The 72,089-nt window shown below is 44.3% G+C and overlaps 1 protein-coding gene across 6 annotated transcripts; it reads right to left on the reverse strand.

Moving 5' to 3' along the window:
- Positions 1 to 4,230: 4,230 nt before the first annotated feature.
- On the reverse strand, positions 4,231 to 41,666 carry HORMAD1 (HORMA domain containing 1). 6 transcript variants are annotated; one of them, XM_072115114.1, is made up of 15 exons: positions 41,496 to 41,665; positions 37,693 to 37,745; positions 36,948 to 37,092; positions 32,387 to 32,450; positions 26,601 to 26,637; positions 26,218 to 26,238; positions 25,600 to 25,626; positions 25,226 to 25,293; positions 24,000 to 24,145; positions 20,742 to 20,992; positions 18,482 to 18,548; positions 10,030 to 10,097; positions 7,903 to 7,992; positions 6,584 to 6,655; positions 4,231 to 4,429 (listed from the first exon to the last, which is right to left on the reverse strand). In XM_072115114.1, exons 2-15 carry the CDS (start codon positions 37,726 to 37,728, stop codon positions 4,343 to 4,345), a joined length of 1,179 nt encoding a protein of 392 aa, XP_071971215.1. In that variant the 5' UTR covers positions 37,729 to 37,745; positions 41,496 to 41,665; the 3' UTR covers positions 4,231 to 4,342. The 6 variants fall into 6 exon arrangements, with proteins under 6 accessions (XP_071971215.1, XP_071971216.1, XP_071971217.1 ...); XM_072115115.1 differs by having other exon boundaries at positions 41,474 to 41,665; XM_072115116.1 differs by having other exon boundaries at positions 7,912 to 7,992; positions 41,496 to 41,664.
- Positions 41,667 to 72,089: the final 30,423 nt, after the last annotated feature.

Here is a 72,089-nt window from a genome sequence, read left to right on the forward strand (position 1 = left end):
TACTAGGGGGTAGGGGTAAGATACACCGGTCACAATAGGGGGTAGGAGTAAGTTACACCAGTCATAATAGGGGGCAGGAGTCAGATACACCGGTCATAATAGGGGGTAGGAGTCAGACACACCGGTCATAATAGGGGGCAGGAGTAAGATACACCGGTCATAATAGGGGGTAGAAGTCAGATACACTGGTCATAATAGGGGGTAGGAGTCAGATACACCGGTCATAATAGGGGGCAGGAGTCAGATGCACCGGTCATAATAGGGGGTAGGAGTCAGACACACCGGTAATAATAGGGGGTAGGAGTAAGATACACCGGTCATAATAGGGGGTAGAAGTCAGATACACCGGTCATAATAGGGGGCAGGAGTCAGATACAACGGTCATAATAGGGGGCAGGAGTCAGATGCACCGGTCATAATAGGGGGCAGGAGTAAGATACACCGGTCATAATAGGGGGTAGGAGTCAGATACACCGGTCATAATAGGGGGTAGGAGTAAGATACACCGGTCATAATAGGGGGTAGAAGTCAGATACACCGGTCATAATAGGGGGTAGGAGTAAGATACACCGGTCATAATAGGGGGTAGAAGTCAGATACACCGGTCATAATAGGGGTCAGAAGTCAAATACACAGGTCCTAATAGGGGGTAGGAGTCAGATACACCAGTCATAATAGGGGTAAGGAGTCAAATACACAGGTCCTAATCGGGGGTAGGAGCCAGATACACCGGTCATAATAGGGGGTAGGAGTCAGATACACCGGTCACAATAGGGGGTAGGAGTCAGATACAGCGGTCACAATAGGGGGTAGGAGTCAGATACACTGGTCATAATAATTTAGTACATTGAGGTATCAGTTGTGCAGGGATGTGGTGACAGCTCAGGTACATGACTATGTGCCCCCTCACATGGGCTATGACATGACCTCCGCCCCTCTGACTCTGGCAGTACATCCTGCAGGTTCGCTGGCTCCTCGATGATCACTGATAATGATGTGGAAACTTTCACAAGAATAGGAGAATCTGTCACCTGGACGCGGGTGATTCCTCTCATTTGTTTTCCAGGTCACAGAACGGTTGTAGGAGGACGAGTTCTACTGGTTTCCTGTAAGTTATTCTTATACCCGGGGCAGTGACCCCACCTCACATTATCCAAACTCCCTCATTCAGGCTTCTACATCACTATTTCTTCTTCCTAAGGTGTGTGCATGAACCTGGATGTTTCATCGCTTCAACTAAAAGCCCATTTGGCTGCTCTGTACGTGCAGTGGGTGAACACTCTGGGTGAAATCATAGCTGGCGTTAATGCATGCGTTTTGTAAATACCATGTTGATGTAATGTTATTAGGCAGATCTCCTCTGCTCAGCTCTTTGCATTTTAACCCCTTAACGCCTAGGCCCTTTTTCAGTTTTGCATTTTCATTTTTCACTTCCCACCTTCAAAAATCTATAACTTTTTTATTTTTCCATGTACAGAGCTGTGTGGCAGCTTGTTTTCTGCGTAACAAATTACACTTCAGAGAGATGGTATTTATTATTCCATGCCGTGTACTGGGAAGCGGGAAAAAAATTCTGAATGCAGTGAAAATAATGAAAAATGCATTTGCTCCGTTTTCTGGTGGGCTTGTATTTTACGGCTTTCACTGTGCGCCCCAAATTACATGTCTACTTTATTCTTTGGGTCAAATGTGTATAGGTTTTATAATGTTTTCACACTTACAAAAATTAAAACCTCCCGTACAAAAAAAAAATTCTTCATTTTGCCATGTGTCAGTGTACGAAGCTGTGGGTGGTGTAATTATTTATGACTTTTCATGACGTTTTAAATGCTATCATTTTGAGGACTGTATGGCCTTTTGATCACTTTTTATAGAAGTTTAGAATTTTTAAAAAATGGCAAAAAAGTACAAAAGCACTTTCTATTTTGGACGCTATTTTCAATTACAGGGTTAAACGCCAGGAAAAATCGTTATTATATTTTGATAGATCGGGAATTTTTGGACGCAATGATTCCAAACATGTTTATGATTCTTACAGTTTACCGTATATACTTGAGTATAAGCCGACCTGATTATAAGCCCCTAATTTTACCACCAAAAACTGAGAAAACCCATTGACTCGAGTATAAGCCGAGGGTGGGAAATGCATTGGTCACAGCCCCCCCCCCCAGTATATAGCCAGCTTGCCCCCAGTAGTATACAGCCTGCCCCCAGTAGAATAAAGCCAGCCCAGCTTGCCCCCAGTAGTATACAGCTAGCCCCATGTAGTATACAGCTAGTCCCATGTAGTATACAGCTAGCCCCACGTAGTATACAGCATCCCCCCGGTAGTATACAGCCTGCCCCCGGTAGTATACAGCCAGTCCCCAGTAGTATACAGCCACCTCAGCCTGCCCCCAGTAGTATACAGCCTGCCCCCAGTAGTATACAGCACCCCATTCTGCCCCGTGTAGTATACAGCCCAGCCCAGCCTGCCCCGTGTAGTATACAGCCCACCTCAGCCTGCCCCCAGTAGTATACAGCATTGCCCCCAGTAGTATACAGCACTGCCCCCAGTAGTATACAGCACTGCCCCCAGTAGTAAACAGCACTGCCCCCAGTAGTATACAGCTTGCCCCCAGTAGTATACAGCCTGCCCCCAGTAGTATACAGCCTGCCCCCAGTAGTATACAGCACCCCAGGTTGCCCCGTGTAGTATACAGCCCAGCCCAGACTGCCCCGTGTAGTATACAGCCACCCCAGCATAAAAAAAATAAATAAACTTATATACTCACCCTCCGGTGGCCCCGATGTGCAGCGCTGCTCCCCTGATGTCCGCGCCGCTTGTCTTCAGGCTTCTGCGCCCGTCTTCCTTCTTCTGCTGGGTGCCGCCATTGCTCTCTCCCGGGACGGCGCCTAGTATGACGCGCCACTGCTGACGTCATGCTAGGACAGAAGACGGGCGCAGATGCCTGAAGACGAGCCGCGCGGACAACGGGGGAGCAGCGCTGCACATCGGGGCCACCGGAGGGTGAGTATATAAGTTTATTTTTTTTTAAAGTAATTTTTACTAACTGACTCGTGTATAAGCCGAGGGGACGTTTTTCAGCACATTTTTTGTGCTGAAAAACTCGGCTTATACACGAGTATATACGGTACTTGCTTTTATATGTGATCTAGGGAAAGGGGGTGATTTAAATTTTTACTTTTTTTTTTTATTTTTTTTTATTTTACCATTATTTTAGACAGACCAGGGTACTTTAACCCTGCAGGGTCCGATTGCTAATACTATGTATTGCAATACTACTCTATTACTGTATATAGCAATATTACTGATGATTTTTTTTTTTATTTAACTGTATTTTTCTGATGATTTCTAATAGCTTGCCATCTGCTGGCTATTAGAGATCATTGCACATGATCAATGAGACTGTAAGCTGCCATGGAAACCGATTGCATGTAAAGGTAAGTTAGGTGGCGCGGTCGGGTTCGACTGCGGCACTTAACAGGTTAACTTCCGCGATCGGTGCCAGCACCGACCCCGGCAGTAACAGATGGGCGTCAGCTGTATTATACAGCCAAAACCGGCTGTGTATGGAGAGAGCTCAGCTCGTGAGCTCCCTCCATACACCCCTCGCAGCATGAGGACGATGTAGTCTCCTGGTGCGCAAAGGTGTTTAAAACGCACGCGTTACTGGCACGTGTGAATGCAGCCTATGGGTGTTGTTTTGCTTTTTTAGATGCAGTTTTTGAAGCCAAAAGCAGGTGTGGATCATAATGGCTGGGGATTCAGTATTTCATCAAGTGAAGCCGCTCCTCCTCTTTTGTCACTCCGCTCCTGGTTTGGACCTAAAACATCTGAAAAACTGGACGTGTGAACGCACCCTAAACAGATTGAGCAAAACATGGTCTAAACTGCTCCTACTGGCTGTAACATATACAGGACGGCAGGAAATGTGAATCATCTGGTCACTCCCAAGTCCCTCTTATACAAGCAATGCGCAGATACAACTGTGTGCATTGATCTTTATCAGTCCCATGCAAACAAATCCCCTCAGAACTTCTAGCTAGGGACAGAACATTGATGTATGGACATGGAGAGAGGAGCCTCCACCTGCCCCATCCTCTCCTGCCTGCCAGCTATGACTATGATATGAGGCTTATCAACACGTATATCCTGGGTGCCTTGCAGCATACATGTACGTTGTCATAGTCCGGCCGATACAGGTCATTGCACAAGACAGCGACACAAAAATCTAACTTCGTTTTAATTTACTGAACAATTATATCAACCAACAAGTGAAAATAGTCATGAACCTTTATGAATGAACCGCTGGTGGGGAGAACTGGCTTGCATCCTGCCTTATATGCGATCTTTAGGCTCGCTGAACCTCTTTCTCTTCGGGGCAGTAGGTTCTTCTTGGCTGCAGGTAAGGTCCAGCGCCTGGTTCTGTAAGAGGAACATGGACATAGTTTGTAGTCGCTGTATTACATTCTCCACACCCCGGTAAATATTAGACCTCGGAGCCCATGGTGTGTGCGGTATCAGGGGAGATAAGCTGCGCTCATGTATGGATGAATGTAAACACACAATGTAAGGAATGTAAATCAATTCAGTAGAGTAAGATTACAGATAGAGACAGCAGGGAATTTCCATTATACTAATAACGGATGGAACACGTGACACCAGGTTTTACCCAACTAAACTACTACCCCCCCTCAGGAAGGGGATGAAATGTCCTTTCTAAATTCCCTCTTTTATGCAAAATTTCTCCCATTTACCTATATAAAAAATGTCCCCCAAAAACAGACAAATATGACTCTTCTCATGCCATTTTCACATCACATGAGTCCAGTTTAGTGGCTGCGGGGATCGTGTCACTTCAGATGCCCCTATCTTCTGTTCTATAGCAACTAAACTGCTGCTGGTGTCATATTAAAGATAATAATTTCATCTTTCAGATTCCATCAAGCTTGTGGTTGTGTGATGTGCACAATTGGATGTACAGGCAATTAAACAATAGACGAGAATTGGTTCTTTATCTTACATTTCCAACTTATGTCGTGAGCTGCCTGTTTCTCTGGATCTGTAGCTCATAAAGCCATAAGCCTGAAAGGTGAGATTTCACATAAAAGAGGGAATTCTAGAAAGAAAATCTACCATCAAGATCAAATCCGTCCTGATAAACCAGGGACATTACTCATAGATCCAGGCACCAGGACTGTGGTGTATCTTCTTTTATCTGTTATCCATAGCCTCCTGCCATCTAAAATCTACTTTTAAATTTATGCTGATGAGCCTGAAAGGCTACTGGGGCAGTTTTTAGAGCCCTTCTGTTCTGTAGATTCACAGGCTGTTACACTGTGTAGGACCACTCCCCCTCCCACTGTGTGTTGAAACTTCCTGTGCTGCAGTCAGATCACATCAGGCAGAAGTAGAAAGCAGGGTAACAGCCTGTGTAGCTACAGCATGGAGGGGCTCAGGTAACACCCACCAGGTAATTAACATAAGTGATTTTAGAAGATAGGAGGATAACAGAAATAAGAAGATTCCCACAGTCCCGGTGCCTGGATCTATGAGTAATGTCCCTGGTTTATCAGGATGGATTTTCATGGTAGATTTCCTTTACCTGAGAAACAATATCCATTGCAAGAGATTGTCCGCTAATGCCACCAGGATAGGTCATCAAGTCTGACTGTGGGGGGTCCCTTCATTGTGTTATTCTGCCTTACTGCACATGTGTATGATCTAAGGAAGGTTAGGCTGCCCAGGCCCAGACATTTATGTCCATTGTAGGACAAACCCTTTAAGTTGACTGTGAATATAATTTGCATGTGTAAGTGGGACATGTCCACGATGTCAGGGGACAAGGGGTCTTGGTATTTATAGGAATCTCATTGCCTTGATCTTACCACAAAGGATTATATTTATAAGATGCTGGTTACTATTTGTGTAACACACACGGCTGCTTTGTCTGGTGCATCTTGTTACTATACACAGGATATGCTATGAGGGTCTGAATGGTGGGTGTCACCTCTAAGAACAGGTGACATGAATGTTGTGGTCATGTAAGGCCAAGAATGGGAGAAGGAGATCTTCCCACCCACCTATAGCAGTGACCAGCCATGGCATCGGCCATATCACAGCTCTGTGAGTAGCGTCTCCCCCTCTCCTATGGACATGATGTTGAACTCCCCCCTCAGCGCCATTCTTATTTATATCATCATGGCGTCAGCTATGACATAACAGTGGGGAAAATAATATTGTGGAGGATAGAGGAGCCTCTTACAGAAGAAGTTACAGGGCTGTGACAGACAGAAATCTTGCTTTTTTTTCTAGGTGACCAAATACTTATTTTCCACCATAATTTTCAAATAAATTCCTTAAAAATCAGACATTGTGATGTTCTGGATTTGTTTTCTCTTTTTATCTCTCATAGTTGAAATTCTACCAGTGATGTAAATGTCAGGCCTCTCTCATCTCTGCAGAATTGGTGACTGACTAAATACTTCTCCCCTTTGTAACCAGGTCTCATCATATCCCCTGTTTTAGGTGCATTGTATACCATGTGCTCTCACTACTATCATTGGGACTTGTTTCTACCTCTTTGTCAGACTGCAGTCTTTTCTTGTCTCCCTTAGAAGTCGCTTTTTTGTCAGAGATTATTGTGGGCTCCTAAAAGAAATCAGATTGGGGTTTACAAAAAGAGACAGCACAAAGCTGGAAGCAGTCAAAACATGGGAGCAGTGGCTGCAGTTACAGCTTCCGGCCACTAGAGAGAACATGGATCCTGGATGTCTCATTGACTCATCTCCACCCCCTGGGCCTGAGATTTGTGCCATGAGTGTGGATACAGTGGTCCAGATTTATCAATAGTAAGGAAAACTGTTTGCCATGACTAAGGGTGTACACAGCACCCGAAACGCGTAGGCCAGTAGCCCCATGAGAAATACACTTGGTGATGCCATTTGGATACTCAGTTTTATTGTATATTCTTCTCATTTTGGAGAAAATAAAGGATTGAAGTTTTTAAAGATTTATCGGTGCCGGAATGAACTACTTTTCATGAGCACTTTTTTTAAATACACGCTAGAGAAAACTGGCGCAGACACTTTATACATACATGTGCAAGCCAGACAGGACATTGGTGCAGACACTTTATAAATACATGTGCAAGCCAGACAGAACACTGGTGCAGACAGAATAATAGATGTAGCCCATTGTTCTGATGAAGTGAAGTTCCCATTCACTTATGCTGCCACTGCCAGATACTATAACCAGTATGAAGAGGGGTGCAATGCTGCCACCTGGTGGAAACTATATGTAAGGACAACATCTTATCTTTGGGCACATAAAAATATCCAATCATCCATATAATTGCTATTTATACTCTGTATAAAATAGCAATGGTTGATTTTATTGTTCTATTGCTTTAACAAAATAAAGCATAAGCTATCTCTTAAATAATTATGACTACAAATACCCAATTGCTTTGTATGGTATTGCTGAGATGAGACGATGATCGCTAGATGGTGTCAGCATGCAGACTGCTGCTTCATACACTTTCTATGTGACTGCCATATACAGCGCCCCCCCTAGGTCTGGCAGTGCCATAGAGAATGAATGGAGGAGCAGGCGGTGCCATGCTAGGCCTTATGTGGATAATAGATAACATTTAATTGTGGGCCAAACCCCTTTCACTTCCAATCTTTTCCTCGATAGTTATAATTCAGAGATTGTATAATCTTAATAGGGCAATTTCTTTGTATCCATGGCTCTGCCGGCAGAATATTGCTCATACATTTTGCTTTATTGAGTTATCAATAGTCATGTCCTGGTAGAACAATTCACGTTCGCTCGCTCATTGATTGTGGCAGTAGGAAGGCGCTGAGCTTTTCTTCATTGTTACAGCTTATACTGACCGCACAAACCTTGTCTGGAAGGATCCGCCCGCTCCTGGTCTTCCTTCCATGCATTACAGGGCTGGAAATGCCATGTACTGACACACTGGTCTACAAAAGACCCAAAACAATAGTAAAGACTTGTAAAATCTACAATCAAAATCCATCTTGATGGACATTACTCCTAGATCCAGGCACTGTGACACTGGTAATCTTCTTATATTTGTTATCCATGGCCTCCTTCCTTCTAAAATCAACTGATGTGGGGTGCGATGATTGGGTACCCCATCACTTAGACCCCCACCAATCAGCAAATTAGGCCCTACCCTGTTGATAGGGCCTGAATGTGTTGTTTGAAAACCCCTTGGGATTAGAGATGAGTGCCAGGCCATATGTTTTTTTGCATCTCTCTCATTTGTCCCATGCCCAGACCCGATTTTTTATGTGTTAGATCACTCATTGAAGTATTTATCATGTTTATATCCCAATTGTTTAGACTTACCTTCCCGGCGTCCTGTTGACTCGCCTAGGCGCGTGCGCCGTGCCGTCTTCATGTGGGAGTGCACCTTCCAGGGAAGCGTCTCTGTGGCAACGCCGGTTCCGATCATGTGATCGGCCCGTGCGCGTCATGGTGACGTATTTCCGGTGCGCGACCTCATGAAGCCGGCGTGTCACGTGATGGGCGCGTCTCTAAACAGACACGCCTTTTTGAGCCTATTTAAGGTAAGCACAACATTTAGACAATACCTCCTGACGAAGCATCAGTGCGAAACGCGCGTCAGGGTGTTCCTGTTGGCCCCCCCCTTTGCCTGCCTCTGTGCCGTTTTTACAATGTCTTTAGGTAAGTGTGGCCTGTTTTTTGACTTGATGTATTAACACCGGATGGTACCTCCGGTTAAATGTTTTGTCATTACAATATATAGGTCCACTGCCTTCCAAAGTGTAGTCCTATTTTTGGACTTAATATATTTGCGATCTGTACTTTTTGGCGCACGATTTGAGGTATTGAAGGGTTAGGGGGCCTTAGGTTCTCTGTGTTAGTCCCACTTCTATCTGGGACATTTTCTTTGTTCCCCTTATATTCCCGACTTTCAGGAATCCCTTCTGAAAGTGGTTGACATATTACTGTATGTGGTATTTTTGAATAAAGCATATTTGTTTTCTATATTTGCTAGCTCTCCCAATTTTTTGGTTTTCTGTTAGAGATGAGTGGACCTGATATCTCGCCGTCCAATCATAGCCATGGCTAGCTGGATCCGGCAGCTGAACCCAAACTTGAACGTTTTGCTCACCTCTTTTTGGGATGAATTTTTTTTATACAAAATGAAGTTTTGGGGATAGAGGATGCATTTTTAAGCATCAGAGAAATCATTTGTGTGCACAGAAAATAAAATTGCACAAAATTTATTATGCTCAGCTGCCTATTACTCAGGTACGTGGACTGGTATTTTGTCACACAATGATATTTTGTGGTATAGTAGGAATATTATTACAGGCAGTCAATGGGTTACGTACAAGATAGGTTCTGGAGGTTTGTTCTTAAGTTGAATTTGTATGTAAGTCGAAACTGTATATTTTATAATTTTAGATCCAGACAAAAAATTTTTTGGCCCCAGTGACAATTGGAGTTTAAACATTTTTTGCTGTAATGGGACCAAGGATTATCACTAAAGCCTCATTACAGACACCTTACAGCTGATCATTGCAGTCTGGGACTATAGTAACATCCAGAGACTTCACCAGAGGTCAGAGGGGTCTGTCTGTAAGGGTGATGTCACACATGGCGTTTTTAGGCCGTTTTTGGGTCGTTTTTAGTTAGTGCGTATTAAGATCCAAAAAAACGCATCTATTTTTAAAAACGCATGCATTTTTTGAAAACGCATCTGTTTCTGTACGGTTTTCCGAATTTGCGCAATTAAAGACTGACAAAAACGCATGCGTTTTTTACAATCTGAAACTAAACACGGCCAAAAACGGTCTAAAAATGCCATGTGTGACATCACCCTAACTATGGCTTGTCTGTAAGTCGGGTGTCCTTAAGTAGGGGACCGCCTGTATATTCTTGTTCATACAATGTAATGCAGATGCAATATTTGGAGAAAGAGACAGTTTCCTCAGAGAAGATCAGCACAAGGATTTTTTATCTACCTGTGACTTGTGACTCGCTTCACTCTCTGACATCAAGCTTTCGTCTTCCTTACAAGTAATGTTGAGCTCTGAAAGAAAATCAAAACATCAGAAATGTAAATAATAATAATTCCTGTATTTATATAGCACACACAGATTACGCAGCGCTGCACTTAGTTTCAAAATCGGTCCCTGTCCCCAATGGGGCTCACAGTCTAATAAACCTACCAGTATGTTTTGAAGTGTGGGAGGAAACCGGAGGACCCGGAGGAAACCCACACAAACACGGAGAGAACATACAAACTCTTTGCAGATGTAAAGACAGATTGGATTCTGTTGCTCTGTTCTGTGGTTTTCATTCAGTGTATTTTTTGCGCTTCTACTATGACTTCGGTAAGATTGTGGGAAATCTGTATGTTTCACAGTAATTCTGAGATCATTGCTGAAGACTCAGTGCCGTTGCAACATAAATGTGACAAAAACCTGACAGATTGATATTCTTCTGATAGCATCTAGTATACTGTATAACAGAGGTTGCATTAAAGGGGTTTGCGTGTGTCTTTGCCTCCTTTTATAGCTTCAGCTTTTCCCTATTCTCACCATGCTGCCCTCTGCATATATACACAACGTCCTCTCTATCACTCCTCTAGGTCATCTCCCACTGTAACTCCGCTAGGTCATCTCCCTCTCATAGTCCCTCCTCAGGATAAGTCATAATCTCCTGCTGCAGCTCCTCCTACTCAGCAGAACTCAGATCTAAATAAAGAATCACTGAGAGTCTGCACACAGCACAACAGTCAGTATCAGTAATGCTGAATCACTTGATGAACACTCAGGGATTATTATTTAGGCAGTAAAGGCACATAGGCAACTTACATGAAAAAGTGGCCAACCCCTTTAACTCCTGTAAAAGTGTAAGAGCCATGACTAAGGACAGTATATTAGTTCATTTTTATGGATGCTGCTATAAAATTTTAATGAATCTTCAATAAAGCTACAGTATTTACAGTTCAGCTGGCCCATTGAATTTTCTTCTGGAGATTCATCAAAAGTGTCTCAGAGAAAACTGTTCTAGTTGCTCATGACAACCAATCAGAGCTCAGCTTCCCACAGCAGTTTACAAAAATGTAAGCTGAGGTCTGATTGGTTGACATGAGCACCTAGAACAGTTTTGCTCTCACTTTTGATAACCCTCCCACTGTTTTCGTGTGAGTCTAAGGTATATTATCTATTAGACAGTTGGTAAATCTATACTAGATTTAGGGCCAATTTACACCTCAGGCTGCGTTCACACATGGGGGGTCATTTACTAAAGGCCCGATTCGCGTTTTCCCGACGTGTTACGCGAATATTTCCGATTTGCGCCGATCGTACCTGAATTGCCCCGGGATTGTGGCGCACGCGATCGGAATTTGGCGCATCGGCGCCGGCATGCACGCGACGGAAATCGGGGGGCGTGGCCGAACGAAAACCCGACGTATTCGGAAAAACCGCCGCATTTAAAAACCGAAAAAGTGTCGCTTGGGGACCGCTTACCTTCACTTGGTCCGAGGTGGTGAATTCCGGCGCGATGAGATGACTTTCAGCGCAGCAGCGCCACCTGGTGGACGGCGGAAGAACTACATTCATAAATCCCGGCCGGACCCGAATGCAGAGCAGAGAACGCGCCGCTGGATCGCGACTGGACCGGGTAAGTAAATGTGCCCCATGGTGTTTAGATTGCATTTTGAAATTTAATAAAACACCTGAGGAGATTTGCTTTATTACATTATGTTAACATTTGTGTTTACAACATTAGAAGTTAACCAGTTAACAATGCTTTAACAAAATGCAAATGTTAATACATTGTAATTAGGGAAATCTCTTCTCTTCATCTGTTGTACAGGCAGTCCCCGGGTTATATACAGGATAGGGTCCGGAGGTTTGTTCTTAAGTTGAATTTGTATGTAAGTCGAAACTGTATATTTTATAATTGTAGATATGAAAAAACACGATCCAGCTTCTATATGCAGTATCATAAAATCTTCAAGGTTTATTTTGTACAGCTTTAAAAATAGGGAAATATCCCACATAGGAAACATGAATAGAAAAACAAAAACGGTCTGCAGGCAAAGCCTACGCGTTTCAATAAAACATCTTAATCATGGCTTAGCGTTTACCTTCGCTACCCTGACTTATATTCCCCTAATGAGCTGGTGTCATGTGATTACCAGTTCCGTTCCGAGACGGGGGAATGAATAAATGGAAATGAAGGCAAGTTTATTTATCCAGGTATATTTACATTTTATACTTATGCCTGTCTATCCACTATTCTTAGACACAGAATAAGAAAATGTGATGGTATTACATTTGAAATGGTTAATAAAAATAGATCACGTCTTGGCGACTGTTCATACCTGTGGGGGTGCGGGTTTGTAGGAGGAAGATCCAGAAGGTCTCCCGCTTAAGGAGACATCTTCTGTGGTCACCTCCCCTTTTAGGTTTACTGACTTTTTCAATAGCTACTACTTTACAGGTCTCGCAATTCCCTGCATGTGTGTCGCAGACACATTGGGGGTCATTTACTAAGGGCCCGAATCGCGTTTTCCCGACGTGTTACCCGAATATTTCCGATTTGCGCCGATTGTACCTGAATTGCCCCGGGATTGTGTCGCACGCGATCGGATTGTGGCGCATCGGCGCCGGCATGCGCGCGACGGAAATCGGGGGGCGTGGCCGAACGAAAACCCGACGTATTCGGAAAAACCGCCGCATTTAAAAACCGAAAAAGTGTCGCTTGGGGACCACTTACCTTCACCTGGTCCGAGGTGGTGCATTCCGGCGCGTGGAGATGATTTTCAGCGCAGCAGCGCCACCTGGTGGACGGCGGAGGAACTACCTTCTTAAATCCCGGCCGGACCCGAATTCAGAGCAGAGAACGCGCCGCTGGATCGCGAATGGGCCGGGTAAGTAAATTTGCCCCATTGACTGCGGTGTTACTAGAAGCGTCAGATATGTGCCTGCGTATTCTGGTTTTTAAGGTGTTCGTGGTACACCCTACGTACTGTAGGTTACAGGAGGTGCAGGTGATAAGATAAATAACATAGGAAGTGTTACAGTTTATATAACGTTTAATTTGATATTCTTCCCCCGTTACTACTGACGTAAATGTTTTGGTGGGTGTTAAGTGTGAGCATGTTATACACGTATTACGACCACATTTATAGCAACCCTTCACTGATAACCAGTGTTGGTTTTCATCTTTTTGTCGTGTGCTTGAGAACATGCTCGGAGAAAGTTGCATTGCCAAGGTAGGAGCTTTTTTAGCTGTAAATCGTACTCCTGAGCTTAAAAGAGGGTACAGTGTGTCATCCGTCTGTAATATTGGGACGTGTTTTTTAATAATAGAAATAATATTTTGGTATTGGAGACTGAACGTGGTGGAGAAGGTTAGTGGATTTTGTTTGCTCGGCTGTCTTTTTTTCTCTTTTTCTATTTTTAATAAATTAGATCTAGGGATGTTTTTTACTCTATTATCAGCACGTCTTAACATCCACTGGGGATATTGTCTTTTTGATAGTTTGTCAAATAATTTATTTTTCTCTTGTTCAAAGACAGTATTTTTAGTACAGTTCCTTTTAAGTCTAATTAGTTCCCCTACGGGGATATTTTTAATGACGTGTTTTGGATGGCATGAGTCTGCCTGAAGTGTGGAATTGGATGCCGTTGGTTTAAAATAAGGGGAAATGGTTATTGTACTACCACTATTTAGAGTAATATCTAAAAAATTCATATACAGGCGGTCCCCTACTTAAGGACACCCGACTTACAGACAACCCATAGTTACAGACAGACCCCTCTGCCCACTGTGACCTCTGGTGAAGCTCTCTGGATGCTTTAAAATAGTCCCAGACTGCAATAATCAGCTTAAAATTGTCTGCAATGAAGCTTTATTGATAATTCTTGGTCCTATTACAGCAAAAAAATTTGAAACTCCAATTGTCACTGGGGCAAAAAAAAAAAATTGTCGGGAACTACAATGATAAAATATACAGTTTCGACTTACATACATATTCAACTTAAGAACAAACCTACAGTCCCTATCTTGTATGTAACCCGGGGACTGCCTGTAGTTGGAATTCAGTACAAAGGTGAATTTTAAATTCATGTCATTCCTATTTATATAATCAACAAAATCCATGGCCTCTTGAGTAGTGCCCCCCCCCATATCAGGAGCAGGTCGTCGATATATAACGACCATACCACCTGATATGGGGGGAAAAAATATTAGATTCTGAAAAAAGGAAAAGTTCCTCCCATCTTCCCATATAGATGTTTGCTAGGGAAGGCGAGCATTTGCCGCCCATTGAGGCTCCACATTTTTGTAAAAAAAATTTGTCGTCGAAAGAAAAATAGTTATATTTCAGTAAAAATTCCACTGCCATAACCAGGAATTGTTTGATCTCTAGAGTATAAGTACTATATTTATCCAGAAAGTATGAAAGGACATTTAAGGCTATTGTGTGGTTTAAAGAGGGGTATAATGCTACCACATCGCAGGAGAGCCATACATAATTATCATGCCAAGTTTGATTGTCCAAAAGGGACACAACATGTTTAGTGTCTTTAATAAGACTGGGCAAAGTTGCCACTAAGGGCTGTAAGTAGCTGTCCACCCATTCTCCCAATCTCTCACTCAGAGACCCGATACCTGTGACAATGGGTCGCATTGGGGGTGGAAAAGGGTTTTTATGTGTCTTGGGCAATGAGTGAAAGATTGGGAGAACGGGCGAGGGGACCACAATGTAGTCAGCAATTCGCTGTGAGATAGCCCCCATTTGGACCCCTTGTTCAACAAGTTTTTTTAAAACATTGTTGAACACTGTTGTGGGGTTCTCTGACAGTTGTGAGTAAGTTGACACATCTTGTAATATTTCAAAATTCAACTTTTTGTACAGTCCCGTGTTTAACAGAACAACCCCGCCCCCGTTATCTGGAGTCCGTATAGTTAGGTCTGAATTGTCCTTGAGTTCTTGTAACACTTCTTGTAAGCCTTTCGGTAAGTTTGATTTATATCTTTTTTATAGCCATGATGCTTTCCTCCATTTTTGCAATGTTTGCATGTAGCTTATTGTCGAGTTCTTTAAATTCCTCGTGTAAAGGACAAGTTGGAATAACTTCCTGTGAGATTTTAATTTCACTTCGAATCTTGTTTAATTCCGCCTCCTCGTGTTCCACAATTAGCTCCATTAGTTTTAGTGAGCATTTTGTAAGAATTTTATTCCAATTTACCAGAAATTCCGGGTTATACACTGTAGTGGGAATTTTTTGTATACGTAGCCCTCTGGGCACCATATTTTTGTCTATATCCGATTTTAATGTAGTCGAGTCCCACCAGATCTTAAGCTCTTTTAACCCCTTAAGGACGGAGGGTTTTTCGCCTCATTTCTCGCTCTCCAACTTCAAAAATCCATAACTTTTTCATTTTTCCGTGTACAGACCTGTGTGAGGGCTTATTTTGTGCGTAACAAATTTTACTTTCCCGTAATGTTATTTATTTTAACATGCCATGTACTGCGAAGCTGAAAAAAAAATCCAAATGTGGAAAAATTGAAAAAAAAACGCACGTGCGTCACGTTCTTGTGGGCTCAGTTTTTACGACTTTCACTCTTCGCTTCAAATAACACGCCTACTTTATTCTTTGGTTCGGTGCGATCGCGGTGATACCAAATTTACATAGGTTTTATTGTGTTTTAATACATTTTCAAAAATTAAACGAATGTGTACAAAAAAGAAAAAAAATTTTTTGCCATCTTCTGACGCTAATAACTTTTTCATACTTTGGCGCACGGAGATGTGTGAGGGGTCATTTTTTGCGAAATGAGGCGACGTTTTCATTGCTACCGTTTTGAGGTCTGTGCGACATTTTGATCATTTTTTATTTCATTTTTTATGTTATGTAAAAAGGTGTAAAAGTCGCATTTCAGACATTTGGGCGCCATTTCCCGCCTCGGAGGTCACCGCCGGCCGTAACAGTTTTTATATTTTGATAGATCGGGCATTTTGGGACGCGGCGATACCTAATATGTCTGTGATTTTTACTGTTTGTTATGTTTTATATCCGTTCTAGGGAAAGGGGGGTGATTTGAACTTTTAATATTTTATTAATTTTTTTTATTTTTTAAACTTTTTTTTTCTTTTTTTTTTCATCTAACCCTAGATGGTCAGATCGCTGCTACCATATACTGCAATACTTCTGTATTGCAATATATGGCATTTTTGCAGCACATTCATTACAATGAGCCACTGGCTCATTGTAACGAATATGCAGCTGCCAGATAGCCTCGTGTCAAAAGAAGACACGGGGCTACCATGGCAACCGATCGCCACCCCCCGATGACGTTCGGGGGCGTGGCGATCAAAAAAAAGATGGCGACGCCCGCGCGCTGCCGTCTTTTAAACGCCGCCGGCGACTTTGCCGGCGGCGTTTAGGGGGTTAATAGCCGCGATCGGTGCAAGCACCGACCGCGGTTATTAGCGGTGGGGGTTTTGTGCAAAATGCAAAAACCCCCACCTCTGTATGAAGAGGACTCAGCCCGTGAGCCCTCTTCATACATCCCTTATACCTCTGCGCCGTAGAGCTACGGCGCAGAGCGTTAAGGGGTTAAAAGAAGTGTTTCTATTTTAACCATTCCAATTTTCAAATTCATAGACTCCTCCCGTTCGCTATTGTCTCCTGAAATTGTAAAGATGGATGCAGCTTTATTTAATCTTTCTGTGCAATCATTCAAATCTAGTAAGCGGGAGACCTTCTGGATCTTCCTCCTACAAACCCGCACCCCCACAGGTATGAACAGTCGCCAAGACGTGATCTATTTTTATTAACCATTTCAAATGTAATACCATCACATTTTCTTATTCTGTGTCTAAGAATAGTGGATAGACAGGCATAAGTATAAAATGTAAATATACCTGGATAAATAAACTTGCCTTCATTTCCATTTATTCATTCCCCCGTCTCGGAACGGAACTGGTAATCACATGACACCAGCTCATTAGGGGAATATAAGTCAGGGTAGCGAAGGTAAACGCTAAGCCATGATTAAGATGTTTTATTGAAACGCGTAGGCTTTGCCTGCAGACCGTTTTTGTTTTTCTATTCATGTTTCCTATGTGGGATATTTCCCTATTTTTAAAGCTGTACAAAATAAACCTTGAAGATTTTATGATACTGCATATAGAAGCTGGATCGTGTTTTTTCATATCTCCATATGGTGCCTTAGAGCGAAGGCTGAAATCCGTGCTGCTGCAGTTGTCTAAATTCCAACTACGGTGTCCAGGTGAGCTGACTTTTCCTCATCGATTGTTGTATTTTATAGATAGAAAAAAATTTTTGGCCCCAGTGACAATTGGAGTTTACACATTTTTTGCTGTAATGGGACCAAGGATTATCTATAAAGCTTCATTACAGACACCTTACAGGTGGTCATTGCAGCCTGGGACCAGAGTAACATCCAGAGACTTCACCAGAGGTCACAGCAGGCAGAGGGGTCCGTCTGTAACTATGGGTTGTCTGTAAGTCGCGTGTCCTTAAGTAGGGGACCGCCTGTATTGCGTTTCAAAATGCTTTGTAAACACCATGTGTGAACGCAGTTGCGTATTTAAAGGGGTTTTCCCATGAACAAAAATTAGGCCCTATCCACGGGATAGGGCCTAGCTGGCTGATCAATTGGGGTCTCAACACTGAGATCCCACAGATAACGAAAAAGGAACTTTTGTTCATGGGAAAACACCTTTAAATGCAATAGAAGGGCTCCATCCTGATCACAAACTGAGCCGTTTCCTGCACGTTTACTAAAGGCTCAGGAAACGCAATGTTAACTCAACGTCTGTTAATGGGTGAAGCATTCAATCCCTTTTAAAAAAAGTGATCAAAACGCTACGTGTGAACACGGCCCGAGTTTTTTAATCAGTTTTTACATCAGGTTTTGTGACACCAAAACAGGAGTGGAGCCTACCCAGAGATAAGGTCAAATGGAAAGATTTGCCCTTGTTCTATGTGTTGGTTCACAATAACTGAAGCAAAAAAATTATGAAATAACCGAGATGTGAACTGATCCTAAGGGTGATGTCACACGTGGCGTTTTTAGACCGTTTTTAGTAAGTGCGTTTTCAGATCGTAAAAAACGCACCAGTTTTTAAAAACGCATGTGTTTTTGTCCGGTTTTCTAAATTTGCGTAATTAAAAACGGACAAAAAAGCTTGTGGTTTAAAAAAAATGTCCTAACAACGCCATGTGTGACAACACCCTTAGGACGAATTACCACTCATACAAAGAACAGCACTGGCACATTAGCCATTGCTATAATTTATAGTACGATATCACTATCCAGCTGAGGAATAGGAAGCGTCATGTAATCCTCTCATACAGCTGGAATCGTGTGTATAACAGAGCGGCCGCTATAATGACATTCATCTATTCTGCGTTTCTCACCGTCGACCTTCAGATCGGAGATGTCGTTTTTCTCAAAATCCAGTGATTGTTCGTGAAGTGTCTCGTCCTTCATGGAGGTAAAGAGAAAATAAAGCAGTTTATTCTTCCTGCTACAGATTTCATTTCTGGCTATTGATTTGGCTTTTTGTTTAGTAGGACAGAATGAGCTCCAGAAATCTAATTTCAGGCCTGCGCCAGGAAGATTATAACTAGGTTTTCAGTATTTAAGTCTCAGAGATGCAGCTTTCAATAAACGTGGAGCTCAATTAAAATACAATTGCTGAATGCGGCCGATTAATAAACCTGAAATTACACACGGTCCTGATTACATTCAGAGAAACACTACTAATCACATGCAGATAATATGGACGTGTGAAGCAGCCCGGGTATTCCTCATCAGGAGACTTACCTCTCCCACACTGGGACTTTGTAGACCTCATGTCACCAAGTGCTTACTGCTAAGTGGGTGAAGGAATTTTGTCATTTGGTCTCTGTACTTTTATTGTGTACATGTGTCATTTTCTCGCTGCATCCAAAACTGAAGTCTATAATTCTCAGAAATGAGACATCCCATAGTGGTTTGTGAGGTGCACAATTCCTTATTTGGCTTCGGTTTAGCAGCAGAACTGAAACTTTACTTCTTTTAATATTAAACCTTTGCAGCAATTAGTGATGTGGTCTCTTTATTTCGTGTATGTAAATGAAAACTGCATTAAAAATCATGGCATCTCTTTTCTCTGATTTGCTCATCTCACAACTACGGCCCCTTCCACACTTGCGTTGCAGATCACGTCAGAGTTTGGTCAGGGTGCGATCAGGGTTTGGTCAGTGAAAAACGCACATTTTGCATCAGAGTGCAATCAGTTTTCAGTCAGAGTTTGTTCAGTGTCTCAGTTTTTCATGCGCATTTTCAATGCAATTTCAATGCGTTTTTCATGCGCAGATAATGCGCGTGAAAAGGACTCAGGACTGAGCTCTATCTTTTCTATGGCAATTGATGCGTGAAAAACGCATTGCACTTGCAAGTGTCTCAGAGTGCGATGCGTTTTTGATGCCTCTCCATAGACTTGTATGGTGCGTTTTTCACGCACGTGACTTGCAAAAGTAGAGCATGCCGAGATTTAAACGCACGTTAAAAAAAAACGTGCATGTGTGCATGAAAAAAAATGCAAGTCTGAAAAAAGCCAGACTGCAATGCAAGTTCTGCACGTCAAAAGCACGCGCAGAACACGCGCATGAAAAACGCAAGTGTGGAAGGGGCCTAAAACTAAGACGTATACGGAGAGACTTGATCTCTGTGTCCTCCATCAGCCATGTCCCTCCTCTCCACTATTATATCCCCGCCAGTGGGTCTTTACTAATTTGTTTAGTGCCTCTATAAGTGCCAACATCCCCTCTGTTGATGTGGTCAGCTAATGCATCTGCCCAGCGTTGCTGCAGAGCCATGTGCTGCCACCTACTGTCCTCAAAGGGGATAGATGTGTACAGTCATGGCCGTAAGTTTTTCTCTTCTGTTAACCATGGTTATCTCTAAAGAAACGTGAGCAGTCATCATTGCCCTGCACAAAACTGGCCTAACAGGGATCAAGGATGAGAGATGTAAAGAGCGGATGGCTGTGGTCTGCTGCATCAATGGGATGTAAGATGGTAGCTGTCCGGTGATTTTGCCATGTGACTGCCTCTTCAGCTTTCCCTTGCTGCATCACGTCTGCAGCAGGGTCTTTCTCTCACCTACTGTTCAGCACATGTGCATAATGGGAGGTAGCACAGGAAAACGAAGCCACAGATTAGTGCATGAATATGTGCCGTGCTGGGTGCATTACCTTACTACACAGCTGCTGCACAGATGTGGACTAGATAACACATAGATAAAGCCAGCTAATATCCTATGTATCCCCACTGTCCATTAGCTCCTGCTTATAGGAAGCAATAAACCTTCAACTTGAGAGCTGCTGTAAAGAATAGGCACAATCATGCTTTATTATATCACATTACACCCATTACGTGGTCTAGCTATAGGATAGGCCATCACATCAGATAAGATGCACCAGTCTGGAGTTTTGGATCCTGACAGAACTGATATTAATAAGTTGCCAATATTACTAAATCGGTAAACACCAGTTGCTGACATCTTTAATCATTTCCTTAAATTGTGATTAACTTGTGAAATCTCTTTTTCTTACCAGATGGAACTATATGTGCATTGGACAAATTGTGAGAACAGTATTATCTTGAGTTTTTTTGCTTCCCCCTCACTTACCATGCTGCCCGTGTCCTGAGCCTCATCCACATCCATCTTGATGGCCTGTACGGGGGCTTTGCTCTCCACATCCTTCAGTATGTCCTTTTCCATGTGTTCCATCCTGTCTTTTTCCGTAGTTACTCGCACTTTTATGGTGTGAAATGGCGTAGCCACCTCGCCCACATTGAGATACATGGGATCCCCCTCGAACATCATTCCTTCACAGGTCCCTTCTTTGAAGCCGGGAGGCTGATAGTCTATTGGTGTGACTGGAAATACATAGATACAGAATACATCACATGACCAGGGATATAACTAGCCGTGCACCTGTGTGACATCACATGACCAGGGATATAACTAGCCGTGCACCTGTGTGACATCACATGACCAGGGATATAACTAGTCGTGCACCTGTGTGACATCACATGACCAGGGATATAACTAGCCGTGCACCTGTGTGACATCACATGACCAGGGATATAACTAGCAGTGCACCTGTGTGACATCACATGACCAGGGATATAACTAGCCGTGTGCGAGTGTAACATCACATGACCAGGGATATAACTAGCCGTGCACCTGTGTGACATCACATGACCAGGGATATAACTAGCCGTGCACCTGTGTGACATCACATGACCAGGGATATAACTAGTCGTGCACCTGTGTGACATCACATGACCAGGGATATAACTAGCCGTGCACCTGTGTGACATCACATGACCAGGGATATAACTAGCCGTGTGCGAGTGTAACATCACATGACCAGGGATATATCAAGCCGTGCACCTGTGTGACATCACATGACCAGGGATATAACTAGCCGTGCACCTGTGTGACATCACATGACCAGGGATATAACTAGCCGTGTGCGAGTGTAACATCACATGACCAGGGATATAACTAGCCGTGCACCTGTGTGACATCACATGACCAGGGATATAACGAGCTGTGCACCTGTGTGACATCACATGACCAGGGATATAACTAGCCGTGCACCTGTGTGACATCACATGACCAGGGATATAACGAGCCGTGCACCTGTGTGACATCACATGACCAGGGATATAACTAGCCGTGCACCTGTGTGACATTACATGACCAGGAATATAACTAGCCGTGCACCTGTGTGACATCACATGACCAGGGATATAACTAGCCGTGCACCTGTGTGACATCACATGACCAGGGATATAACTAGTCGTGCACCTGTGTGACATCACATGACCAGGGATATAACTAGCCGTGCACCTGTGTGACATCACATGACCAGGGATATAACTAGCCGTGTGCGAGTGTAACATCACATGACCAGGGATATATCAAGCCGTGCACCTGTGTGACATCACATGACCAGGGATATAACTAGCCGTGCACCTGTGTGACATCACATGACCAGGGATATAACTAGCCGTGTGCGAGTGTAACATCACATGACCAGGGATATAACTAGCCGTGCACCTGTGTGACATCACATGACCAGGGATATAACGAGCTGTGCACCTGTGTGACATCACATGACCAGGGATATAACTAGCCGTGCACCTGTGTGACATCACATGACCAGGGATATAACTAGCAGTGCACCTGTGTAACATCACATGACCAGGGATATAACTAGCAGTGCACCTGTGTAACATCACATGACCAGGGATATAACTAGCCGTGCACCTGTGTAACATCACATGATCAGGGATATAACTAGCAGTGCACCTGTGTAACATCACATGACCAGGGATATAACTAGCCGTGCACCTGTGTGACATTACATGACCAGGGATATAACTAGCCGTGCACCTGTGTGACATTACATGACCAGGGATATAACTAGCCGTGCACCTGTGTGACATTACATGACCAGGGATATAACGAGCCGTGCACCTGTGTGACATCACATGACCAGGGATATAACTAGCCGTGCACCTGTGTGACATCACATGACCAGGGATATAACTAGCCGTGCAGCTGTGTGATATCACATGACCAGGGATATAACTAGCAGTGCACCTGTGTGACATCACATGACCAGGGATATAACTAGCCGTGCACCTGTGTGACATTACATGACCAGGGATGTAACGAGCCGTGCACCTGTGTGACATTACATGGCCAGGGATATAATGAGCCGTGCCCCTGTATGACATCACATGGCTAGGGATATAACGAGCCGTGCACCTGTGTGACATTACATGGCCAGGGATATAACGAGCCGTGCACCTGTGTGACATCACATGACCAGGGATATAACAAGCTGTTCACCTGTGTGACCAGTTTTTTATCAACAAGAAGTAAACATTGAAGTTTCCTGTAGAATTACAGCTAGCAGAGAGTTAGAAAACCATGAGGAATTGATAAAGAAGGTATTTGGGAAAACTGTATTAAAGGGGTATTCCGGGAAGATGAACGTCTGACACAAAAACCCTTGATGATATAACTAAATGAATACAACAATACTCAATGTCATTAGTCACAAAACGAAGCTTAAATAATTTGATTTTATGATTTACAAAGTTTATGGCTTCTCTAAAGTAGGTGGAGTTATCACTAAGATGGCCGCCACTGGAAACTACAAGTTCCATGATCCTTTAGTTCTCAGTAACTCCTCCTACCACTTATGCTCTGCTAACAGTGATGATATAACAGACTTTCATTACCATAGTAATGATGTGTAACTGCCATCACCACAACACTGGTCATACTGTATGCACTGCAACCAAACGACTACAGCCAAACGTAGTGGTGATCACATGACCCTGTCCAGGCAGCTGCAGGACATGTGATGTGGACATGTGACCAGCGGCCATCTTCTGTCTTGCAACGGACCGCGCGGAGGAAATTAACGGACTGATTAAAGGGCCAGTAGCATTTTAATTCGCCATTACAGTCTATGTCACCAACATTTTCTACTAAGAGAAGCAAAATTTTAAATAACAACTAATTACACATTAGCTTATATTTTGAGTGCCCATTTGTATATGAATTATGCTGATTCCTGGAATACCCCTTTAACTGTTCATTACACAAACAATATTGATTACTTGCTGAAAATGGACAACCCCTTTAAGCTACCTTGGTTAGTGACTGGTTGGTGGCATAATGGCCAAAAATAGATGCAGGATTGCAACAACAATTTCATCCATAACTATTGCACAGAATGATAAAAGATTGTTATACAGTAGAGGAGAAGAAATGTATATCCTTTAGCTGGTGGTAGAACCGAGTGCACCAAATCTGTGCGGCTCCACACTTTCCTGTCAGACGGATGGATAACTTTACCTTCATCGTAATAGAACAGCTTCATAGTCAGACAGATGTCGTTTGGCAAAGGACCCAAATTCTGCATCAAAATGTACAGCTTGCGCACCAGCAGGACACTGGATTTCTTCAAATCGCCGCTAGCAGAAACTACATTCCCTTTATTGCTGCAAACATAAAATATAGCAGAGAGTCAATGTGGCAGCTAGGGTTATTGTAACGTTATGAGGGTTGTCTGAGAGTTCGAAAAAAATTAAGAGCCGGGCTGGGGTGGGCTTTTAAAAAAAAAATAAACATGTACTTACCTCCTCTGAAGCTCCTAATGTCCCGCTCTGCGGTCCAACTGATCTGTGCCCCTGTTTGTTTACCGGGGACGTAAACTGTGCTTGGGAGCTCCTGGACGGCCGCGGTGGCCGGCAACTCCTATCTGTCCCTATCTCTCAGTACTGTATTAGGTGCTGGGATATGGTGACGGATAGGAGTGACCACCACCTTGGCAGGCTGGAAAATCCCCAAACACGGATCAGACGGACCACGGCACAGGACATCTTGAGCAACGGAGGAGGCACATTCACATGGGCGTGTGCTCCCCCAGACTGGATACGGGGCGAGCACAGGACCAGGAGGAGGGGTTGGCGCTCTTCATCCCTCCTCCCTCCGTAGGCAGACGAGAGGCCGTGTTGCAAATCTGGCAAAGTACAGGGCATGAGCTATACCTCGCAGCCAGCCGCCCATCTCCGTCACGCTGCAGTTATGCACCAGGACCTGGAGCCAGATTATGTACTATAAAGCCTATTATATGGTCTTCTACATTTCGGTATCATTCCAGGACTCTTGTCCTGTGCAAGGTGTGCAGTCAGTGTGCATTCAACCTATCTCTGGTTCTGCAGATCACAGAAATATGAGCCTGACGAGGAAATTATCTTCTTGAGATTTCAGAACCATGTTTGTAGGTACTATAGAAGGACCAGAGAACCCACAATCTAGGAGTCTGAGGTGACACTCTCCGTGCATGACTCATCTGTGGCAAAACACAACTCTTCTCTGCTCATTTGCAAATGACTTTGAAGGAAATTTTCTATAGGTAAACAGGCGAGATTTCACATAAAAAACGGAATTCTAGAAAGCATATATCATATCCTCCCAGAGGGGGCTGGTAGTTTAGTCCACTTAATTATTGTAACCAGAGAGATTGGGTAATTAGGAAACCATATAGAAGTGTAATGTCGATCTAAACAACAACTTACCTGGAGAAGTCCATAACAGGTCCAGCATGAGTGTACTTAAACTTGAACTGGTAGCATTCTGTAATGGTCTAAAATACAAAAATCTTTATTTTTATGCAAATTAGGAAAGGGACAAGTATTTCTTTGGCCTAGTTGTGCCATGAATGTCCGATGTGAGAGCACAGTTCTCCACTGTTGCTGATGGCAAACAGGGGGATAAAAATATACACATGTCAATGGGTGGGAACATATAGTTGCAGACCAAAAGAAAACCAAGGTAAGTTGGAGTAGTATAAAAAGTCACATTTTTCATTATTCTAATGTAGCGTAGTATTTGGTAGGACAATGGAGATGTAGAGGGCAATATGAGGGGTTTGGATGTGTAAAACACGTACCTGTGGGTCTTCAATGTTTGTATATAGCTAAAGAGAAAAGTCAAATATTTACTTCATTTTTTTTTCACTGCAAAATATTTTAATAAATAAGACTAAAATAAGTACAAAGTCTCCTCTGCTATCCCTCTCTTGCTATAATCATCTGTACATTATATATTATATAATCTATACACCTCTATACACATTAGACTGCATTCACAATGCCGTTGGGGGACGTATAAACGTCGTATATACGTCCCCCATAGGCCAGCAATGGGCGCACGGTGCCGTACGGTGCAGCACTGTACCGTTCCATACCTGGGGAAAAGATATCTTTCCCCGTAATACGGTGCTGTGCGCCATGTTTCTCTATGCTCACCCTCCCCTCCTCTCCCGAGCGCCGACATGTGCCTACCATGCTACAAAACGTGGGGCACCCGTTCGTGTGAATTTGCCCTTACTTGGCTTTCACATCTATATATAAACCTGTGAATGATAACATGGATCTCTGTAGATAAGAAAGTTCTGGCTTATACACAAGTTTACAATGGATCCATCCACTCACAGCTCATCGTATAGGTTATGTGTTCTAGCAGGGACAATTCTAAGCCACAAATAAGAAAAAGCCATAATACTTACTGCCAGTACCACCATTCTCAGCTGTGCAAAGCAAAGAGATATAATGCATACACATCAGTATGACATGAAAAAATAATGTACAGTACACACGTTATGTGTACACATTTTATGATGTAGGAAATACTACTGATGGCCTATGTGATCGGCTGATAACAAGCCCCCAGCACTGATCAGCTCTTCAGCCCAGCATAGACAGAGAGCAGAAAGCTGTAACTACATTTCTGGTTACAACAGTGAATGGCCAATGGTTTTTCTAATCACAGTCATAGGACAAAGCAGGAAAAAGTTCTAGCTGCAGGTACAAGGTGATGGAGGTTGATGGTAACTGGATTTAACACAGTAGGCTTTTTAGCATATACTAATAGACAACTATCAATACTTACATACTTTCTTTGTAATGCATCATAACAGCCCAACATCCTGCAACATAAGATGTCATTTTATTGAGAGTAAATAAATTAGGCTTCTTCTGTACATATTTTTATGAAAACTTACACTGCATATTTAAAAGAGAAATATGCAGAACATTTTGTGTAGAAAATTAACATCGACTTCTATACAGTATCATTTGGTGCCTTGTGTGTGTGTATGTTGTGAACTAATATTTACCAGTCTGGCGGAAGCCAAAAGGACCCTCTCAGCTCCTGTCCTCCAAATATATGTATATATATATAACATACAGTGGCCTCCTGAATAAGAGAGCACTGCCCTACATTCATATACTATCTATCACATCTACAAGGCCCTCTGCATATGTTTGATCTGTACTCAGAGATCTCTTGCTAAGCACATGATGAATGCACACAGTAATGTACATGTTATGTGACTATAGTGTTGCAAAGGTATTTTCATTTTGGCTCCCGGATACATTGAACCATTGTATCTGATATGGATATACATGTCTCTAATCTTCTTTATTATGTATCTTAAAACCACATAGGCCAGCACACAGGATGAGAGCAGGGGCAAAACGGGACAAGCGACAGCCGTTTTGCACTCAAGGAGCTTGATAAAGGGCATCTACAGCGTGAAACGGCTGTCGCTCATCCCGTTTGACCCCTGCTCCCATAGTGTGTGCGCTTGCCTATGTGGTTTTAAGAAACATAATAAAGAAGATTGGAGTTTATTAGTGAGTGCTTATTATTCAGTAAACAAATTGGACTTTATCTATAACGTCAGAGCGCCACTGTTCTTTGCTTTAACTGTCTGCTCCAGCTTGCGATCCCCTTAAGCACCTTGTTTGTCTAAGGCCGGTGGCACACGTGGCATTTTGAACCTGTTTTTGGGCCGTTTTTAACCCCTTAACGCTGAAGCCACTTTTCACCTTCCTGACACGGCCCATTTTTTCAAATCTGCCCTGTGTCACTATAAATGGTTATAACTTTGGAACGCTTTAACATATCCAGATGATTTTGAGATTGTTTTTTCGTGACACATTGTACTTTATGTTGGTTGAGAAATTTAATCAATATGTTTAGTATTTATTTATGAAATAAATGGAAATTTGGCAAAAATTTTGAAAAAAACTATGTTTTCCAAATTCAAAATTTTCTACTTTTTGGAAAGTTGGTCATATCACTAAAATAACTTGATAACTAACATTTTCCGTATGTCTACTTTAACTTGGCATCATTTTTCAAACATCTTTTCCTTTTTTTAGGATGTTAGGAGGCTTATAACTTTAGGTGCAATTTTTCAGATTTTCACGAAAATCATCAAAACCTACTTTTGGAGGGTCAATTTAGTTAGAAGTGACTTTATAAGGCCTACATGACAGAAACCCCCCACAAATGACACCATTTTAGAAACTACACCCCTCAAAATATTCAAAACAACCTTTGGGAATTTTGTTAACCCTATGAACGTTTCATGAGGGTGAAAGATAAATGAAAGTGAAATTACAGAAATTTAATTTTATCGTACTATAGATTCATTGAACACTAAAATTTTCACCTTCACAATGGGTTAAAAAGGAAAATGCATTTTACAATGGTGAGGGCAATTCCTCCTGAGCATGCCAATACCCATTTTGTCACTGTACCCTGCTGTACGGGCACAGGGGGGCACTTGGAATGGAAAGAGCGTTGTTTCGTTTTTGGAGGGCAAATATGGCTGAAAAAGTTTTCATGTGACAGGATGCATTTGGAGAGCCCTAATGGTACCAAAACAGAGGAAAGCCCCAACATGAGACACCATTTTGGAAAGTACACCCCTTGGAGAGTTTAGCAAGGTGTAATTTGTGTATTTGCCCCCACAGGTGTTTGATTCAATTAGGCCCCAAAAAGGAAAAAGGTGAAAATTTTCTCAAAAAAGTCACTTTTACCCCAAATTTTTGGAAGCCACAAGGGATAAAAGATGAAACAACCCCATAAATGTGTAAAACTATTTCTCCTAAGCACAGAACTGCACCACTTTTGCATATAAAGTGTTGTATGGGTACACAGTAGGGCTCAGAAGGGAAAGAGGGGCTTTGGTCTTTTAGAAGCAAGATTTGACAATCATCCTTTACATGTGTCAGGATGCATTTGGAGAGCCCTAGTGGTACCAAAACAGAGGGGAACCCCAACAAATGTCACCATTTTGGAAAGTGCACCCTTTGGAGAATTTAGCAAGGTGTAATATTTGTATTTTCCCCTACAGGTGTTTGCTTCAAATAGGTCCCTAAAAGGAAAAAAGATGAACATTTTCCCAAAAAAGTCACTTTTACGGCTAATTTTTGTATCCCATAAGGCATTAAAGATGAAACAACCCCAAAAAATGTGTACTAGCATTTCTCCCAAGCATAAAATTGCCCCACACATGCAAATAAAATGTTGTATGGGTACGCAGTGAAGCTCAGAAGGGAAAGAGGGGTGTTGGACTTTTAGAAGCCAAGTTTGACATGCATCCTTTACATGTGTCAGGATGCATTTAGAGAGCCGTAGTGGTACCAAAACAGAGGGGAACCCCAACAAGTGTCACCATTTTGAAAGCACACCCCTTAGAGAATTTAGCAAGGTGTAATATGTGTATTTGTCCGTAAAGGTGTTTGATTTAATTAGGACTTAAATAGATAAAAGGTGAACATTTTCTTATAAAGGTCATTTTACTCCTAATTTTATATAGCCACCAGGGATAAAAAAATGTAATAACCCCCCAAAATGTGTAAACCTATTTCTCTGGAGTGTAGAAGTACCCCACATGTGTATATAAAATGTTGTATGGGCGCACAGTAAAAGGAAAGGGGGATGTTTGCCTTTTAGAAGCCAAATTTGACAGAAATGTTTGACATGCATTTGGAGAACCCTAGTGGTATAAAACAGATAAGAATCCGAAAAGTGACCCTAATTTTTGAATGCACACCCCTTAGAGAATTTCACAATGTGAAATATATGTATTTGCCCCTACAGGTGAATGATCCAATTAGGCCCTAAACATTAAAAAGGTGAAAATTTTCCTATAAATGTCACTTTACCCCTAATTTTTGTAAGCCACAAGGGATAATATATTAAATAACCCCAAAAAAGGTGTAAAACTATTTCTCCCGAGTGTAGAAGTACCCCACATGTGCATATAAAATGCTTTATGGGCGCACAGTAGAGGAAAAGAGGGATGTTTGTCTTTTAGAGGCCAAATTTGACAGAAATCCTTCACATGTGTCAGGATACATTTGGAGAGCCGTAGTGGTACCAAAACAGAGGAAAACCCAAAAAGTGACCCTAATTGTTGAATTTACACCCCTTGCGGAATTTAGCATGGTGTAATATGTGGTGTAGTGTAATACACCATGAGCATTTTGAACATATAGGTGGTTTCCAAATATGATGTGCAATGGAGTCCAAGATGGAAATTGCAATTATTTCTGGAAAGTTCAGTGCCCGTTATGTGGCGCCCGTTATGAAATAATGGAGGGGTATAGGGAGCAACGGGACATAACAGTTGTTACAATTATTAATTTTACCGAAATTAATTCACAACTGGTTGGGCGTGAATTGTGAATGTGTTGTGTATAAGGAGGTGGAATATACCAAGGGACCAACTAAACTTTTGTCACTCTGGAGTTGTCGCAGGTCTCTTAGTAGTATGTAGTGTCCATCCTAACTTCTCTTTTGGAACAGACTCTACCTTTAGAAGCAGCAGAATTCACCGGGAAAATGCTGTCCTGGCAAAACACGGGAACATCTAAACCAGAGGTACTGGGGCCCCGTCCTTCTTGTCCCAATATTAGTTTCCTAATATCTTCCTCTTGAAAACGGAGAAATGATACGGCAGGACCTGCACATTGGAACAGCTCGTAGGAGTTGTACAGCATCATCTGTACAATGTGCACGGCCGGCGCTTTTGTACCATATCTTCGTTTTAGTAGGGAATTATCGCCAAGTGTTGCTCTTATTCACCCTAGCGATGCCCATTGTGACGAATATTGCTGCTTTTGGCTGGACCAAATCGACCAGCCAATAGCGGCAAACATGGACAGAGGGGGGCAGCAAAACCCTTCTGGACCGCAAGGCAAAATTGGTGGCTGTCAGGAACAGCCGCCACCCTGCCCCGATCACCGTGTCTACAGACATGGTGACCGGTATTACGGACTTCATAAGTAAATTCGCTGCTATTGGCTCGTCTGAATTGATGAGCCAGTAGCAGTGATCATGTGGGGGGGACGTAACCCTTCTGTTCCATGGGGCAGGGTGGATGGCCGTCAGGAACAGCCGCCATCTTGCCCCGATCACTGTGTCTGAAACGTGTTGGCAAGTCACTACCCACCGCACCGTTCTATAACAACGTGCGTTGGGAATAGGCTATACAATCTTTATTTTTTAAGCAATTTAGACACATAAGGGCTTATTTTTTGCGAGATGAGATGCACTGTAAAAAAACCCTTCATTTTAGTGGGTTTTTAGCTTATTGAAGCAATTTTATTAACTTTTTACATGTGGAGGAAAATAAAATCATCAATTCTTGTTTTGGATTTTTAGCATTTTTGGGGGGGGGGGGTGTTCACTGTAGCATAACAATAATATATTATCTTTATTCTACGGATCACTACGATTACGGTGATACCTCATTTATATAGTTTTGTTTATATTTGTCCAATTTTATTGAAGGAAAACTAGAATAGAAAAATTTGCATTTGTTTTAGTATTGCCATTTTTATAGCACCATAACTAAAGTATTTTTTGGTTGACGGAGCTGGTTGTAAGCTTATTTTTTGCGTGACAAGTTGTTCTTTTCAACTTTTTAGAACATTTTTTGTAAAGCAATTTGATAAAAAGTTGTAATTTTTGGCAAGTTTTTGGGGTTTTTTTTTTACCACGTTCACCTAGAGGGTCCAATTATGATTAGGATTTATTGTACAGATTGTTACGGACGCAGCGATACCAAATAAGTGGTTTTTTTTTGTGATTTAGTGTTTTTTATACTTTATTACTTGAAATGTGGTGTTTGGGGGGACTTTCACTTTCTTTTATTATTGATTTTTATTTTAAAAAAACCTTTATTTTTTTTACTTCTTTTACAGTTAATGACATCTTAGTTTGAACAAGTGATCTTCTGATCACTTGTTCAAGCTCTTTTACAGGTTACACAGTGCAATACAGAAGGCAGGGACCCGGCTTCCGGATGAAGATCGCGCAGCCCCGGGCACCGGCAGTCCCGGGGCTGCGATCGGAGCAGCGGACCCCCCCGGTAAGCGCCGCGGGGGGGTCCGATTCACCTTTACTAAACTTTAAACGCCGACCGCGGCGTGTTAGGGGTTAACACCCGCGATCGGAGAAATCTCCGATTGCGGGTGTTAGAGGCAGGTGTCGGCTATAATATGTAGCTGACACCCGCAGCTTCTGGCCCCGGCTCCGTTCAGGAGCCGGGGCCAGAAGCTTGACGTAATAATACTGCATTTTGCGGGAACGCACCTCCCGCCATGCAGTACTATTACGTCAAATGTCGGGAAGGGGTTAAGCAGTCCGTTAAAAAACGCATGCATTAAAAATATGTTTTTGGAAAATGCATCAGTTTTTGACCCGTTTTAATTAAGATAATTGGTAAAAACGGTCAAAAACTGATGCGTTTTCAAGAAACTTTAAAGGCCCAAAAACAGGTTCAAAACGCCACGTGTGCCGCCAGCCTACGGCGTGGAGCGGTGTAGGGATAGTGCCGCTCATAATCTTCCTGTTTGGGGATAAACATGTCCTACCATTTCACCAGCTGAGTGGAGCCGGGGCAGCTTTTATCTTCTCTCAGGATCTTCACACATATATCTTCCAAAACAAGGGAGAAAGTAAGAGAAAAGTCATCTCCTAACCTTAAAAGATAAACTATTTAATTTTATTTTCTGAAAACAACGCTGCTTATAAAAAAATTACTTGTATCAGTAACTCCACTATACAGGGAAAGATCCTATACTACATACATCATATTTTACAGTTTGTATTGAGTAGCCTGTTAGTTGTAGTGTAGTGTATTTGTGTTACAGTGAACCTGAAGCACAGGTAATAACACTGCAGTAAAGTTAATCATAGAGTTGTGCAGCCACATATCAAGTTTGTAGGTGCTATATGGGCTCGGAGACCCATTCTAATATACTATGTCAAGTAAAGTCCAAGCACTCCTTTAATTGTACAACAATAATTTTTTTACATTCAAGCAAACACGCATTTTCCACCATTGTGTAACATTTTGGCACAAGCGACCTCTGTCAAGTGCTGAAATGGCCAAGAAAAATAGAAAAGTGCAGAGATTATTATATCACTTGGTACAGAATTGCGTCCAGTGATAACATAATACAGTGGTGGCGAACCTATGGCACGGGTCATTGACCCAGCACACCAGACAGAATTTTCCTGCAGTTCCAAGCAACTTGGAAGCAAAAATGCTGCTTTCAATGATATTTTAAAGTGACTTACTTGGCTACTTGGGAATGTAGGAAGAGGGAGAATGTATAGACAGGGCCTAATTATCTTTGGAGGACCTCCTGCAGGCCCCATGATTCTCTTTGTACAGAGGGACACTGAGAAGAAGCTACAATGATGCAAATTTTCCCTCCTTCTTTCTACTGTGTTGGTGTCCTCAGGAGGCCATTATGATTGAACATTGTTGAAGAACAGGCAGCAATAAGTTACTGTTTAATTTTTGGTTGGCACCTCGCGATAAATGAGGGTTTGGGGTTGCAGTTTGGGCACTCGGTCGCTAAAAGTATCGCCATCACTGACATAGTATATTGACACAAAAGAATGTATGAGCCATTGTGCATAGTGGTATCAAGGGTTCAGCTAATAGAAATACAGAACAAATGGTACAACATCCGAGGAACAATGTCGCCATTTAGTGGCCGAAAAGTAGAAATGCATCTAAAATAGGAAATATTTGTAGACTACAGACATATAGCACAGCGACCAAAGTTCAGTCTTTCAAAATGCAGTCATCCTACAATGAGAGTAAATTGGTGAAAACATAGTAAGGTAAATTACCAATGAGTAGTGGGTGGGGTTAGGTATAGATGAGTAAGGCATCAGGTGGGAGAGTACATCAGTACAGACGGATGGAGCTGGTGTGTGTGTGTTTGTGGTGTGGGTTTTTATGGGATAACTCTCCCACAAGGCTGGGGTGAAGTCGGGATATGCTGGGCCGGATAGGAGATTGGAATTATACTCAACTACATGGGGAAAAGATAGGACATGTCCTATCTTTCCCCGTATGCACGGCTGTGCGCCATGCATCTCCATGGGGAGGGGTAATCTTAGGATACACTACTTAAAAAAAATAAAGGGATTGTGCTAGATCTGAATGCATGAAATATTCTTATAGGATACTTTGTTCTGTACAAAGTTCAATGTGCTGACAACAAAATCACCAAAAAATCATCAATGGAAACAAAATGTATTAACCAATGGAGACCTGGATTTGGAGTCACCCATAAAATTAAAGTGAAAAAAAAACACACTACAGGCTGATCCAACTTTGATGTAATGTCCGTAAAACAAGTCAAAATGAGGCTCAGTATTGTGTGTGGCCTCCATGTGCCTGTATGACCTCCCTACAACACCTCGGCATGCTGCTGATGATTGTGTGTGGCCTCCATGTGCCTGTATGACCTCCCTACAACACCTCAGCATGCTCCTGATTAGGCTCAGTAATGTGTGTGGCCTCCACGTGCCTGTATGACCTCCCTAAAACACCTCAGCATGCTCCTGATTAGGCTCAGTAATGTGTGTGGCCTCCACGTGCCTGTATAACCTCCCTACAATGCCTCGGCATGCTCCTGATTAGGCTCAGTAGTGTGTGTGGCCTCCATGTGCCTGTATGACCTCCCTACAACACCTTGGTATGCTCCTGATTAGGCTCAGTAATGTGTGTGGCCTCCACGTGCCTGTATGACCTCCCTACAACGCCTCGGCATGCTCCTGATGAGGCTCAATAATGTGTGTGGCCTCCACATGCCTGTATGACCTCCCTACAACGCCTCGGCATGCTCCTGATGAGGCTCAGTAATGTGTGTGGCCTCCACGTGCCTGTATGACCTCCCTACAACACCTCGGCATGTTCCTGATTAGGCTCAGTAATGTGTGTGGCCTCCACATACCTGTATGATCTCCCTACAGCACCTGTACATGCTACTGATGAGGCTTAGTAATGTGTGTGGCCTCCACATGCCTGTATGACCTTCCTACAATGCCTCGGCATGCTCCTGATTAGGCTCAGTAATGTGTGTGGCCTCCACATGCCTGTATGACCTTCCTACAATGCCTCGGCATGCTCCTGATGAGGCTCAGTAGTGTGTGTGGCCTCCACGTGCCTGTATGACCTCCCTATAACACCTCGGCATGCTCCTGATGAGGCTCAGTAATGTGTGTGGCCTCCACGTGCCTGTATGACCTCCCTATAACACCTCGGCATGCTCCTGATGAGGCTTAGTAATGTGTGTGGCCTCCACGTGCCTGTATGACCTTCCTACAATACCTCAGCATGCTGCTGATGAGGTTTTGGATAGTCTCCTGAGGGATCTCCTCCCAGACCTGGACTAAAGCATCTGCCAACTACTGGACAGTCTGTGGTGCAATGTGAGGTTGGTGGATGCAGCGAGACATGATGTCCCAGATGTGCTCAATCAGATTCAGGTCTGGGGAACGAGCGGCCGGTCCATAGCTTCAATGCCTTCATCCTGCAGGGACTGCTGACACACTTCAGCCACATGAAGTCTAGCATTGTCCTGCATTAGGAGGAACTCAGGGCCAACCACACCAGCATATGGTCTCACAAGGGGTCTGAAGATCTCATCTCAGTACCTAATGGCAGTCAGGCGACCTCTGGGGAGCACATGGAGGGCTGTGCGGCCCCCACACCATTACTGACCCACTGCCAAACCAGTCATGCTGAAGGATGTTGCAGGCAGAAGATTGTTCTCCACGGCCTCTCCAGACTCCGTCATGTCTGTCACATGTGCTCAGTGTGAACCTGCTTTGATCTGTGAAGAGCACAGGGCACCAGTGGTGAATTAGCCAATCCTGGTGTTCTCTGGCAAATGCCAAGCATCCTGCATGGATGCACAACCCCTATCTGTGGACATCGGGCCCTCACTCCATCCTCATGGAGTCGGTTTCTGCCCGTTTGTGCAGACAATTGCACATTTGTGGCTGCTAGAGGTCATTTTGCAGGGTTCTGGCAATGGTCCTCATGTTCCTCCTTGCACAAAGGTGGAGATAGTGGCTCTGCCGCTGGGTTATTGCCCTCATACAGCCCCCTCCACGGCTCCTGGTGTACCGACCTGTCTCCTGGTAGTGCTTCCAGCCTCTAGACAATAGGCTGACAGACACAGCAAGCCTCCTGGCCACAGCTCACATTGATGTGCCATCCTAGATGAGCTGCACTACATGACCCACTTGTCCGGGTTGCCAAGGTGTTGTAGGGAGGTCATACAGGCACGTGGAGGCCACACACTATACAGAGCCTCAGCAGCAGCATGCAAAGGTGTTGCAGGGAAGTCATACAGGCACGTGGAGGCCACACACACTACTGAGCCTCAACGTTTCTTCTTGTTTTACGGAAATTTCATCAAAGATGGATCAGCCCTAGTGTGTTTTCCACTTTAGATTTGTGGGTGACTCCAAATCCAGGCCTCCATTGGTTAATACATTTGAATTCCATTATGATTTTTTGGTGATTTTCTGGCCAGCACATTCAACTTTGTACAGAAAAATGTATTCAATGAGAATATTTCATTCATGCAGATCTAGGATGTGTCCTTTGAGTGTTCCCTTTATTTTGTTGAGCAATGTATTTATTATCCATGGCCTCTTTCCTTCTAAAATTATAATGATTATGCTAATTAACCTAAAGGACTCCTAGGGGTGTTACGAGAACCCCCCTGTGCTGCAGCTTTACAGGCTGTTCTAGTGTGCAGGAGCACTTCCCTCTCCCACTGTGTGATGAAACACCCTGTGCTGCAGTGAGATTACATCAGGCAAATGGAGGGGGGAAGTGCCGATGGAGCAGAGGGGGAGACAGTGTAACAGCCTGTGAAGCTCCAGCACTGAGGGGGTCTGGTATGGCCCCCAGCGTACTTTTGCCTCATTAGCATAATTTTAAAAGTTGATTTCAGAAGGAAGGAGGCCATAGATAACAAATATAAGATTACCACAGTCACGGTGCCTGGGTCTATGAGTAATGTCCCTGGTTTATCATGATGTACTTTAATGGTGGATTTCTTTAAGCTGTAATATACTGAACAATCTTAGAAAACAGAGAGTAACAGATGTTACCTTCCAGGTATCTTGTCCCATAAGCATATTCCGGGAATAATCCTCTCAGGTAAGTGATGCATGACACGGAGATGGCGAGGAGCCTCTTGACAAGGACCAGAGATTGCTGCTCTGTAGTGATGCGGTTAGGTAATGTCACCGCACTCTATAGAGGAAGAAAAATAAAAGCTTGTGAGGACCATGCACCAGTCCCAGCACTGCGGTCTGTGAATAAGGCTTCTCTTTGGACTTGCAGTGCCTGCAGACATACAAGTGCTCTGTGTATATACTATACTATACTAAGAACTGTAGCCTCACCATGGCACCAGCAACTCAGTGAATTACTCCCCCATCATTTCTGTATTATACGAGTGGCAACCCCTTCATCATGAAGTATGTGAGATGAGAAAAGCTGATCCCTGGAATCCATACATACAGTGTCAGAGCCGGCCACCAGAAGATCCTCTGTTGGGCCCAGGACCTGTCCTGATACTGTACTCCAAAGAAACAGTTTTAAAAAAACCCAAATGTAGATGCTAATATATATCCAAAGGAACCCCAGTACAACATTGTGTACATAGGGAGTTTTACTTTTCAGAACCCAGTTCCTCTGTGGCTCCTCTAACCCAACCTCCGTGTTTCCTAAGGGACAACCTGAAGACCACAAGAGTAACATAAGCATACTTAAAGGGAGCCAAGTCAAGAGGATTTAGGCGTTAAGAAGTGATATTCATATATAGAATCTGATTTGGTTGATGTGACTTACCACGGAGCTTCGGTGCATCTGTGCTGTCGCCATCATGAATTGTAGCTGACAACCTGTAATACAATACATCAGCTTAGTAATTATATGTTACCCGACTGTTCCAGCATCAATAGAAATATCAATGTGTTTGGGGATCTATAATATAATGTGCTTGTAGTACAACTAGAGAGGGAGCTTAGAGTCTGCAGGTATAACATACATCCAGGTACAGAAGAGGGGGGATCATGCTGTGCAGCAGGGTTTCTTTATACAGCATATGGATGGGACACCTTCCTGTGTAATACAGCAGCAGGTAAGTCAATGTTATTTGGCTACAGAAATGTAGACGATGGACTATTTTTTCCACATGGAAGTTGTGATATTTTTTTACATAAAATAGACATATGTCCATCAACCATTGAAGGAAAGTGGCTGAGGGAACACAATTCTACATTATAACATTCATTATATTCTAGATTATTCTATATTACAACAGTATTAACATAATATTCCCCTTTTTGTTAATACTAAGCTACTATTGGTGGTGTACATTGGGCAGAATAGGAACTTCTGTCTTTTGTATTAATCTATATTATAACATAACCAACAATGTTATTCTGATGTAAGAAGAATCAGTGTCCTTCTTGAAGCTCTCTCCTCTCCCTGCTGTGCTATGCTCCTGAGCTCTCTCCTCTCCCTGCTGTGCCCTGCTCCTGAGCTCTCCCCTCTCCCTGCTGTGCCCTGCTCCTGAGCTCTCTCCTCTGCCTGCTGCTGAGCTCTTTCCTCTCCCTGCTGTGCCCTGCCCCTGAGCTCTCTCCTCTCCCTGCTGTGCTATGCTCCTGAGCTCTCTCCTCTGCCTGCTGCTGAGCTCTTTCCTCTCCCTGCTGTGCCCTGCCCCTGAGCTCTCTCCTCTCCCTGCTGTGCTATGCTCCTGAGCTCTCCCCTCTCCCTGCTGTGCCCTGCTCCTGAGCTCTCTCCTCTGCCTGCTGTGCCCTGCTCCTGAGCTCTCCCCTCTCCCTGCTCCTGAGCTCTCTCCTCTGCCTGCTCCTGAGCTCTCTCCTCTGCCTGCTGCTGAGCTCTTTCCTCTCCCTGCTGTGCCCTGCCCGAGCTCTCTCCTCTCCCTGCTGTGCTCCTGAGCTCTCCCCTCTCCCTGCTGTGCCCTGCTCCTGAGCTCTCTCCTCTCCCTGCTGCTGAGCTCTTTCCTCTCCCTGCTGTGCCCTGCCCCTGAACTCTCTCCTCTCCCTGCTGTGCCCTGCTCCTGAGCTCAGCTATTCCATAGATTCACAGATCTTACAGTAATGAAGCCTGTGGTGATTAAAGAGGACCTGTCACCCAATTTATCGGCACTAGGAGCTGCTTACTAAAGTAAGCAGCTCCTAGTGCTTGATCAAACGCCGCAGTGTTAGAGTGATATCGTTACCGGAAACCTCCGGTAACGCTATCAAACACTGCGGCGGGGTAGGATGTAATTGTCGGACAGGTCGCAAAGCTGTCTGATGTATTCATGAGGGGGCGGGGTTGGGGCGTGGCTAGGGGCTGTGACTGCCGCCTAGCACGCAGCAGGCAATGCCGGCCTATGGAGCGAGCGGGGCGGTCCGGGGAAGAGGCATCGCCTCGGACCGCCCCCTCATGAATACGTCGGGCAGCTTTGCAAGCTGTCCGATGATTACACTGTACCCCACCGCAGTGTTTGATAGCGTTACCGGAGGTTTCCGGTAACGCTATCACTATAACACTGCGGCGTTTGATCAAGCACTAGGAGCTGCTTACTTTAGTAAGCAGCTCCTAGTGCCGGAAATTTGAGTGACAGGTCCTCTTTAACCCCTTAAGGACGGAGGGTTTTTCGCCTCATTTCTCGCTCTCCAACTTCAAAAATCCATAACTTTTTCATTTTTCCGTGTACAGACCTGTGTGAGGGCTTATTTTGTGCGTAACAAATTTTACTTTCCCGTAATGTTATTTATTTTAACATGCCGTGTACTGCGAAGCTGAAAAAAAATTCCAAATGTGGAAAAATTGAAAAAAAACCGCACGTGCGTCCCGTTCTTGTGGGCTCAGTTTTTACGACTTTCACTCTTCGCTCCAAATAACACGCCTACTTTATTCTTTGGTTCGGTGCGATCGCGGTGATACCAAATTTATATAGGTTTTATTGTGTTTTAATACATTTTCAAAAATTAAACGAATGTGTACAAAAAAGAAAAAAAATTTTTTGCCATCTTCTGACGCTAATAACTTTTTCATACTTTGGCGCACGGAGATGTGTGAGGGGTCATTTTTTGCGAAATGAGGCGACGTTTTCATTGCTATCATTTTGAGGTCTGTGCGACATTTTGATCATTTTTTATGTTATGTAAAAAGGTGTAAAGGTCACATTTCGGACATTTGGGCGCCATTTCCCGCCTCGGAGGTCACCGCCGGCCGTAACCGTTTTTATATTTTGATAGATCGGGCATTTTGGGACGCGGCGATACCTAATATGTCTGTGATTTTTACTGTTTGTTATGTTTTATATCCGTTCTAGGGAAAGGGGGGTGATTTGAACTTTTAATATTTTATTAATTTTTTTTATTTTTTAAACTTTTTTTTTTCTTTTTTTTTTCACTATCTTTTAGACCATCTAGGGTACATTAACCCTAGATGGTCAGATCGCTCCTACCATATACTGCAATACTACAGTATTGCAATATATGGCATTTTTGCAGGTTATACATTACAATGAGCCACTGGCTCATTGTAACGAACCTGCATAAACCATGTAGCCTCGTGTCAAAAGAAGACCCATGACGTTCGGGGGCGTGGCGATCGAAAAAAAGATGGCGGCGCCCGCGCGCCGCCGTCTTTTAAACGCCGCCGGCGACTTTGCCGGCGGCGTTTAGGGGGTTAATAGCCGCGATCGGTGCTAGCACCGACCGCGGTTATTAGCGGTGGGGGTTTTGTGCAAAATGCAAAAACCCCCACCTCTGTATGAAGAGGACTCAGCCCGTGAGCCCTCTTCATACATCCCTTATACCTCTGCGCCGTAGAGCTACGGCGCAGAGCGTTAAGGAGTTAAACCCAGTGACAGTGACCCTTTTCCAGACTAAATAAATCTAGTTGTTTTAATCTTTCCTCATAACTGAGACCCTCCATACCCCTTATCATTTTTGTAGCTCTTTGTTGTACCCTCTCCAGCTCCTTTTTATGGACCGGTGCCCAAAACTGGTTGGCATATTCCGGGTGAACCAATGCCTTAATATGTAGTAATAATATTACATCCCTATCCCGAGAGTCCAGACCACTGCTGATACATGACGAGATCCTACTAGCTTTAGAAGCAGCTGACTGACAGACACAGGGCCTAAGGCTGGTGCCACACGTAGCGCTTTGTCAACATTTATAATTATACGATTGAAGAGTTCCTGGGGGTTTACCAGAACCCTTCTGTGTTATAGCTTCACAGGCTGTTACACTGAGCATGAACAGCCATAAGAGCACCCCTTCCACTGCGGATCTCTGGTAACACCACCAGAGCTGTTTTTACTCATTAGCATAATTGTAAAAGAAGATTACCAGTCATGGGGCCTGGATCTCGGACTCGGTGTCCCTGGTTTATATGAATGGATTTTGATTAGGTTTTTTTTTGTAGTTTTTCTCTAATTGCATCCCAGCATGGATAATCCCATACACATGTTTTATTCATGAGGTAATTCCCCTGTTCATTATGCATTTTATTTGTGTAATGTATATATGACACATCCCGGCCCCGGACTCTCCACATACAAGAGCCTGGAGAGGTTAATGTGGCTCCACCATCACATACATGGCTGCTCAGCAATACTAACACAGGCTTCCTCTCAGACAGCCGAGGACGTGTGGTTATGTGCCTCACACTGCAGGCGGCGCTATACTCGGGGGTGACGCGGTACAGGTAAGATGGCGGACGCGGAGCTCCTTCCCTCCTTCCTTCCGCTTCTTCTCCGCGGGACAGCCGCGTCATGTGACCCCGCCCCCGGCCAGGAGGCGGGAAACCGCGGCAGGCGGATCACGTGACGCCGCCCCTGCCAGGAGGCGGGATGCCACAGTAAAATGGCGGCCAGTTCTTCTGGTGGAAAGTGTTAGATTTCGACATTTATATACAGTCTGATGACTCATGTGTTGTAGCTATAAAACAAAAAAAAAAACTTTATTAAACTTCCATATATATTGAATTCCCTGTCAGTATTTCATTTTTAACGTATCACATTAAGTAAATCATTGAAATCATATGGCCGTGCTATCACTCCATTATGGCGAGGGCGAGCATGGCTGCCCTTATGTCAAGTGATGCTTGCACGTCGCAAATTACCACAACTGACATAAAGGCCTTATCAGTTTTGTCAGGTACCACGTGCACAGTCACGTGGACTCAACGGATGTTATAGTAAAGCAAAACATGACATTGTAATGGAGGGCAGGAGCTCGTATTTAAAGGAACCCTACCACATGAAATAGTAGGTGTAAGCTGCAAATAGCGAGCACCGGTGTCATAAACCGATGTATTGCGGTCTTTATATGATACAGCGGTTTATGACACTAACAAAAATAAGCTCCGCCACCAGCTCACCCTGAGCGGGTGCCTGGTATTTACAGCTTGCACCTACTATTTCATGTGGTAGGTTTCCTTTAAAGGGCACCTCAACATTATAGTAGATAACAGCTCCCATTTTATACACAACAAGCCCCTTCATGCCTGTAATGACCCAAAAGTGGTGCATTAAGGGCCCAAAATTCCATAATAATGTCTAAAAGGCCAGGAAATGTAGGTGTTTGCCCCTGAATTTCGCAGATTTTTCGACTTTTCTCGACTTTTTCTTTTTTATGGGAGCATCACAGGCATTCCAAAAGAGACACATAATCGCCGGGAAGCCGTTAGTGAGAGGCTATTACGGTGTCTGTATATAACTATAACAATATAGGGGGAGATACATCATACGCTGGAAACACATGTGCCCACCCTTCCTTAGTAGACACATCATACCCGCACCCTCAGGGCTCAAGCTATGATAAATATCCCCCACAGTTTCCAAAGGTCTATTCTGACCTTTAAGGGACAGAAAGTAAAACTAAAAGAAAAAAATAATAGGACCTGCCATATCTCTTACAGCCTGAACAGTCAGCTTCTGTACGTGCCCGTAGAATCCACAGCAATGTGCATGAGCCACCAATATAATGTGAATGGGGAAGTGTGCTAGCTATGAAAAATACAGCTAACACATGTCTGCAAAAATTTTTTGCATGGATGAGCACTTAGGTTGGCTGGAAATAGGACTTGTGTAGTCACTTAAACTTTCGTCCTGCCTCTAGGGTGTGCTGCCCGCTAGGGTGTGCAGGCTCTTCTTTGGTGTGCTGACTGTTCTTTGGTGTGCTGGCTGTTCTTTGGTGTGCTGGCCCATCTAGGGTGTGCTGGCTCCCCTAGGGTGTACTGGCCTCTCTAGGGTCTGTTGGCCCCTCTAGGGTGTCCTGGCTCCTGTAGGGTGTTCTGGCCCCTTTATGGTGTGCTGGCCCCTCTAGGGTGAGCTGACCCCTCTAGGGTGCGCTGGCCCATCTAGGGTGTGTTGGCCTCTGTAGGGTGTTCCGGCCCCTCTAGGGTGCGCTGGCCTCTCTAGGGTGTGCTAGCTATTCTTTGGTGTGCTGCCCCCCCCCCTTTAACCCTGCCAGCTGTTCCATGCCAATGTCTTGCACCTGTAGGCTATTTGAAAAGCTAAGAGGACATCTACCATCAATTTAGTTATGGTAGATGTGTCCTAGTAAGCAGTTCCTGAGGAACAATCTTTTATTGCAACTCTATATCCCCCGAGTTTGAGATTTTTTAAGTGCAGAATCAAAGATTTGATTGTGACAAGTGTTTTCAAACACATTGCATAAGCACATGCGTTTGACATTTTACCATGTGTTTGACTGGTTTGAAAGCTAAAATTCTGGATGAGAAGTCTTGGCTAATGGGCATAGTTATGAGTTATTCGTACACTTCATTTGAAAGGAGGTGCCATTTTACCAGACCAAAAGACTCCCTGAGATTCTCTTATCAATATCCAAGATGATGGGAAATGCTAATCGATGCCTCCAAGGCTTCTCCAAAGACCTTTTGCTTTGTCGTCATGTGTAATGTCATGGAGATCGCTGCCTGGGAATAATAAAGCTTATTCTTGAAAGCCACCCCTGTCATAGATATAAACAACACAGCCATGAAATTACGAGCAAGGACCTCAGATACTTCTGTGTTTAGAAGCACCATGAGATTTGGCCTGCGAAAGCCACGTGTGGCACCGTATCTGCGCCGTTCCGCTATTGCCGTCTATGGGGACGTACATGCGGCCGCAAATTTGCGGTCGCATGTACGTCCCCGCAGACGGCCATGTGAATGAGCCCTAAGTGGGTTAAATAATTTTCAGAAACTTGCTGGTCTAGTCTTCTGCTTCAGAGTCTCCTGGGAGTAGATATGACATATTGAGGAATGATGTCCTGTACACAGGTTTAGCCATGAGCAGGTCCAGCAAGACCCTTCAAGAGATCATACCAGTTTTTCATACTAGTCAAACTCAACCAGATACAACCCAGCTTTGTAGAGCTATTCAGATTTTTGTTGATTCTTCTATTTGGATCTTTCAGCAATCCAGTCTTCTGTTTCTTTCTTTATTGTATCCTTTTTTATTTTACCGTCTTTTTTGCTTTTCACATACAACTTTTTAGCCCACATTATTTGTAACATGTTTAAGTGCTGAACCTTTGCATATTAAACCTTCAATCACAAAGTTGCTCAACTTACAGTCCCATAACTCTGGAACCATAACTTTCTGCTAACCTACCCTGAAGACAGACAACAAATTTTTTTTTCCAATTTTTTTTTTTTATTTACACTTGTTTATGAAGCAGACGTGGCACCAGTAGTCAAATCCTACTTCTCAGTTAACATGCCTGAATCCCGATTGTGTGACGGCTGGCATCACACACGTGGATATCATTGGTTCGCATGCAAATAACTCATCTGTGTCTTTTGCAAATGCCATCTTGGCAGAGTCTTTCATCTCATAGGGATTTGCTTGTACTGATCTGTGTATCAATTTTTCTCTATAAATAAAAAAAAATATTCTCATAGAAGACATAAAAGGACATACGTGATCCCACAGGGTGGTGGTGCCACCTCTCGCAGTTGTGTCCCCAGAACTCACCTGGGGCAATACAACCTGCATACCCAATACCTCAGGACCATAGTAAAGGTTTGTAGTGTGTCCAGTTCTGCTTTATTGTTCTCCTGATTCATCTTATTCTTAGTTTTTAGTCCTTGGTTTATTCCTTGATCTTGTTCCTAAACTATAAACTTTTGAATACAGCCCCTTCTTGTTCCTGGCGTCTGATCCTGTGTTGCCCTCCTCAACCCTCTGCCCATTTCTGGGCCTTGTTTGTACACTGCCTGCCCTGACTTTCTCCTAATCCATTTGTGTTGTGTTCCTGTGCCTGCTGGGCCAGCTGCTACCAGTGTCTTACATTGTGTTCATTTGTGGTTTGCATATAATAGTGTGAGGAACGTAAGACTATATCTAAACTTGTCTAAACTACAGAGAGAGGAAGATGATTATCACAGAGAATCCCATAATATATGTCATCATTGTGACTCTAATCATCCCATTACCTGGGAACATCTTCATTATTGTGGTGAATATTCAGGATTATTTCAAGAACAGAAGACTTCTGTTGAGTGATCACCTCATGATTGGCCTCAGTGTCTTTAACCTTCTCCATGAACTGCTAGATACCGTTGTGTTTACCAGTAAGTTCTTTGAGGAGAAGACAACATTTGGTTATATGTACTTTAACATGTGCAGCGTAACTTTGTCTTCCCTCCTGAGTATACACTTCTGTCTGAAGATTGTCAATATCCACCACTGGTTTTACATTGGTCTTCAGAGAAGATTTTCTAAGTTGTTACCTTGGCCTTTGATGACTGTTATCTCTGGATACTTCTTCTTGAGTCTTTATTCTGTACTGGAAATAAAGCCAGGCTGTCTATTAAACACAACGTCCTCCGATTTTTCCTTGAACTTGTCTCCAAGATGTTCTTGGTCTTTACTGATTTTGATGATTTGCAGTGGCTTATGTACCGTACTCTGCACGGTATCGGCATTGACCATCCTTATCTCTCTTCCTAAACACATGAAGCGGATACAAGAGAATACTGAGGGATCCAGATCTCCAAACATGGACGCTCATATTCGTGCCGTAAAAACAATCACTGTTTTACTGGTTGCAAATATTGTTATATTCATTTCTCTGCTATGGAATAATTTATTATTTACTTGGAATGAAACCACATGGACCTATCTATTCAATGTTTTGATTCCTATATGTCATATATTTTCCTGTTACTCCTTAATCAAAGGAACAAAAAAATTAGATATGGCTCTGGCAAAGATTCTCCAACACTGTCCATTCTTAACTCGAAGGAATTAGTAATACTTATGGCAATTCACATTGTTAATCCGTGTTGTAAAGGAGTTGATTCACAATGTAGAAATCAAAAAGTTTGGGCATTAGAACTTCATATGATGTGTAAATTATGTAAAAAATGATTTCTCAAGTAGTTAAAAAATTAATTTATTAATTAAGAATTGTAGAATTTGGCATAGAGAAGGTACATGTAGTTATTGGACCTGTTGAGGTTGACATCTTGGAGTAAAGAGCACCGCCCTACTAAATAAGGGTCCTTTTATGAGGACCCTGTACATGTTCGCAGCCCGATACATCAAGAGGCTTCCGCCTCTTGATGTATCGGGTCAGCCGGCTGCGCAGCGTTTATCCTACGGCAGGCAGGGCCTGGCATAGAAAAAAACGCAGCAGCAGCGAGTGCGCAGGTGCGGGGACAGTTACTCCCCGCGCTGGCCCACTCCCGGCCGGCCGCGCCCCCCCTTCACGCCCCACTGGCATGAAGGTGGGTGATCGGGGCAAATGATCCCAAAAGCTAGCAATAAGCTAGCATTTGCGATTATTTCAGGGCCTCTGCGCCACTGGCGTAGCGCAAAGGGCCTGATACATATGCCCCAATAAGTAGACTTAGTCTACATTCACACACATGTATGGGGGACGTATATACGGCCGATATCTGTCCCCCATACACTTCTATGGGCTCACGGCCCTGTACGGCACACGTGCGGCACCGTACCGCTCCGTAGCCTGGGAAAAGATAGGACATGTCCTATCTTTTCCCGTGATACGGCGCCGTGCACTGTATCTGCCTATGGAGAGGGACGGGGGTGAGCAGCGCTGAAGAGAGCCGTGTGCTGGAGAGGAAGAGGAGGTGACCCCCTCCTCCCTCCATAGAGAATAGCGGCACACGGCCGTACACACGCTGAAAGATAGAGCATGCTCTATCTTTTTGCGGTGGGTGGCCCGGATCGGCACCGTATCTGCGCCGTGCCGCTATTGCCGTCTATGGGGACGTACATGCGGCCGCAAATTTGCGGTCGCATGTACGTCCCCGCAGACGGCCATGTGAATGAGCCCTAAGTGGGTTAAATAATTTTTAGAAACTTGCTGGTCTAGTCTTCTGCTTCAGAGTCTCCTGGGAGTAGATATGACATATTGAGGAATGATGTCCTGTACACAGGTTTAGCCATGAGCAGGTCCAGCAAGACCCTTCAAGAGATCATACTAGTCAAACTCAACCAGATACAACCCAGCTTTGTAGAGCTATTCAGATTTTTGTTGGTTCTTCTATTTGGATCTTTCACCAATCCAGTCTTCTGTTTCTTTCTTTATTGTATCCTTTTTTATTTTACCGTCTTTTTTGCTTTTCACATACAACTTTTTAGCCCACATTTTTTGTAACACCTTTAAGTGCTGAACCTTTGCATATTAAACCTTCAATCAAAAAGTTGCTCAACTTAGGCCCCTTTCACACTTGTGTTGCAGATCACGTCAGAGTTTGCTCAGGTTGCGATCAGGGTTTGGTAAGTGAAAAACGCACATTTTGCATCAGAGTGCAAAAATCAATGGGTCTTTTCAGACTTGCATTTTTTTTCACGCACACACGCGCGGTTTTTTTAACGCGCGTTTAAATCTCTACATGCTCTACTTCTGCAAGTCACGCGCGTGAAAAACGCACCATACAAGTCTATGGAGATGCATCAAAAACGCATTGCACTCTGAGACTCATGCAAGTGCAATGCTTTTTTCATACATCAATTATCTAGAAAAGATAGAGCTCAGTCCTGAGTCCATTTCACGCGCATTTTCTGCGTGTGAAAAACGCATTGAAATTGCATTGAAAACGCGCGTGAAAAACTGAGACACTGAACAAACTCTGACTGAAAACTGATTGAACTCTGATGCAAAATGTGCGTTTTTCACTGACCAAACCCTGATCGCCCCCTGAGCAAACTCTGACGTGATCTGCAACGCAAGTGTGGAAGGGGCCTTACAGTCCCATAACTCTGGAACCATAACTTTCTGCTAACCTACCCTGAAGACAGACAACAAATTTTTTTTTCCAATTTTTTTTTTTATTTACACTTGTTTATGAAGCAGACGTGGCACCAGTAGTCAAATCCTACTTCTCAGTTAACATGCCTGAATCCCGATTGTGTGACGGCTGGCATCACACACGTGGATATCATTGGTTCGCATGCAAATAACTCATCTGTGTCTTTTGCAAATGCCATCTTGGCAGAGTCTTTCATCTCATAGGGATTTGCTTGTACTGATCTGTGTATCAATTTTTCTCTATAAATAAAAAAAAATATTCTCATAGAAGACATAAAAGGACAAACGTGATCCCACAGGGTGGTGGTGCCACCTCTCGCAGTTGTGTCCTCAGAACTCACCTGGGGCAATACAACCTGCATACCCAATACCTCAGGACCATAGTAAAGGTTTGTAGTGTGTCCAGTTCTGCTTTATTGTTCTCCTGATTCATCTTATTCTTCGTTTTTAATCCTTGGCTTATTCCTTGATCTTGTTCATAAACTATAAACTTTTGAATACAGCCCCTTCTTGTTCCTGGCGTCTGATCCTGTGTTGTCCGCCTCAACCCTCTGCCCATTTCTGGGCCTTGTTTGTACACTGCCTGCCCTGACTTTCTCCTGATCCATTTGTGTTGTGTTCCTGTGCCTGCTGGACCAGCTGCTACCAGTGTCTTACATTGTGTTCATTTGTGGTTTGCATATAATAGTGTTAGGAACGTAAGACTATATCTAAACTTGTCTAAACTACAGAGAGAGAGGAAGATGATTATTCCAGAAAATCCCTTAATATATGTCATCATTGTGACTCTAATCATCCCATTACCTGGTAACATCTTCATTATTGTGGTGAATATTCAGGATTATTTCAAGAACAGAAGACTTCTGTTGAGTGATCACCTCATGATTGGCCTCAGTGTCTTTAACCTTCTCCATGAACTGCTAGATACCGTTGTGTTTACCAGTAAGTTCTTTGAGGAGAATACAACATATGGTTATATGTACTTAAACATGTGCAGCGTAACTTTTTCTTCCCTTCTGAGTATACACTTCTGTCTGAAGATTGTCAATATCCACCACTGGTTTTACATTGGTCTTCAGAGAAGATTTTCTAAGTTGTTACCTTGGCCTTTGATGACTGTTATCTCTGGATACTTCTTCTTGATTCTTTATTCTGCACTGGAAATAAAGCCAGGTTGTCTATTAAACACAACGTCCTCCGAATTTTCCATGAACTTGTCTCCAAGATGTTCTTGGTCTTTACTGATTTTGATGATTTACAGTGGCCTATGTACCTTACTCTGCACAGTATCGGCATTGACCATCCTTATCTCTCTTCTTAATCACATGAAACGAATACAAGAGAATACTGAAGGACCCAGATCTCCAAACATGGACGCTCATATTCGTGCCATAAAAACAATCACTGTTTTACTGGTTGCAAATATTGTTATATTCATTTCTCTGCTATGTAATAATTTATTATTTACTTGGAATGAAACCACATGGACCTATCTATTCAGTGTTTTAATTCCTATATGTCATATATTTTCCTGTTACTTCTTAATCAATGGAACAAAAAAATTAGATATGGCTCTGGCAAAGATTCTCCAACACTGTCCATTCTTATCTCGAAGGAATTAGTAATACTTATGGCAATTCACATTGGGGCTCATTTACTTACCCGGTCCAGTCTCGATCCCGCGGCGTGTTGTCCGGCGAGGATTTGGGTCTGCCGGGATTCACGAAGGTCGTGCGCCCGATATCCAGCAGGTGTCGCTGCTGCACCGAGTTCCGCCGGAGTTCACCTTCTTCTTCCATGTGCATGTGAGTGATTGATCTTGTGACACAAATCGTTTTTTAAATTCAGCGTTTTTTCCGAATTCGTGGGGTTGTCTGACGGGCAGCCCCCCCCATTTCTGTTACGTGAAAGCCGGTGCCGATGCGCCACAATCCGAGTGTGTGCGCCAAAATCCCGGGGCAATTCGGTGCAAAACGGAAATATTCGGGAAACCCGACAAAAGTGCGGCGTTCGGACCCTTAGTAATTGAGCCCCATTGTTTAACCGTGTTGTAAGGGAGTTGATTCACAATGTAGAAATCAAAAAGTATGGGCATTAGAACTTCATATGATGTGTAAATTATGTAAAAGAAATTATTTCTCAAGTAGTTAAATGTATTTATTAATTAAGAATTTTAGAATTTGGCATAGAGAAGGTACATGTAGTTATTGGACCTGTTGAGGTTTACTTCTTGGATTAAAGAACACCGCCCTACAAAATAAGGGTCCTTTTATGAGAACCCTGTGCATGGACATTATAAGAAGACTTACTTGGAGGATTTCCACACAATCACCAAAGGCAATTATACGTCTAAACAGTGGACTGACTTGGATCGATGGGGGACAGTTTAAGAGGTCTTCCTCTATAAACCATCAACATGATAACAGTTCAATGATGGAGTGCCGTGGTAGACTCCCTGTAAATAGAGTTTTTTTGGAGTCTATTGGCTATCGACAGCGAGAATAAGGCTACATGCACACAACCTTTGTCTTCACAAAGACCACAAACATCCCCCTGTTGTAGATGGAAAATCTGGGCACACCTTATCATGACTTTGCATAATGGAAGCATACGGCAGCCATCAGCTCGTCACAGGTTGTCCAATGAAAATGCTTGTGCGCGTTTAGCCCAACTGAGGGAAAGAAAGAACATTCTCAATTGGTGATAACTTATTATAATTTTTTTTTTATTAATTCTTGCATATTGTAGCTGTATTGTATTTTGTTGTTTTATGCCTGTCTTAGATAGAACCAAGAATAAAGATTGGTGCTCAGTATACGGTGTCCATGGTTGTACTCTAACTGCTACAGCGTTAAGAATATTGAAGTCATCGTAAGATATTTGTGATAGTGGGACTAGGAACAGAAAAATTGACACAGTAAGCCCTAATTCTAAAACCACCAGACTTGCACAGCCTTCTTGCTCGGTCCATGCTAGGCACTGGGCAGTAACTGGGAAGAAATCCCTCTCTCCACTAAAGTGCAGAACAGGGATCCAAAGGCAAAAAAGTACAATAGATAAGAAAAGTCACCAGGTCCAGGTCACAACAAACGCAGTTTGCAAATGCAGTATAAATCACAAGACAAAACCTGAGCTCTTTAATCAGCCAGTGATCTTAGATCGTTCTGTACCTTTATTTGAACCTCTCACTCACATCTCCAGAGCTGCACCAATTCTCTGGAACACCCTATCATGGACTATCAGACTAATACCCAACCTCCAAACATGCTCTTAAAACCCATCTCTTTAGGCAGGCCTATCAAAATCGCTAACTGCATGAAATTTCCATGGACTTTGTACATAAGATGGCGGCTGGTGCCTGGTTCAAGCAGCATTTTTATTTATTAAATTATTTTATTCTGTTCTCTCATAAAGAATGTCTGAACTATTATACAAGCTCTTATATCTCTTGTGTAACCCCCTTATCCCCATAGACTGTAAGCTCTTGTGTCACCCCCTCAGCATCATAGACTGTAAGCTCTTGTGTCACCCCCTCAGCCTCATAGACTGTAAGCTCTTGTGTCACCCCCTCATCCTCATAGACTGTAAGCTCTTGTGTCACCCCCTCATCCTCATAGACTGTAAGCTCATGTGTCACCCCCTCATCCTCATAGACTGTAAGCACTTGTGCCCCCCCTCATCCTCATAGATTGTAAGCTCTTGTGTCATCACCTTATCCTCATAGACTGTAAGCTTTTGTATCCCCCCTCATCTTCATAGACTGTAAGCTCTTGTGTCACCCCCTCATCCTCATAGACTGTAAGCTTTTGTATCCCCCCTCATCTTCATAGACTGTAAACTCTTGTGTCACCCCCTCATCCTCATAGACTGTAAGCTCTTGTGTCACCCCCTTATCCTCATAGACTGTAAGCTCTTGTGTCACCCCCTCATCCTCATAGACTGTAAGCTCCTGTGTCATCACCTTATCCTCATAGACTGTAAGCTTTTGTATCCCCCCTCATCTTCATAGACTGTAAACTCTTGTGTCACCCCCTCATCCTCATAGACTGTAAGCTCTTGTGTCACCCCCTCATCCTCATAGACTGTAATCTCTTGTGTCATCGCCTCATCCCCATAGACTGTAAGCTCTTGTGTCACCCCCTCATCCTCATAGACAGTTAGCTCTTGTGTCACCCCCTCAGCCTTATAGACTGTAAGCTCTTGTGTCACCTCCTCATCCTCATAGACAGTTAGCTCTTGTGTCACCCCCTCATCCTCATAGACTGTAAGCTTTTGTATCCCCCCTCATCCCCATAGACTGTAAGCTCTTGTGTCACCCCCTCATCCTCATAGACAGTTAGCTCTTGTGTCACCCCCTCAGCCTTATAGACTGTAAGCTCTTGTGTCACCTCCTCATCCTCATAGACAGTTAGCTCTTGTGTCACCTCCTCATCCTCATAGACAGTTAGCTCTTGTGTCACCCCCTCAGCCTTATAGTCTGTAAGCTCTTGTGTCCCCCTCATCCTCTTAGACTGTAAGCTTTTGTATCCCCCCTCATCTTCATAGACTGTAAACTCTTGTGTCACCCCCTCATCCTCATAGACTGTAAGCTCTTGTGTCTCCTCTTCATCCTTATAGACTGTAAGCTCTTGTGTCACCCCCTCATCCTCATAGACTGTAAGCTCTTGTGTCACCCCCTCTTCCTCATAGACTGTAAGCTCTTGTGTCACCCCCCACATCCACATAGACTGTAAGCTTTTGCGAATTCCCGGAAAGCAATGATCCAAGTCGGTTTAGCAGGTCTTTATGTGATCTCACACTGCATTTTTAGTAGTGATTGGGTCAGGACAACAAGATCTAGACAACACAGAGTGCAAGTAAGTAGTGTGAGGAGCTGTCAATCACAGTGGGTTAACAAATGATGAAACAAATGATAATATGTAAATTAACTGTAGAGGCTACTGGGGCGTGGAGTAGCCTTAGCTCCCAGTGCCCGGCCAGGGTAGTACACGCCCCAGTAGCCTCTGCAGGTAATTTACCTATTACTAAATGCTGGCAGCTCCTATGTTTATGCCCCATAGCCAGAGCGGCAACCAAGGACTCAAAAATGCTAAATTAGCCCTGGAGCTTTCTTTATCCCCATTATACACACATTTCACTGGTTTATGAAGAAGACATGACACCTGTAGTCAATTACTCAGGTAACATACATGATCCATTTTTTATATTGACTGCTGGGAGCTTACACATGGACCATTGGTTAGTAGGCAAATAAATCTTCCATATCTTTTGCAAATATCATCTGGCAGAGTCATTTATCTCATAGGGATTTGCCTGCACTGCTAGATGTATCAAATTTTCTCTATAAATAAATGCAAGTTATAAAAAGCACCTTAGGTAGTGTATGAAATATCCCTCAGCGTCCCATCTTTTATGTTAAAAATTTACCACTTACCTTCAAAAAAGACTCACCTCCAAGGTTGTATATAAATGGGCCACTGTCACTTTTTTCTTAAAGGAAACCTACCACTTGAAGTGGCAGGTTTCACATGGAAATACCGGGCACCAGCTCAGGGTGAGCTGGTGCCGGAGCTTATTTTCGTTAGTGTTTTAAACCGCGGTATCGCGGTTTAAAACACTTTTTAAACTTTATAGCCGGCGCAGGGAGGTACGCGCTCGGCGCTTACCGTGCGCGCGGCTACATAGGAAGTGAAGGAGAGCCGCGCGCATGGTAAGCGCCGAGCGCGTACCTGCCTGCGCCGGCTATAAAGTTTAAAAAGTGTTTTAAACCGCGATACCGCGGTTTAAAACACTAACGAAAATAAGCTCCGGCACCAGCTCACCCTGAGCTGGTGCACGGTATTTCCATGTGAAACCTGCCACTTCAAGTGGTAGGTTTCCTTTAAGATGAATCCCACCTAGATGCTGCAGGAGGAGCTTATGAAGTGCAGCGCACCAGCACATACGTGTAGTGTCATTTTAAAGATGAAAATATCAGCTTTCAATGCACACAAAGTCAAGAAAGAAACTAAACTCCTTATGGAATGCTAAAAATGACATTTCATTCCATGTCAGTGAGGATTGTTCAGTGTGCCAACCATTACATACACATTGGGGCACATTTTCTTACCCGGTCCCGGGGTGTTCACAAAAATTCATTGTCTGACAGTAATGCACATCTGCTGCGATTCACTAAGATTGTGTGCCCGATATCCTGCATGTGTTGCTTCCCCGCTCAGGTCCGACAGAGTTCACCTTCTTCCTGGTGCATGTAAGTGCATTGTCTTGCAACACAATTTGAAAGTTAAATCCTGCGCTCAGTCCGAATCAGTCACATCGTCTGATGGCACCGCCCCCCAATTTCTGTTGCATGGAAGCTAGTGCAGCCAAGCCACAATCCCATCACGTGAGACATAATCCCAGCACAAACCCTTGTTAAATACCTGTCAAAGCTGTGCAAATCTCAAAAATCATGAACAATCCGACGAAAGTGAGTAGCGCGACCCTTAGTAAATATTGTACACTATTATATGAATATAACAGTAATATGACAGTAAACATCATCCACAGTACACTGCTGAGTCAGCATCTTAGATAAGTTATGTGGGGGTGCGCCAGATTAATGAAGACCGTACTCCACAGGCAAACTGCACATAGTACAGGCTACACTAGTTTTGATAAATGTGGACCAAATGTCTTCCCCAACCATGGGCCTGTAGCCCAGTGCTGGGTAGGAGATCATTTATTCCTGGGATGTAGGAGAAGGATGAGGCAGCTGGCTGATGGTAAGGAGGTGCCCCGGAAATGTGCTTCTGCTCCTCACGTGTCCTAATGTCCTCAGTATCAGTACAGAGGTATGAAGAGCAGAATCACCATGGCCAGGAGCCTCCACTACACCTTCAGTCACCAACTGCTCCTGTAGCACCTCATGTCATTGCCCTACTCTCACCACCTCCCCCCCCCTCCATCCTACAACGTTCCACTACCACTAACCCCATTTCCTACCTGGTCCCTGGGAATATTCACATATGTACCATATATGTAGTCTACTGGTCCCTGGAGGTTTGGGACCACCAGTCTACAATATTCAGGGTCATACATTATGGGACTAAGGCTGCATTCACATGAACGTATGGGGGACGTATACACGGCCGATGTATAAACAGCATATATACGTCCCACATACACCGCAATGGCCTCATGCCGCGGCACTGTACCGTTCCGTAGCCTGTAGAAAGATAGGACATGTCTCCCCGGCGCCGATGCATCGTGTGAATGAATATAAAACCAAAAAAGAATCAAGAGTATTCAGGTCCAATTAAACCAATACTTTATTAAGAAAAAAAATACATATGAATAACACACATATTAAAAAACATCAGTGATGGTTCTCCAAAATAGACTATATTGGCATCTAGCCCCATTAAAACCCAGGAAATATATTGCAGAAAAATGTGCAAGTGCAAAATATATAAATACTGATGGGTAAACATTACTCTCTCAACATAAAAATCATTATTTTATTTATTTATATCATGGCCATGTTGAAATTGTGCTCATGATACATCAACATATAGGGGGATATTTATCATGATAGTCCCGCCCCTGCAAATTCACAGCCCAATACATCAAGAGGCTTCTGCCTTTTGATGTATCGGGCTGCCTGTAGCGTAGCCGGCGACTTTTCATACGGCACGGCAGCAGCGAGTGCGCAGGCACGGGGACAGTAACGTCCCGCGCCGGCCCACTCCCGTCCGGCCGCGCCCTCCGCTCGGCCGGCTGTGCCCCCCCTTCACGCCCCACTGGCGTGAAGGTGGCGGATTGGGGAAAATAATCGCAAAAGCTAGCAATAAGCTAGCATTTGCGATTATTTCAGGGCCTCTGCGCCACTGGCGGTGCGCAGAGGTCCTGATAAATATCCCCCATAGAGATCAGTTACCCATTCAAGAAAGACTCCTGGGTCCTGGGCTGTGGACAATATCTCCCCAATGCGCATTTCGCATTGTTGTCACTTCCTCAGGGGGCATTGTGTGAATGAAGCCTAAAAGCGTACCTCCAATTTCATAATGATTTTTATCAAATTTTTAAGCAGTAAATCCAGTGAGATTTCTACAAGAAAATCCACTAAACACTACACATTATACACACAGGATGTATACAGTGACCAGACTTACAGCTCCCATCACATGGAGGATCATGTTGATTATGTTGCAACATTTGTAATCTTTTCTGCAGAACCCAGGATGGCCATTGGTTGGGAATTGGTTGGGCTTTGCTTTGGAATTAGCTCTGCAAAAGTTTATAAATTCCAAGGCTCAGCATCAGTGGTTTTTCTTCCAGCTCCTGTCTGGAGAATCCTCTCTAAGGCTATATTCACACTGACGTATGGGGGACGTATATACGGCCGACGTATATACGGCCGATATACGTTCCCCATAGGCAGCAATGGGCGCACGGCACCCTACGGGAGCGGTACGGTGCCGCACACGTGCGGCACCGTACCGTTCCGTACCCGGAAAAAGATAGGACCTGTCCTATCTTTATCCGTAGTACGGCGCCGTGCGCCATTAATTCCTATGGAGAGGGGCGGTGGTGAGCTGCGCTCACCTCCTCCTCCTCTCCCCGTACACTGCCGTTGCCCGCTATGGTACTGTACGGGCGGGCAACGCAGTGTGAATATAGCCTAACCTGTATTTTAGCAACTTTATAGGAGTTGCGTGAAATTTTGAGGCAGCAAACGTTCCATACATTTCCTTTGCTGCCGTCACTGTAGAAGATTATAATTGCAAAACAACCAGCGTCTCACATTACTGTACATTCATATGTGATTCGCTTCTGACAATTTTCAGCTATTAATAGTGTGAGGAACATCTGTCTAGATCTAAACCACTTGACCTACAGAGAGACGAGGATGATTCTTCCACAGAGCAACTTCATAAATGTCATTATTGTGACTCTTATCATCTCACTACCTGGGAACTTCTTTATTATGGGGGTAAATTTACTGGATTTCTTGAAGAACAGAAGACTTCCGTTAAGTGATCAGCTGATGTTCAGCTTCAGTATCTTCAACATTCTTCATGAACTTCTAGATATTGTTGTGTTCTCCAGTAGGTTTTTTAATGAAAAGACTATGTATGTTTATATGTACTTTGACATGTGCAGTGTAACTTTTTCTGCCCTCCTGAGTATACACTTCTGTCTGAAGATTGTCAATATTAACCATTGGGTTTACATTGGTCTTCAGAGAAGATTTTCTGAGGTCTTACCTTGGCCTTTGATGACTTTTGTCTTGGGATACTTCTTCTTGAGTCTTTATTCTTCACTGGAAATAAAGCCAGGTTGTCTATTAAACACATCGTCCAATGTTTATTCATTGAACTTGTCTCCAAGATGTTCTTGGTCATTGCTGATTTTGGTGATTTACAGTGGCCTATGTGCCTTACTCTGCATGGTATCGGCATTGACCATCCTTATTTTTCTGTTTAAACACATGAAACGGATACAAGAGAATACTGAAGGATCCAGATCTCCAAACATGGACGCTCATATTCGTGCCGTAAAAATAGTCATTGCTTTACTTGTTGCAAATATTCTTATATTCAGTTCTCTAATATTTAATGTTGTGGTATATAATGTAAAAGGATCAAATTGGGTCTATATATTCAATTTTTTAGTTCCTGTTGGTCAAATATTTTGCTGTTACTTTTTAATTAAGGGATCAAAAAAGTTAGATACGGCTCTAGTAGAGATTCTCCACCATTGTCCATCCTTAACCCGGAGGAATCCTCAATGTTCAGGGTAATACTCATCGTCTTTCCATGAGATGATCTTATAACAATGTATGAATCCTTGACTTCTTGGATTAAAAAACATCGCTATACACAGAGGGCTCACCTTATCATGACTATGCATAATGGAAGTCAATGGCACACTATAGAAGACTATGCATAATGGTCTCAGGTTGTCCAATGAAAATGCTTGTGCACACTTTGCCCAACTGGTGGAAGAAAAGAACATTCTCAATTGATGATTACGTAATAATTTTCTCTGTTTAAAAAAATATTAAATCTATGGATAATTTGTATATGTAACAATTTTAGTAAGATATGAAGTCCTTGCTTCTTGTATTGTATATTGTAGCTGTATTGTATTTTGTAGACTGTTGTTTTATGCCTGTCTTAGACAGAACCAAGAATAAAGATTATCCCGCTAAGATCAATATGACTATCTAGTATTTTTCTGTTTTAATAGTGTTAAGATGGCTTTTATTACCTACTTCCCTGGTTTTCGGAGAGCGGTGTGTCTCTCAGGGTTCAGGTCAGGTGACTACTCCTCTAGTAGAGTCCACGCTTTTGCTGATGACAAGGAGGGAGGCAAGTTCAAAAGATTGTCCATCTTTTGAACTTGCCTCCCTCCTTGTCATCAGCAAAGGCGTGGACTCTACCAGAGAAATAGTCACCTGACCTGAACCCTGAGAGACACACCGCTCTCCGAAAGTTTATTTTTTATTACTAAGTTTATAATCATGACAAAGATGTTGTAGCATCAAAATGCGTTGATTGTGATTGTGCCATGTTGTTTGGATACATTTTTATTGGAATAACAGCTTGCATCGGAGAACTCCTCGAAGTGTGAAGTGAGTGCCGATATTCCTTTTCAATTTACCAAGTTTGTGTGTGTCAAGCTTCGAGGTTGTGGATCCTCTGGACCACTGCGGACGATGACTCAAGCCACAACCTGGGACCGGAGTCTAAGTGGTACCTGGTTTTCACCAGAGCCCGTCACAAAGCCGGTTGGTCTTGCTGCGGCGTGGTACCACCAGGTCGTTCCACAGGCGTGAATTGTCCGCAATGGCAGCCAAGGTCGAGGTACAGAAACGGCAGGCAATCTTGTAGTCAGGGACAGGCAGGAGGTCAGGACGGGCAGCACAGGAGCGAAGTCAAAAGCAGAACCAGGGTCACAAAGGGAATACACATAAACAGCACACGACATAAACAAAGCTTTCTCTAGGGCTCTAGGGCACAAAGATCCGTCAGGGATCACAGGAAGAGGCAGGATTAAATAGATTACCTGAAATGGCCAGCGCCTATTAGTGGCGTGCTGGCCCTTTAAATCTGTAGAAGTTGGTGCGCGCGCACCCCTTGACAGTCGCCCCCCCTTCGGCCTCCCCCTCTTCCTGGGCTGAAGGAATCTCTGCAAGAGGTCCTGGTCCAAGATATTGTCCTCGGGCTCCCAAGATCTCTCCTCAGGCCCGAACCCCTTCCAGTCAACCAAGAAGAACCGCTTACCCCTCACTGTCTTCATATCCAGGATTTCCTTAACCTCATAGATTTCAGAGGAGTCGGCCACAGGAGCAGGAGGGGAGAGTTGTCGGGAGAAGCGGTTCAAGATAACAGGCTTAAGCAAGGAGACATGGAAGGAGTTCGGGATGCGCATGGTGGGAGGGAGATGCTGCTTGTAGGAGACTGGATTGATGTGATTCAGCACCTCAAAGGGACCCAGGAAACGAAGACCAAGCTTGTAGCCAGGAATCTTAAGTCGGACATACTTGGAGGACAACCAGACTTTGTCACCAGGATTGAAGACAGGGGAAAGCCTGCATCTTTTATCGGCCTGGGACTTGGTTCGAGCCGAAGCCTGTAGTAAGGAAAGACGAGTCTGTTCCTAAATGGTCTTAAAGTCCCGCACCAATTCCTCAACAGCAGGAACTTCTGATGGCACGGGCAGGGGTAGAGGAGGGCAGGGATGCAATCCATAATTAACAAAAAATGGAGCGGAACCCGCGGAAGTAGAGTCCAAGGAGTTATAAGAGAACTCTGCCCATGGTAACAGAGTGGACCAATCGTTCTGACAGGCAGAAACAAAATGGCGTAGATAGCAGCCCAAGGTCTGATTAACTCTGTCCACTTGTCCATTAGACTGGGGGTGATAAGCAGAAGAGAAGTCCAATTTCACCTGAAGTTGGTTGCAGAGAGAACGCCAGAATTTTGAGACGAACTGAACCCCACGGTCAGAGCTGATGTGCTGGGGAAGTCCATGGAGTCTGAAGATGTGATGGAAGAACTGGCTGGCAAGACGTGGAGCAGATGGTAAACCTGGTCAGTCGAAAATCGGTCAGTCACCACCCAGATGACGGTATTGCCAGATGAAGGCGGTGGGTCCGTAATGAAGTCCATGGCGATATGAGTCCAAGGACAGCTGGGTATCGGCAACGGCAAAAGAAGACCAGCAGGCTTGAGACGTGACGGCTTATTCTGGGCACAGGAAGCACAGGAACCCACAAAGTCCCGAACGTCCTTGGCCAGATCTGGCCACCAGTAAAACTGGGAAATGAGGGCGACAGAACGCTGCACCCCAGGGTGCCCAGCCACACGTGAGCAATGTCCCCAAGACAGAATCTTCCTACATCGAGCAGGTTGTACGTATGTCTTGCCAGGAGGTAGTTGACGAAGATCCACAGGCGCAGCCAGTACCAGTCGGTCAGGAGGGATGACATGCTGAGGAGCCGGCTCCTCCCCAAGGACATCCGAGGCACGAGAAAGGGCGTCAGCCTTGATGTTCTTCTCGGCAGGGTGGAAATGAATGAGGAAATCGAACCGGGCGAAGAAGAGTGACCAGCGAGCTTGACGTGGATTTAATCGCTGAGCAGTTTGGAGGTAGAGAAGGTTCTTGTGGTCCGTATAAATGCTGACCGGAAAGCGAGCTCCCTCCAGGAGGTAACACCACTCTTCTAAGGCGAGCTTAATCGCCAACAGTTCACGATCTCCTATGGAATAATTCCTCTCAGCGGAGGAGAAACTCTTGGAGAAAAATCCACAGGTGACAGTTCGACCTTTGGAACCCTTCTGCGTGAGCACTGCACCGGCCCCTACCGAGGATGCATCTACTTCCAGATGGAAAGGTCTCTCTGTGTCGGGACGTACCAGTACTGGGGCTGAAGCGAACTTGGACTTTAAGTTCATGAAGGCCTCCTCAGCAGACGAAGGCCAGAGTCGGGGGTTAGCACTTTTCTTGGTGAGCGCCACAATAGGGGATACCAGCTAGGAGAAGTGTGGGATGAACTGCCGGTAGTAATTCGTGAAACCTAGAAACCGCTGTATAGCGCGTAGTCCTACTGGACGGGGCCACTGAAGAACCGCAGACAGCTTTACAGGGTCCATCAGAGATGATATAGCCAAGAAATGGGATACTCCGCTGATGGAATTGACACTTTTCTAGTTTGGCGTGGAGGCGATTGGCCCTTAAACGACTGAGGAGGACTTGCCGTATGTGAACTTGGTGGGTCTCAAGGTCCGGAGAGAAAACCAGGTTATCATCCAAATAGACCACAACACAGACATAAAGCAAGTCTCTAAAAATGTCGTTAACGAATTCCTGGAAGACGGACGCTGCGTTACAAAGTCCAAACGTCATTACCAGGTACTCGAAGTGTCCATCAAGGGTATTAAAAGCGGTCTTCCACTCATCTCCCTGGCGGATACGAATGAGATTGTAGGCCCTTGGAAGGTCCAATTTGGAGAAGATCTTGGCTCCATGAAGACGGTCAAACAACTCCGTGATCAGCGGCAATGGATATCGGTTCTTAACTGTGATCTTGTTAAGACCGCGGTAGTCTATGCACGGACGGAGTGACCCGTCTTTCTTGGTCACAAAGAAAAAACCTGCACCAGCTGGAGAAGAGGACTTACGAATGCATCCCTTTTGCAGGTTTTCCTTGATATAGTCAGACATGGCTGCTGTTTCAGGTACTGAGAGCGGGTACACACGACCCCGCGGAGGAGAGGTACCCGGCAGCAGATCCACAGGACAGTCGTAGGGACGGTGAGGCGGCAACGTCTCGGCTTGCTTCTTTGAGAAGACGTCAGAAAAGTCCTGACAGCAAGCAGGAAGACCCTTGGGAGCCACAGCAGAAACCAGGACTGGTACTGGAAGAGACATCTTCACACGGCGAGACTGACAATTAGGTCCCCACTGAAGGATCTCCCCCGACTTCCAGTCAAGAACGGGTGCGTGGACCTGCAACCATGGTAGGCCCAACAGGATGGAGGAGGTGGAGCGTGGAAGTACATAAAAAGACAAACTTTCCCTGTGCAGCACACCGACTTGCATGGACAGAGGCTTGGTGCAGTACTGGACTGGGTCGGAGAGGATTTGGCCACTGACAGAGGAGATGACCAAAGGCTTTTCAAGACGAACCACGGGGATGTGATGCCGGGAGACCAGGGCGGCATCCACGAAGTTCCCTGCAGAACTGGAGTCCAAGAAAGCTGAGACCTGGATCTGGGTGCGTGTGCCAACACTGAGAAGAACAGGAATCATCAGGCGTGGAGAAGCTTTGCTTGCTCCCAGGGACACTTCTCCCAAGAACCCTAGGTGCTGGCGTTTCCCGGACGCTGGGGGCGAATGGGACAAGCCCCAAGGAAGTGCTCAGGGCTGGCACAATACAGGCAGAGGTTGTCCTGATGTCTTCTATTGCGTTCTTGAGAAGAGAGTCTGGCCCTGTCCACCTCCATAGGCTCCTCGGGAGATGGTGCTACAGGAGGCTGGAGTGGCCTGTGGAAAGTAGGTGCCAGGCGGGGAAGACGTTGTGGGCGGACTTGGGGTTGTTCAAGACGTAACTCCTTGACACGTTCCCTAAATCGCACATCAATTCGGGTGGCCAAGGTGATGAGAGCATTCAGGGTAGGCGGCAGATCCCGAGCAGCCAGAGCGTCCTTAACGTGAGAGGAGAGTCCCTTTTTAAAAGCTGCGGACAGGGCCGCATCGTTCCAGGAAAGTTCCGAAGCCAGAGTACGGAACTGGATAGCATACTCTCCCATGGAAGAGTTCCCCTGGCGTAGATTCAACAGTGCCGTCTCAGCAGAAGAGGCCCGTGCTGGTTCTTCAAAGACGGACCGGAATGCTGATGAAGAATGCCACCTTGGATCGCTCCGTGATGAATTGAGATGGCATGAATTCTATGTGCAGGGAGCACTGGGTTATAAAGCTCCTGCACATCTTAGGATCACCGTCAAACTTGCTGGGCATAGACAAGCATAGCCTGGGTTCAACGGCGGGAAGACTAGCCGGGGTAGCGGGAGCCACGGGAGCAGCCACAGGAACCTGTTGTTGTTGCTGGTTGGCTAGCAGTTGCTGCAGCATGGTGGTAACCTGTTCCAGTTGTTCACGTTGGGCGGCAATCTCCCGGGATTGCTGGACCACGATAGTAGCCAGAGACGGCCGAGTGGGAAGCGGAACCTCGTCGGGATCCATGGCCGGATCTTACTGTCAAGCTTCGAGGTTGTGGATCCTCTGGACCACTGCGGATGATGACGCAAGCCACAACCTGGGACCGGAGTCTAAGTGGTACCTGGTTTTCACCAGAGCCCGCCGCAAAGCAGGTTGGTCTTGCTGCGGTGTGGTACCACCAGGTCGTTCCACAGGCGTGACTTGTCCGCAATGACAGCCAAGGTCGAGGTACAGAAACGGCAGGCAATCTTGTAGTCGGGGACAAGCAGGAGGTCAGGACGGGCAGCGCAGGATCAGAGTCAGAGACGTAGCAATAGGTCAAGGCTGGCGTCAAAGGAGCGAAGTCAAAAGCAGAACCAGGGTCACAACGGGAATACACATAAACAGCACACGGCATAAACAAAGCTTTCTTTAGGGCTCTAGGGCACAAAGATCCGGCAGGGATCACAGGAAGAGGCAGGATTAAATAGATTACCTGAAATGGCCAGCGCCAATTAGTGGCGCGCTAGCCCTTTAAATCTGCAGAAGTTGGTGCGCGCGCCCTAGAAGTCGGGGACGCGCGCGCACGGCCGAGGATGAAGGAGCAGCGGCAGACGAAACTGAAGAAGCCAGGACAGGAGCCGGGACCCCTAAGTTGCGCTTGCGGCGTGCAGGTGAGGGGTGAGAGGCACGGGTGAGCCCGCGATCCGCGATATGGATCGCGGGACCACCCGTGACTCGACTATTATAGAGCACCTATCCACCTGGAGGATTCACGTGTCAAGAAATGGGTGAGCGCTGGTCAAGAATAAAGATTGCTGCTACAGTGTTAAGGATTTTTAGGCCATCATAACATATTTGTGATGGGGGGGGGGGGGGACTAGGAACAGAAAAAATTTACACAGTAAACCCTAATTCTAAACCCACCAGACTTGCCTTCTCACTCGATCCATGCTAGGCACTGGGCATTAACTGGGAAGAAATCCCTCTCTTCACTAAAGTGCAGATCAGGGATCCAAAGACAAAAAAGTACAACAGATAAGAAAAATCACCAGAGCTAGGTCACAACAAACAGGGCAAATGCAGTATAAAGCACAAGACAAAACCTGAGCTCTTCAATCATTCAGTGATCTTAGATCATTCTCTACCTTTATTTGAACCTCTCATTCACATCTCCAGAGCTGCACCCATTATCTGGAATGCCCTGTCGTGGACTTTCAGACTAATACCCAACCTCCAAACATGTTCTTAAAATCCATCTCTTTAGGCAGGTCTATTGCACTAATTAACTGCATGAAATTTGAACTCTCTCTTTACTTACCCATCCTGTGTCCTCCTTACGCCTGTTATCCAGCCACTGCCACATACCAAGCTTCAGGCTTCTCTACAGCTCCATTGTCCATGGACTTTGTATATAAGATGGCAGCTGGTGCCTGGTTCAAGCAGCATTTTTATTTATTAAATTATTTTATTCTGTTCCCTCATAAAGAATGCCTGAACTATTATATAAGCTCTTATATCTCTTGTGTCACCGCCTCATCCTCATTAACTGTAATCCCCTGAGTCAACCCCCATCCTCATAGACTGTAAGATTTTTTGTCTCTACCTAAGCTCTTGCGAACAGGGTCCTTTATAAATAAAGATTATTATTATTATAAGACAAAAGAATAGTCTGAACACAAGACAAGAGTCATGACACCAGGAAAGCAATGATCCAAGTCACAACTAACAAAGAACAACCCATAACCATCGTCCTGGGAAGGTTTAGCAGGACTTTATGTGATCACAGACTGCAGTTTAGTAGTGATTTGGCCAGGACTCAGAGATCAAGACAACACAGAGAGCAAGTAAGTAGTGTGAGGAGCTGTCAATCACAGCAGGTTAACAAATGATAAAACAGAGCTTATGCTATAGGAAAGAGACCGATGTGGTGTTAAAGGAAACTTACCATAAGGAATCTTCTACCAGAAGTAGATGTGATGTTAGCTGCCTCCTGTCTGCCTCTGCCCTAATCTGTAATTTAATAATCCTGGAACCAAACATAACTTGTTAAAAACTTTATTTAAAGTAGTATAATAAATAGAGTAGTACAGTGGCCTGCCACTCTCCACAGTGATATATAGCGCATGGCACCTTATTCCGGGGAAAAGATAGGGCATGTCCTATCTTTCTCCCAGCTACGGAACGGCATGGTGCCACACATGTGCTGCACCGTACCACTCCCATACTGCGCCATGTGCCCATTGCTGTCTATGGGGGCCATGTATAAACGCGCCCCATACGGTCATGTGAATATAGCCTAAATCCAATGAACACTGCACAGTATACACACAGTATATAGTCCCATCACATAGAGGATAATGTTGATTGTGTTGAAACATTTGTAATCTTTTTTGCAGGACCCAGGGTGGTCATTGGTTGGGAATTGGTTGGGCTTTGCTTTGGAATTAGCTCTGAAAAAGTTAATAAATTTAAGTCCATTCCAAGGCTCAGCATCAGTGGTTTTTCTTCCAGCTCCTGTCTGGAGAATCCTCTCTAACCTGTATTTTAGCAACTTTATAGGAGTTGCCTGAAATTTTGAGGCAGCAAACGTTCCATACATTTCCTTTGCTGCCTTCACTGTAGAAGATTATAATTGCAAAACAACCAGCGTCTCACATTACTGTACATTCATATGTGATTTGCTTCTGACAATTTTCAGCTAATAATTGTGTGAGGAACATCTGTCTAGATCTAAACCACTTGACCTACAGAGAGACGAGGATGATTCTTCCACAGAACAACTTCATAAATGTCATTATTGTGACTCTTCTCATCTCACTACCTGGGAACTTCTTTATTATGGGGGTAAATTTACTGGATTTCTTGAAGAACAGAAGACTTCCGTTAAGTGATCAGCTGATGTTCAGCTTCAGCATCTTCAACATTCTACATGAACTTCTAGATATTGTTGTGTTCTCCAGTAGGTTTTTTAATGAAAAGACTATGTATGTTTATATGTACTTTGACATGTGCAGTGTCACTTTTTCTGCTCTCCTGAGTATACACTTCTGTCTGAAGATTGTAAATATTAACCATTGGGTTTACATTGGTCTTCAGAGAAGATTTTCTGAGGTCTTACCTTGGCCTTTGATGACTGTTGTCTTGGGATACTTCTTCTTGAGTCTTTATTCTTCACTGGAAATAAAGCCTGATTGTCTACTAAACACAACGTCCAATGTTTATTCATTGAACTTGTCTCCAAGATGTTCTTGGTCATTGCTGATTTTGGTGATTGACAGTGGCCTATGTGCCTTACTCTGCATGGTATCGGCATTAACCATCCTTATTTTTCTGTTTAAACACATGAAACGGATACAAGAGAATACTGAAGGATCCAGATCTCCAAACATGGACGCTCATATTCGTGCAGTAAAAACAGTCATTGCTTTACTCGTTGCAAATATTCTTATATTCAGTTCTCTAATATTTAATGTTGTGTTATATAATATAACAGGAACAAATTGGGACTATCTATTCAGTTTTTTAGTTCCTGTTTGTCATATATTTTGCTGTTACTTTTTGATTAAGGGAACACAAAAATTATATACGGCTCTAGTAGAGATTCTCCACCACTGTCCATCCTTAACCTGGAGGAATCCTCAATGTTCAGGGTAATACTCATCGTCTTTCCATGTTGGATGGGATGTGAGGTGATCTTATCACAATGTAGAAATCCAAAGTATGGTCATTGGATCTTGATAGGTTGTGAACACTGGAATGTAAAGAAATAATTTCTCAGTTGGTCTAAAAAATAAAAAAAACAGGGATCTGCTTTCAAGAATTTGTGATAGAGAACGTACATATACTTATTGGAACTGTTTGGGTTTATTCAAGACTGGATTGAAGAACACTGTCATAGACTATATTATGAGGACCATGTGTGGATGGACATTACAAGTTGACTCATTTGGGGCTCACTTTACATCTTTTTGGAGTACAACACCGTAAAGACAATGGGGCAGATTTACTTACCCGGTCCATTCGTGATCCAGCGGCGTGTTCTCTGTGGCGGATTCGGGTCTTCCAGCGATTCACTAAGGCAGTTCCTCTGTCGTCCACCAGGTGTCGCTGCTGCACTGAAGTCCGCCGAGGTCCACCGGAGTCCACGATCCATTGCTGGGTGAAGTAAGCGCGTATCCAGTGGCACTTTTTTTTAAAAAAAATGCGGCGGTTTTTCCAAATCCGTCGGGTTTTCGTTTGGCCACGCCCTCGATTTCTGTCGCGTGCATGCTCGTGCCGATGCGCCACAATCCGATCGCGTGCACCAAAAACCCGGGGTAATACAGGGAAAATCGCCGCAAATCGGAAATATTCGGGTAACACGTCGGGAAAACCCGAATCGGGCCCTTGGTAAATGACCCCCAATATGTGGAAATTTTCTACTCTTGGTAAATGTTGTTCCTAGGTTAGACAACTGAATTTTTTTAAAGCTGCAAAATAAAGAAATAACATAACCAATAGTATAGTGAAAAAATACAAGATCGATCAAGTAATGTTACACTACTTCTTCAGTAATACCTTAGATATGACAGAAGAAAAAGCATTGGTGTCCTACAACATGATCATGGGACTCTGGTGCAGTGGTCGCCCTTTATCTAAATTTTAAGGAGAGCCTGTTTGTTATCCTTTATCCTCTGGGGAGGGTTACTGAAAAAAAACAATGGTGCAGGGCTCTTGATTTGACCACCAAACATCTATAGACCATGTGGGGAATTAGTTGAATTCTTGGGGAACATTTGGCTAGATTCTCATTTATTCCATGATCTGTATTGTAAATACATCAGACACGACAAGGAAAACTCTGTTGAGTTATGTCCAGACAAATTTCTCATATATCTTTTTCCACTTGTGTATAAATTTCACCCTACTAGGACAGGAAATTTCCATACTTTGGAACATTATGGGGCTCATTTACTAAGGGTCTGTGGATTTCCGTTTTGCGATGAATTGCCCCTGGATTTTGGTGCATCGGCATCGGAAATTGGGGGGGGTGTTCTGTCGGACAACCCGACGGATTTGGACATCGCGCGGGATTTAACATTTAGAAATGTGTTGCAAGACACGCACTTACAAGCACCGGGAAGAAGCAGGTGAACTCCGGCGGACCTCGGCGCAGAAGCAACGGATGCAGGAATTCGGGGCGCACGACCTTGGTGAATTGTGCCGGACCCGAATTCTCGTCAGACAACGCACCGCGAGATTGCGACAGGACCGGGTATGTAAATCTACCCCATGATGTGTCACTTGAATATGATATTGACAAAGGTTATTTCTGGTTTCTAAAAGGAGATGTAGATAAGTATGATGACTTTCCGAGACCATTAAAGGGTAACATGTCCGCAATTCTTCATCTCGGGAACCTCACCATGTTGGTGATAGACGTGGCTTCTCTCTTGGTTTCAGTCCCAGGACGCTTAGGTGTATTAATGATGTATTTTCATGACTTAATAAGGAAAAAAGGTCTTGACATAAAGGATTAACTTTTCTTTGGTCTTAGTGTTTGTAACCTTGTACATGGACTAATTCAGGTCATGCTTGATATTTGTCTATATTTGGATGAGACTATTTTGGCATTATGTTATGACTTTTTTATTATACTGATCCGGCTCATCACCATGTCCTGCGCCCTCTTCTTCTCCACTCTCCTCAGCATTTATTTCTGTCTGAAGATTGTAAACCTCAACAAAAGATGGTACATCTATCTACAGAGAGGTTTTCCTATAATATTCCCCTGGCTCCTGCTGTTTTCAGTTTTGGGGTCTATTATTTTTGGGTTCCCATTAGCATTTTATTCATACAAATATGTCCCTCAAAACACTACCGTACTGTCATTGTACATAAAAGAGGCAAAAGAGGCATATAGTTACATGACACTTCCTTACCTATTGGCTTCACTTAACTCATATTTTATGATGTTGTTATTAGGTTTTATGCTGTTATTGACTTCAATCCCATGCTGTCTGTCCTGACCTTCCTCTACGTCCCTGACTCTGATCCTGTGCTTCCTGTCTCGCCCTCCACCCTGTCCGCAACCACATTCTTGACTTTCAACTTTGTTCTACACCTTGGCCACCACCATGGACAAAGTTGCATCTGTGGAGGGACCTGGTGGTACCACGCCGCAGCAAGTGCAACCCGCTTTGCGGTGGGCTCTGGTGAAAACCGGATACCACTTAGACTCCGCTCCCAGGTGTCGGCTTTAGAGATGAGCGAACATACTCGTCCGAGCTTGATTCTCGTTCGAGCATTAGCGTACTCGAAACTGCTCGTTGCTCGGACGAATACTTCGCCCGCTCGAGAAAATGGCATCTCCCGCCGTTTTGCTTTTTGGCGGCCAGAAACAGAGCCAATCACAAGCCAGGAGACTCTGCACTCCACCCAGCATGACGTGGTACCCTTACACGTCGATAGCAGTGGTTGGCTGGCCAGATCAGGTGATCCTGGAATAGACCAGTCCCTGCTCGCGCTGCTCAGATCATTCTCTGTCTGGATGCCGCTAGGGAGAGAGCTGCTGCTGCTGCAGGGATAGCGTTAGGGTGTTCTATTAGAATAGTGTTAAGCAGGAGTGATTCTACAAGAACCCAACAGCCCTTCTTAGGGCTACAATAACGTTTTATTTTACTTTTTTTTTGGTTTGCTTGTGGCTGGGCTTGCTGGCATTAGTAGTGCAGCTAGTACCATATTGTGAGGAATTAGCAGGGGGACTTGCTACCGTTGTGTTTAGCTCTTAGTGACACACATATCCACCTTAAACACCGAAGTGGGACAATTTATTAGGGGTTTGATTAGAATTAGGCACAGTCTGCTGATTTATTTTTTTTTACCTTTATTTCTTTTTATAGCTCAAAGTCATATTGCAAAGCAGTGTGCTCTCATTGTAGGCTACAAAATAGCCATAGGAGAACCCCAACGGCTTACTTAGGCCTACAATAGCATTATATTTTCCTTTCTTTTGTTTGCTTGTGGCTGGGCTTGCTGGCATTAGTAGTGCAGCTAGTACCATATTGTGAGGAATTTGCTGGGAGACTTGCGACCGTTGTGTTTAGCTCTTAGTGACATGCATATCAACCTCAAACACCGAAGTGGGACAATTTATTAGGGGTTTGATTAGAATTAGGCAGAGTCTGCTGATTTATTTTTTTTTTACCTTTATTTCTTTTTATAGCTCAAAGTCATCTGGCACAGCACAAAATCCAGTTGTGTGCTGTCAGTGTAGGTTAGAAACTAGCCATAGCAATAGGATAGCATCGTTTTGTTTAAAAAAAATAAATAAAAAACACACAAAAAAAAAAATGTAAAGTTTACACTTTAATTTGGAAAATGTTTAACCCGAGGGCTAGGGGTAGAGGACGAGGGCGTGGACTTGGGCGTCCAACTACTGCAGGGGTCAGAGGCCGTGGTCCTGGGCGGGGTGAGACACCACCTGCTGATGAGGGAGCAGGGGAACGACGCAGAGCTACACTCCCTAGGTTCATCATGTCTCAAGTTACTGGGACTCGTGGTAGAGCACTGTTGAGGCCAGAACAGTGCGAAGAGGTGATGTCGTGGATTGCGGACAATGCTTCTAGCCATTTGTCCACCAGTCAGTCTTCCACGCAGTCCACCCATGTCACCGAAATCAGCACTCCTCCAGCTCCTCCACCTCAGCCTCCTTCCTCCCAGTCTGCCCCCTCCCAGCAAAATTTGGCATTTGAACCGGCATACTCTGAGGAACTGTTTTCTGGACCCTTCCCACAGTCACAAACCACTTGTTCGGTTGCTGCTGAGCAATTTTCTGATGCCCAGGTTTTCCACCGGTCGCAGTCTGTGGGTGATGATGACATTATTGACGTAGTGGAAGAAGTGTGTAAAGAGGTGTCGGACGATGAGGAGACACGGTTGTCAGACAGTGGTGAAGTAGTTGTCAGGGCAGGAAGTCCGAGGGGGGAGCAGACTGAGGCATCGGAGGATGATGAGGTGACAGACCCAAGCTGGGTTCATAGGCCGGGTGAACACCGTGCTTCTGAGACGGAGGCGAGTCCTATAGCAGAACAGGTTGGAAGAGGCAGTGGTGGGGCCAGACGGAGAGGCAGGACCAGAGCTGGTGCATCAGCGCCAAATGTTGCCCGTAGTCAAGCTCCCGTGGCGAGGGCTAGATTTTCAGAAGTCTGGAGGTTCTTTAAAGAAACACCGGATGACCGACGGACTGTGGTGTGCAACATTTGCCAAACCAGGATCAGCAGGGGTTCCACCACTACTAGCTTAACTACCACCAGTATGCGCAGGCATATGAATGCTAAACACCCCACTCAATGGCGCCAAGCCCATTCACCTTCGGCCGGGCACACCACTGCTCCTTCCCCTGTGTCATCTGCTAGTCTGCCCCCTGCCCAGGACCACGGCCCAAACACCTCCCGTGCAAAAACCCCATCTTCGCCTCCACGATCCTCCACAGCATCCACCAGCGTTCAGCTCTCCATACCCCAGACGCTGGAGTGCAAAAGGAAGTATAGCGCAACCCACACACACGCCCAAGCCCTCAACGTCCACATCTCCAAGTTGCTTAGCCTGGAGATGCTGCCCTATAGGCTGGTAGAGACCGAGGCCTTTCGAAACCTCATGGCGGCGGCCGCCCCTCGGTATTCGTTCCCCAGCCGCCACTACTTTTCCCGATATGCCGTCCCAGCCCTGCACCAGCACGTGTCAGACAA

Source organism: Engystomops pustulosus, chromosome 7 (genome assembly GCF_040894005.1).
Source record: "Engystomops pustulosus chromosome 7, aEngPut4.maternal, whole genome shotgun sequence".
In the NCBI taxonomy this organism is placed as follows: domain Eukaryota; kingdom Metazoa; phylum Chordata; class Amphibia; order Anura; family Leptodactylidae; genus Engystomops; species Engystomops pustulosus.

What these genes read in the sequence shown, in the direction of transcription:
- HORMAD1 (XM_072115114.1), bottom strand. Translation starts at nt 37,728, where the DNA reads ATGATGGCGACAGCACAGATGCACCGAAGCTCCGTG. An exon ending in TGAGAATGGTGGTACTGGCA is followed by an intron (nt 25,627 to 26,217) that starts GTAAGTATTATG and finishes TTTTCTCTTTAG; the next exon opens with CTATATACAAACATTGAAGA. An exon ending in CCTGTTATGGACTTCTCCAG is followed by an intron (nt 24,146 to 25,225) that starts GTAAGTTGTTGT and finishes TTATGTTTGCAG; the next exon opens with CAATAAAGGGAATGTAGTTT.